Raw genomic sequence first — 72,089 nt, 5'->3', positions numbered from 1 at the left:
ACTGGGAGTGCTATTTCATTCTCCGGAAGCCCCTGCATTACTTCTGAGAAACTAAATGGCCAAAATTACTTATCTTGGTCCGCTGCCGTCGAGATGTGGTTTCTCGGTCAAGGACATCACGACCACCTTGAGAAAGATGGCAGCCACGTTCCTTTTAAAAAGGCTGAACAGTGGAAACAAGTAGATTTCCAACTATGTGCTCTATTGTGGCAGTCGGTGGAACCACGACTTTTGGCCTTCAAAACTTGCCACTCGTTTTGGAAGCGAACTCAGAATATTTATGCAAATGATATTCAGCGCCTCTATGATTCGGCGAACAAGTTGGCGTCTATGAAAATGACTAACCATGATATGATTTCATTCATGAATGACGCTCAACCTGCTGTGGAAGAACTTTGAATGTTCTTGGAAGTCGATTCTCTAGATGAAATGAAGAATAAGCTTGACAAGTACTATATGGTAATGATCATCCGCGCTATACACCCAGACTTTAATCATATCCGAGATCAGCTTTTGACCTCTCATGAGGTTCCTTCCATGGAAACTTTGATCTCCCGCATGATACGTGTTCCAGCTCTTCAAACTCCAGAAACTCTTGCTGTAATGGAACCATCTGTCATGGTCGCCACCCGAGAAAGAGGAGGTCGTGGAACTAGAGGAGGTGGACGTGGAGGTCGTGGGCGTCCTCAGTGTACGTATTGTAAAAGGATGGGTCATACCCAAGAAAACTACTACACTTTACATGGATTTCCTGCCAAAACAGCCAATGTCTCCCAGACAGAGACTACTGACTCCAAGTTTACTGAGGACGAGTATCAAGAGTACCTACGCCTTAAATCCAACAGCGTGGCACAATCATTTCAAGCTCCAAGTACATCAACTGTTTGCATCTCTCAATCCATGGAAGGTCACAATTCATGGGTAATTAACTCTGGTGCTTCTGACCACATTTTTGGTAATACCTCCTTGTTCTCAACCATTTCATTCCAAGAAAAATCTCATTTTATAACCCTTGCGAATGGTTCTAAAACATCCTCAAAGGGAGTCGGTCAAGCCATCTTATCTCCGTCCTTAAATCTAAAATATGTCCTTTTTGTCCCTAATTGTCCTTTCAATTTAATTTTCTTAAGTCAGTTAACCAAAACATTGAATTGCTCTGTAACCTTCGATAACAAATCTTTTGTTATACAGGAGCGTGGCTCGGGGAGACAGATTGGAGAAGGATATGAAGCGGGCGGATTATACCATTTTGGATCTCGTCCACGGGTGTCATGTGTTGCAGCTCCCAATCCTAAAATGTTACATGATCGACTTGGTCACCCTTGCCTGTCCAAGTTAAAGAAAATGTTTCCTGAACTTAGTAGTCTCCAGACTTTCGAATGTGAGTCATGTCAACTAGGAAAACATGTTAGATCTACCTTTCCTAAAAGGTCTCAATCAAAGTGTACTTCTAGTTTTTTTGTCATCCATTCCGATATCTAGGGACCTAGTCGTGTCTCATCTTTTGGCTTCAGGTATTTTGTTACTTTCATTTATGAATATTCGAGATGTACTTGGGTTTATCTTATGAAAGATCGTTCTGAATTATTATCCCTCTTCACATCTTTTTTGAATGAAATCAAGAATCAATTTGGTCAAGTAATTAAAATCTTAAGAAGTGACAATGCTAAAGAGTATTTTTCGTCTGCTCTTTCTAATGTTTTGAGTTCCTATGGTATCCTGCACCAGTCTACTTGTCCTTATACGCCACAACAAAATGGTATAACAGAAAGAAAAAATAGACACTTAGTTGAAACTGCTTGTACCCTTTTGCTTAGTGCCAACGTTCCTGTCCATCACTGGGGAGATGCCATCTTAACTACAGGTTTTCTTATTAATCGGATGCCATCTTCTTCTCTCAATCATAAGGTCCCTTTCTCCATTCTGTTTCCAGAAAATCCTCTCTTTAACACTTCTCCTAGAGTTTTTGGTTGTGTATGTTTTGTTCATGACATGTCTCCCAGGTTAGACAAGCTTTCTGCTCGCTCTCTCAAATGTGTTTTCTTGGGCTACTCACGTCTTCAAAAAGGGTATTGATGTTACTCTCCTAAAACCAAGAAATATTACATGTCTGCCAATGTTATATTTTTTGAACAGACCCCTTACTTCTCTCCATCTGTTCAAGATGTCCATGTCATACAGTAAGTCCTTCCTATTCCCGTGGTTGAGTACAATATTTCCCATGTCCCTGTCACTCCAAGTCTCGACCAAAGTCCTCCTGAGCCATTATCTCCACCTATTGATTCTCTCCAACACAGGACATCGACGACTAGTCCAGTTGTTCAAGAACATGGTGAATCCCCTACTTCAGATTCTTCTCCCTCGTCTCTTGATCCCACGACTCCTGGTGAAGGTAATTCAGGTTGGCCCATTGCTCTCAGAAAAGGTACTCGTTCCTCTTGAAATCCATATCCCATTTATAATTTTCTTAGCTATCACCGATTATCTCCTTCCTATTATTCACTTTTATCCTCAGTGTCTTCTGTTGTTATTCCCAAAAATGTGACTGAAGCACTTGATCATCCTAGATGGTGACAAGCCATGATTGTAGAGATGCAGACTCTTGAAAGCAATCATACTTGGGAGCTCGTGCCCCTCCCTTCGGGCAAGAAGGTTATTGGTTGTCGATGGGTGTATGCAATTAAAGTTGGCCCCGATGGTCAGGTTGATCGACTCAAAGCCCAATTGGTTGCAAAAGGGTACACTCAGGTTTATGGCCTTGACTATTGTGACACCTTCTCTCCCGTGGCCAAGATGACTATTATTCGCCTCTTCTTTGCAATGGCAGCAATTCGTCACTGACCGCTTCATCAATTGGATATCAAAAATGCCTTCCTTCATGGTGATCTTGAGGAGGAAGTTTACATGGAGCAACCTCCTGGGTTTGTTGCTCAGGGGGAGTCTGGTATGGTATGCAAATTGCATCGATCTTTATATGGCCTCAAACAATCACCACGAGCTTGGTTTGGAAAATTCAGCTCCATTGTTCATAAATTTGGGTTAAGACGCAGTGAGGCAGATCACTCAGTCTTTTACAAACATACCTCTCCTAGGAAATGTGTCTACCTAATAGTATATGTTGATGATATTGTTATTACAAGAAATGATACTACTGGAATATCTCAACTGAAGGAGCACTTGTGTAAACATTTTCAAACCAAGGATCTCGAAAGCCTCAAATACTTCTTGGGCATTGAAGTAGCTCAGTCAAAAGATGGAGTTGTAATCTCTCAAAGGAAATATGCTCTTGATATATTACAAGAAACAGGTATGATTGACTGCAGACCAATAGAGAGTCCTATGGACCCAAATCAGAAGTTAACAACAGAAGAAGGCGAATTATTCTCCGATCCAGAGAGATATAGGAGGCTCGTTGGAAAGTTAATTTATCTCACTATTACGAGGCCTGATCTATCTTTCACATTTGGAATTGTTAGCCAGTTTATGCAGACTCCATGTATTGGACATTGGAATGCCATCATCCGTATTTTAAGGTACCTCAAGAAGGCTCCAGGACAAGGTTTGCTATATGAAGATAAAGGAAATGTTCAAATCTTTAGGTACTGTGATGTTGATTGGGCAGGCTCTCCTATTGACAGACGTTCTACTACGGGATATTGTGTCCTCCTTGGAGGAAATGTTATCTCTTGGAAAAGTAAGAAGCAAAATGTAGTGGCTCGATCCACCGCTGAAGCTGAATATCGAGCATGGCGTCTCTCACGTGTGAACTCATATGAGTAAAGCAATTTCTTCGAGAGCTTAACTTCTGTGAAATTCAGACCATGAAGATGTACTGTGACAACTAGGCTACTCTCCACATTGCATCAAATCCAGTGTTTCATGAGAGAACTAAACACATAGAAATTGACTGCCACTTTGTTCGAGAAAAATTGATGACCAAGGAAATTTGTACTGAGTTCGTTGGGTCAAATGACCAACTTGCAGATGTGTTGACCAAGTCATTAAGGGGACCTCGGATTGAGTTCATTTGTTCCAAGCTTGGTTCATACAATTTGTATGCTCCAACTTGAGGGGGAGTGTTAGAATTATTACCTATTGTATCATTAACCCTAGGTATAGGGTGTTGAGTGTGGGAAACCCACTACTGCCATATCTACTATTGCATCTAATCATGCCTAGTATCTTAGAACAGTCTTTTCATATGTACTTGCTTCATTATAAATAGAAGAGAAGGAGAGTGGTACTGTTGTCCACTACTCATATATTTTAAAGTCTCAGTCTTAAGTAAATTTGTTTTTATTATCATCGATTCAGATGCTAACTTTAATTGTTTCAATTGATTTTTTATTCATCTTTTAATGCTTTTTATGGAATGAATGGATCTAATACTTTGAACATAAAAATATTATCTATAAAAATAATTGAACTTTGAGCTTTTGGTTACTGTACATATATTACAATTTCTATTATTTTATTAGGCTTAAAATAGTTATTTGATCCTAATTTGGTCAAGTTTTTTCAATTGGGTCTTAATTTAGAAATTGTTTTCAATTTGGTCCTACCTTTCGTAAATTTCAATTAATTAGATCTTTTTTCCTTAACTCCGTCTAAATAATTAACAGAACAATGCCTAGCGTGGTTCATTTCTATGACGTGGCAATTATTTTACTGTGATGGCCTTTCATCAGATAGTTTTAGGGTTGATAATTTGTTGAATTGGGTTTAGGGATTCATTCAAATTTGGGGATTTCTTTCAATTGGGGATTTCAGAGGATTGTGCATTCACTTCCATCAAAGATTGCTTTGTTGCGTGAAAGATTGTTGCGTTCTGTGAACATTTTTTCGCAGAGGGTTTGCATCTTCATCGCGAAGGTTAGATTTTGTGGTTTAGGGTTTGTTAATAATTTTTCTGATTATTATGTGTGATTAGTGTTAATGACTAGGATTTTTTGTCGGTTTTGATTGTTCATCCGGTGGATTATTTGAATTTGTAGTTGTCGTTATCGTTGGTGCATTATTTGGTGAATTTCGTGATCCACCATTTTAAATTGTTTGTGTTGTCGCTTTATATGGCGGGTTTCATTGTTGTTTGTCGGTTTGTCGATTTTAGATTGAGTATTTGTTCCCCATTTATAGATTGTTTATATTTTTCAAGTTTTTTATGTTTATTGGTATTTCCAATGTCTGATGAAAGATTAGAGATTGTGTTCCACCACCGTGGTAACTTTGCCAGTGATGAGTGATGTAAATATGTTGGTGGGGAAACTACTAATTCGTCATGTGATTTTGACCGATGGAGATATTTTGAAATATTAGGGTCTCTTAAGGAAATGGCCCTAACGCAAAAAATGCATATAACGTCACCTAATTAACGTCTGCTAGAGAGAACACAGACATAAAAAATGACCAATGACATTTTTGTAAATAAAGAGTCAATTTTGACATTTGTCTAGGATTGCCCCGACGTCCCTTAATGTCGGCTTCTCACGCGTCTGGCGTCACTCCAGCATAACGTCGACCCCCCACACGTCCAACGTCACTCGATGTCTGTTTTTTCACTTAACGTTGGGTAGTCTCAGAACTGATGTCCTACTTGATATATTGCAGTCCAGCAACACGAAACGTCAATGTTTCTCTTCTCTACGAGCTCTCCTCCGCGTTCTGCCTGCCGACATGACCTCCGTAGGTGAGTTTTCCACCATGAAACTTGTTGGGTTTTGATTTGTGTACTGATTTAAGCATTTTTAACCGATTGGATTTTGTTTTGGTCTCCATTTCACATAAATGCAGGGTTTTCTTCCTATTTGCACCGTGAAGCTTTGTTTGCCGGCAGCCCACCCTCTTCCATCTTCATCCTTGTTTTTGCTACAAGAGGTTAGTTTTTCATTTTCCTCTAGTTCATGTATGCGTTTATTTTGTATATTTTTTGGTTTTTTTTATTACGAAAATTATTATTTCTCATAAATTTGGAATAAAATTTAGATTTATTATAAGATGGGTAGCATGTTAATATAATTTTAATGTATTTTTTTGATTTTTTTGCTTATTTTTTTTATTTGAAATTTTATGATAGTTGATAAATTTGGAATAAAATTTATATTTATTATTAGATTTGTTGCATGTTAAAATAATTTTATTTTTATTTTTATTTTTTAATATTATTATTACATTGTTATTTTATATGTGAAGATTTATTATAATTTTAGTTCACAATTTTGAGCGAACCTTAGTTCGTGTTTGAGATCTAGTAGAAATGATTAAATTTTTAATCGTTTGTATTAAATCTTGAATTGTCCGATCAGACAGTTTAAAAAAATTATTTTTCATAATTGGCTATAATGTGTATATTGAGGTTTATGCATAAATTTGATAAAATTTTGATTGAGGCAATTTGTGTTGTTCTCTGGATGCATACTTGATTGTGATCATGAATGATATCTTTCATTACGTGTACTTCAGAGACCAATGCAAAATGCTATCGAAATTTTGTCAAATTTATGATATTTGACTTCTTCGTATACATGTTAGGAAATTATGAAAAATATTATTTTCGAATGGGTAAGGCGTTAACTTGTGAGAATTAAAAGTTTAAGATTGATGGAGTTTTTTACGAAAATAGTATGGATCGAAGTTGGATGAATGAGTGTCGCATAAGTGAAGAGTATGAAAAGGGGGTTTCTAACTTATTGTAATATGCTCAAGAATACGCAATCTCTGTTTATGAGACATATTTTTGTCCTTGTGTTCGTCGTCTTAATCAAATACGTCATGACTTGGGCACAATGCATGATCATCTCTTCATCTTCGGTATAATGAGAAGTTATACACTTTGGACTTGGCATGAAGAAGTATTAGACAAGCCTACGACGTCATGATGAACAGATTATGTAGATCAATGAATGGATGATCATTTAGAAGACATGGTACGTGATGTTAGGGAAGAAAATTTTGAAAAAGCTCACCAAGTTATTAATTTTTGCGTGTCAACTTATGAACTTGATATGTGATTATTTTCTTTGTCATCTTTAGTGTAACAAGCAAGAAGATTCATGGGAGTGTGGGTATTATGTCATGTCTTGGATAAGAACAGTCATTTGAGTTGTAATTAAAGATGAATAGAGGTAATAATATATGTATATATCTTTAAGATATTATAAATCATATCAAACTTTAAACAATGATATTCATGCATAATGAATTTGTATTATCTTTTCAGCGCTTCAAGAATTCATCACCTTTATCGGATGACACTATCCAGAAACTAAGACAAGAGTGGACAACATATTTATTGGAACAATGGAGTTAGGCCCTAGAACAACATTAGAATTTTATTTTAAAAACTTTGTAGAACAATTTCTTGATGAAACTTTTAGTTTTGTGGTAATTGTAAAAGTTTAGACAACTTTACAATTATGAGTTAATATTACCATGTTGCTGGATTATAATGTGAACTGTTCTAGGACTTTTCTGTTTTTTAGGTGTGGAAATTTGTAAATACAGTGAAACTTAAAAAAAACTGTTGAAATTGTCGTTTGTCCTTGTGTAAGACCCGAGAAAATTTAGAATAAATAGAAATCAATGGGAGGAATTAATTAAGAATGGTAATTTATTTAAATTACTAGATCATGAAATATAGAATAATTATTTAAGGGATTGTTTTATTTATTTTAATGATTTTATTTAATTTAATGAGTGATTAAAGTTGTTATTTATCTAATTTAAGGAATTATGGTTTATGGAGTATAAGTGTTTTAATACTTATAATGCATGTTATATCATGTGATGGTATGTAGCCTAGTGGTGGAAGTTGTGTGCAATGTGTTCAAGTGTGGGGTTTGAACCTAGTTGGTTGAGTTTTGGTGGTATTGGTTTTAAAATCATATTTTTCTTTTTACTCTCTTTAGCTTTTCTCTCTCTATTAAGTTGTGGGGCCCACGAAGTTGTTAATGGATTTTCACTTCTCTCACAGTACACAGTACGAGATTCACATTTTGTTTTGAAAATTCATTGAGTTGGGTTTTATTTTGGATAATGTTTATGATATATAGTTAAGAGATAAAAATATATGGTTTTTTTAGAATCTTAACTGAAAGATTTAATATAGGGTTTAGATAAGGTCAAACCCTAGAAGGTTTTAGGGGATATATAGGCTGAAAGTTAGGGTTTTAGAAAGGAAGAAGATTAGAGAAATTGAGAGTTGAAGGTTGCGGGAGCAGAGTGAAAGAAGCAATCGAGGTAGGGGAAGCTGAGTTTTCTTTTATGTTGTTGTTTGAAGCTTAATATTGTCTTCATTTTTGGTATATTTTATTGATTGATGAATGAAGTTGGGGTTGCATTTTTGTCGTTGATTTTGTGTATTTCTTTCCTATTTTTGTGTGTTGATGCATGGTTCTTGTGTTTCCGTTGATATATGTATACACTAATATGCTTGGATTTTTTTTGTTTCTTTACGATGGGTTCCTTGTATATTGGCTACGTATACCAATGAGTGAGGGGTGATAGGTTCTTCTTGAGCTTGTGGATGTGTTGTTTGGAACATGGTGTGCAACATTTTTCTTTCAAAATTTGTCTTGGTAGTGTTCATCCAAGGGTTCCTTTGAGTAGCCATGCATTTTTAATGGTTTGGGTCTCCTTAATTGGTCTTTTAGAAACCCTAGCATGCATGGCAATGCTCTTGTTTGTTGGTGCAGTCACGCTTGATTTTTACTCAACTCTATAGTACATGTTGACTGGTTTCCTTTTCTCCTTGAACCTTGACAGTGTGAGAGTCGTTCAGTTTGGTTTTATCCTTCTTTCCACGGACGTGAGTGGCTTGGTAGAGAACTTATATCATGCAAAGATGGATTCTTTCTTTTACGGTGTTGTCATATCTTTTTGCATTCCCTTTTTCTTCCTTAATTGCTTTGAGTGTTGTTTAGATGTCGTTCCTCTTTCTTTGATCCTTCACGTATTTTTTACGTATACTTTCTTTGATCCTTCACGTATTTTCTTAGTGCAGCCATGTGGAGTTGTAACCTTTCCATCTTTTCCATAACTTTAATAGTGGGTGTGCACTTCATAAGTGCAAGGGTTATGTGAGATTGACAACCATGTAATGTGTTAATGTTGCAGTAAAGAATACATGGAGATGTGCAGGGCTAGGGTGCAATAAAAGCTTTCGGGGAAGGTTTCATTTAGGGGCATAGTTCTCTTTCTTGTCTTTCACGTTTTATATTTAGTGGGATGGTGGGGCCGAGAGATTAGGGTGTTCCAGGGTCTGCGTGAATTACATGAGGAAGTGAGTGCATGTAGTCTTTATCATGTTTGGAGGTGGGGCCATATGGAAATTCATTTTTTTTCTTGTTAAAGCTTTTGGTTCTTTCTTCTTTAGCATTCAAATTAACTTTTATGTTGTTAAGCTATATGTTAGATAATGGAAGGAAACCATGGGCCCACATTCAACAATGGTTTTCATTATTTATGACTTTGGGGTCCAAATTCATGTAAACACATATGTATTAATTTCCTTTATTTATGCTTTTGGGTGTAACCTTGTAACACGTTTCTTTTGGTATTTCTCTACCATCACAAGTAGTTATTTTGACTACCTCATTTCCTTTTGTTCGGGTTATTTAACTATTGTTGGTGCATGTTTAATGTGTTAATTGGTGCATGTTTAACGGGGTACGTTGAGGTTTAAGGTTTTTGTGAACTGGCGTCGTAGGTGGCGGTGTTATGTTTTCGATTGAGATCAATAATTCACAAGTATATGTGCATGCCAGTGGAGTTTTAGTTTGGTTATTTTCCTTGAGATTATAATCATTATATTTTTTTTGCATACGATTGTGATTATTATGTTTAAGTATTTTTACTTGCATGGGATAATGAATATTACTTGAAATGTTGTTTTGCTAAATATCGATTATATATCATTGTTTATGATTAGCTTACCCCTATTTGTTTGTTGTGTGTTTGTTCTATGTGCGATGATCGTATAACGTGTGTGTTATACGGGAGCAGTATAACATGTGTGTTATACGGGAGTAGATGATATCACAGATAATTTTGGTATGGAGTAGAATGACGAGAGGCTGAGGATGAACTCGAGAGTTTCTTATAATGTATTTAGTTGATTTAAATCAGATATCGGAGACTATGTAACTTTTTTTATTTTCGCAACTATTATTTGAATGTTTTTAAATCAAACTAAAAGTTTTTTTTATTAGTACATTTTCAATGATAATGCTGTTCCGCTAAACACGATAATTTTCTAACCTTCTGTGACAGCTAAAAATTGGTGTTACACCTTGTACTGATAGACGTCAAAGGACGTCGGCTATAGCACTGTCCAATGTCCTTTGACGTCTGTTAGAGCAAGGATAAACGTTAATTTCAGCAGTTTTTTCCCTCCAAATGGCGCGAGTTGAACGTCAGTGGGGTTCGAACTAGCGTTACGGGATGTCAGTCTCTTAATTTCTGACGTTGAGTAACGTTAGTTTTCCTTTCAGAAGTTAATTTTAACGTCACCATATATAATGTCAGTATTTTTGCTAACGTCAAAAGCCAAAAATAACATATGTTATAAGGACATTTTGTGTTAGTGTGGGATATCATGGTATAAAGGGGTTGTGCTAATGTGTTGAGAAGTTGTTGCACCCCTCGCATGATGACAAGGGTGCACTTAATATGGTTCGTATCGCAAGACATTATGGCGAAGTGCACATGTTTGTTGTGCATGGAGTTGATGAAGCCCAAGTAGAGGATAATATAGTAGAATCTGAAGGAGGTGTTGTGAGACCTTTAGAGAGTGGTGAAAGAAAGCATGATGTTGATGGAACAAAAGTTGAGATAGATGGTGAATTTGTAGTAGGTACTGAGATTGTAGTATGGTCTGTTGTGGATGAAGTTGTAATGAACAAAGGCACTGAAATTGGATTGGAGGAAGGTGAAGTGGGTGAAAGTTTAAGAAGGTCTGATCCTGAAATTGTAGTTGAGGATGTAGATGACGGTATTGGAAATTTGGAAACTGAAGTAGTAGTTGAGGATGTGGGTCAAGGATTTGAAAATTTGGAAGCAGAAGTAGGATTATAAATTATAAACCTATGTTGGGAAGACCTCTTTAGAAATAATAATTATAAATTTATATTTTTGTAAAATAATATCATTATTTTATTATTGTAAAATAATTTTATTTTTGTACTTCAATTTTAAAATATATTTTTTATGCTTTAAAATTCAAAATTATATATTTTTTTATATACTTAAAACAGCCTATTACATCCATGTAAGAGTGAGGTGGACCAAATTTTATTGTTTCATTTAAATATGAATGAATACATGTTGGAATCAACTTTTCACTTGAATCTTAGGTGGTTTATTTGTTAGATCTATGTTTAATTTTCTTTTTATTTATTTTATTATTGTTAATGTATATTCTAATTTTCAAAATATAGAAGACAAGAATATTAATTTTTTTAATTCAAAAATAAAAGAAAATGATTTACTTGAACCAAAACAAATGTACAAATTCATAGTTATTATGTCAAATTTATAATTTAACACAAAAAAATTATTTTTTAGTACACATCATTAATAAATTATTATGTCAAATTTTTAATTTAACACAAAAAAATGTATATACACATGAATAATTAGTTATTGTAGTGTCAATTCTACATTGATCAACAAGGAAACCAAATTCTCATTTGTGGAATAGAATTGAATATCAAAGCCTGACAGTTTTGCGAACTATTGTTATAAAATTTGAATTATTGTATTTATTTTGTATAAGATCATGTTACATAATATGGCTACATTTTACTTTAACAAGACTCGTGCGTGTGCATCTCATTTCATTTTAATATAGCATACATGTGTTTATATCTACATGTGTGTTTCTATTTAAAAAGTTTAACATCGATTTCATGTTGTATTTATTTTATATGGGACCATATTACACAACACACCTACATTTTACTTTAACAATGACCAATGCCTATCCATTTCATTTTAATGTAATATATATGTGTTTCTATTTAGAAATGTTATAATCAATTTTATGTTGTATTTATTTTGTACGGGACCATATTACACAATATGCTTACATTTACTTTAACAACGATATGTGCATACATATTCCATTTTAAAATAATTATACATGTGTTCATATCTACATGTGTTTGGCCTACTTCACAAGACAATTGATGTCACTTGCAATAATCTCTTCTTCAATAACTGATGTTAGATGCAATTATCTCCCCTCATGACCTTGACTTTGATACCAATTGTTGAATTGAGCACTTACCACTTTTGTAAAAACATAATCAAGAATATTGCAAAATATTTGTCGAGATATGCGAGAGGCGTTTTGTTGGATGTTGGTTTCTTCCTTCCGCAAGCCACAATGGTTAGGTTGGTTGCAAATGTTCCCTCCGAAAGTCAAAGGATTTTTTCATCATGTTAAACCCCTTCTACATCTATAAATAAATGCTCTTTCTCACCTCCAAAAAGAGACAAGTCTGATAGAACTTTTCCTTTTATTTTCTTTTCTCTTTATCTTCCATCTTGGGTCTATATTTGACTTATCTTGCTAGATTTTGAATACCTCATAAATAACCGAGATGTGGCCAACTCTAGAGAAAGGGGTACTAGAGGAACCTCTTGGGATGCTCTAGCAAGTGACTAAGGGAAGAAGTATGACTCAAATTTGAATTTGGTTGCATAACATTAACACTCTCAAAGTGAGAAATACGTGAGGGAGACACTTCTATTTATAGAGTAAAGTGTCTCCAAAATCCAAACTCTAAAATGCTAACATGTACCAAAATCCTAAAATACTATCTTGATGAAGGAGAGCTTGACATGTGGCACTCCACACTTTCACAAAACCAACCACTCATAAGTTGCCATGTATAAATCTACTTTACGAAAAGCCTCTCCAATAGAACAATGATACATGGCCACTACCTATGTAAGAGAACTCTCCATTAAAGGGTTTGCCATGTGGCACGTGTGGGATGTCCTCCACCTTAAGCTAGGGTTAACTTAATTAAACATCAAAGAATTGCTTAAGCTAGGAGCATATGATGTTTCCTACTTAAGCAAGATTGTTTTTAAAACCCTAAAGTACTTGGCCCTTAATACAAGGCCTTGAAAGGAAAACCTACACTACATGACCCTTAATACAAGGTCTAAAAATGCTCCATGATGGCCTGAGGGAAAAGGAGTTTAGCTTTACCTTGACTAGATGTTACTAACTCTTCTTGAATTTGTTTAGCCCTGCTTCTTGTGATTGGACCCTTGGCTAAGGGTGTGCCATTAATGAATTATTTAACCATTCCATAAAAAAGTTGACACTACTATATTTGTAGATTCATAAAGAGACTTTAAGTGTGAGGAATGAACACCTAAGAGATTTATCACTTGGTCCATTTAGGTGGGTAAAAAGGATGGTACACATTCTTTGTAAATGGATACAAATTTCACACACATGCATGGAGTGAAGGAAAGAGAATGATAAATAGTGGAGTTCATGTAGAGAGCCTTATAGAAGGAGGTGAAGGTGATTTTTTGGGGAGTTATTCAATACATATATGAGGTGGAGTACAATTCTTCAACCTCTGATAAGAAAGTTGTATTATTTTATTGTGATTGGTTTGATCCATCAAGAAGAGGTATAAAAGTGGATTCAAAATATGGTATCGTGGATATACGAATGGATAAATATATGTGCCATTTGATCATTTTATTATTACACATAATGTACGGCAAATGTATTATGCACCATATCCATGATTGTGCACTAACAAACGTGGTTGGTGTGTTGCAATTAAGACGAAGCCTAGAGGTTATATATAATACGATGATGCAAAATTGGAAGTGCCACACCAATTTGATGAAATTTCACCTGTCAATGAAGTGATTGAGGTTGAAAAAGTTTCTAGATTGCAAGATTTAGAGGTTAATCTTGAAGAAGTGAACATCAATAATCTATCATCATTTGAAGATCAAATGGATGAAGACACTGAAAAGGGAGAAAGAAAAGATGACTTTGACATCTCTAACTCTGAATAGATGTAGTATGTATTAAGTACATTATTTTCGTACTCATTTGTTGTAATGAATTTATTAAACCTAATTAATATTGAAAGATATTCTTATTATTTGTACTTATCTATTTCATTGTAATGTTATTATATTATTGTTTCCTTAGTTTCAAATATAAATGGTAACACTAATATATTTGTATATATAGATGCCATGAGGAGGTAGCGATCCACCTCTTCCCCTATCACCTCATACCAATAAGGAGAAGGGGAAAAAGCTTTATGTAATAAAATTGGTATCACCGCTATAAAATCTCAACCCACTACACCTTCATCCTCAATTGTTGGATCTACTCCATTAGCAGCAGATGTTGTTGGATCCACTACAACACCACCACTTATTAGATCAACCCATGTTGTTGAACCCATACCATTAGTAGTTGATCAATCCACTCCATCCCTACTTATTGGTTCTAATTCATCAACTCCTATCTCAAATGTTGTACCTAGAGATGCCAAAAAATTCGTACTTGCGGGTATCCGCGGATAAAACCCACAACAGGTAGAAAATAGATATTGTAAACGAATACCCCTGGGTAACAGGTACGGATATTTTTTTATACTTGCATGTTAATGGGGCGGGTATGGGTATCATAGTATCTGTACCCGTGGATAACACATTGATTTTTGAATGATTTATTTTTTATCAATTGGTTTTAAAAAATCTCCATTTCTTTGTAAATTGTCATTCAACACTATTTAAATGGGTTATTTAGACTTTATTTGAAATTTATGAATGTTATGTATTGTGTTTCATTTGAATTTATGGTTAAAATATGTTGTTAAATATTTTAGTTTTTTTTTTTGTAAATATTGGCGAGTACTTGAGGATATTCGCGGATATTAAAAAAATATGCGGATATCCGAATAATAGAGACCTGCATGGATATGGAGACGGGTACGTAGCAAATATTTATCTAATGGGTATGGTACGGGGGAGCTACCCGTACCCTACCCACCCCGTTGACATCCCTAGTTATACCATCACCATGTACACATACCTTAGGATCACATTCAGGTTCAAGAGTCCATCAATGTTACCTCAGTTGGAGCACACACACAAGACTTTGAGGAGGAAGTCCCCTCAGTTGGTGAGCGTCTGATGATTCAACCTATTGAAGAAGGGTAGGAGTATAATAAATGTATACATGTAATTTATTATTATTATCCTATAATGGTTAATAACTTTGTTTTGTTATTTAGGTTTTATCTAACAAAAATTTCATCAAAGATCATCACAACCACCATTAAGCAATAATTTTTTAAGCCATGTTAAATTTAACCTTGTAATTTATGTTATATTTCTATATCTTGCTTTCCTATTGCAATGTTAACATGTAATTTTCTTCATTTTCAAACTTCTTGGAACATTCTACTTAACAAATATAACATCCATAATTTGATGTAGAGGAAGGTAACATGGAACACTGAGGATAAGGATAAAATTAAGAAAAAATTCCATTCCAAGGCTTCTCATAAACTTTCAGAGATGCTTAAACAAGCTCAAAGAGAAGGTAAGAAGCCTAAATGGATTGGAAATAAGATTTGGAATGACCTCCTTGAAAAGTGGAACATGCTTGTGTATCGATAAAAATGTGATACAACTAAAAAGAATCATCTATCTGATAAAGGTGGTAGGATGCACACGAAGGCATTCCTCAGCTTCCATGAACACGCCATTTGCATGGTATGACTTCTTTTATAAATTTCGATATAATGTATGATGTATTACAAATGGAAATCTCCCCAAGGCCCTATAGCTTGGCTAATGGTCAGACCCATTTTTCTTTACCATGTATTAAATAAACAAATAAATAATTGTGTTGAGTCTTGTACTTTTGGGCCATTATTAATTTTATCTCACTTTTAATTTCTTTGTATTTTTGTTTGGCCAAGAAAATCAATCAAATCAAATTTCTCCATTCAAGCTTTATAGCACGAGAGTGAAGCCCAACCTTCATACGTAATTCAACTTACATATTCTTTTGGGCCTAACATGCAACCCATGATCCTCATGATCCAACAGCTTCTGAATGGGCCTCCAAAGTCAGCATGCATTTTGTCTTCAGCAGCTACACCCCTCTACAAGATTGGGCCTGCAACGTGCAACCCACTTCATCAACATTGCAACACATGTGCATCTTCACATTGGGTTGATCAACAACGACCCAAGTTCTCTAATCCATGTCATTAATTTTCCTATGCCTGAAGCAACCTTTTCATCTTGTGAGCATAGTTCAGATTTTCTCTCCATTGCTAAGGCTTCTTTGTTTTCCATTTCACCCCTTCTTTGTAATGCGTGGATGCCTCTCTTCATATATATATATATATATATATATATATATATATATATATATATATATATATATATATATATATATATATATATATATATGTACTACACCTAGCCGGTCCTGCTAGCATATCAACACATATCACCCTTGGCCGATACTTATATCGGTCAAAGCTAGGAGACTGGTGTACCACACCAAGCCAACTTAACAAAATAATAATAAAACGATCACCATACCTATACACCAAAACATTCAAGTAACCGACTTAGGCTGGGCTGACCTAAGTCTAACCGGCCTGAACCGATAGCATAAACATCTAGAGGAATGACCTGCTTAAGACAACATTTGGGCAACACAAACCACCAAGGGAAGTAGTCGGTTTAGGCCGACAACCTTAATACACTTAACAAAATTAAAGCCCCCTGATATTCAATGAGTCCACAATAATCGACCTAAGGGCCTGGGTTAGGGCCCAGGCCCACTTACAGCCCAAACTACCCATGGCATAACCCAACATAATTAATGCTCTATAAATACACGTGGACCCCAGTAATTAAAGGTATGCATTCATTACTCCATTAATCACTTGATTTGACTTTTAGAGAGCTTTGACTGACTTGAGCTTCGGAGTCCCTTGTGCAGGTAACCCCTCCCGGGTCCAAACAAACATGTGCAAACTGAGAAGAGGCCAACTAAGAAGATAGCAGACTGTATAAGTAAGGTGACACTTGTGCCTAACTTATCTTATTTGTTCTGTGCATGAACAATATATATATATATATATATATATATATATATATATATATATATATATATATATATATATATATATTTTGTTCCTATATATATATATGTATGTATATATATAGGCATTCCACCACTGTAAACGTTAACTTTGATGAATATATGAGAGAATCACTTTGTGATTTGCTTTCACCTTCGGAGTTCACTGATAGACGAGTTTCTCCTTCTAGGATTACTGAAACTGTGAGAGTGTGAGGTTCCATTTTTGGAACGTGAGAGTTTAAATTCTTCCGTTGCGTAGATTCACGAGTTTGGAAGCTTTACTGTGGAGTTCGTTGATTTTCCACCGATTAGATCATCCATCATCTGGTATCAGTTGGTCTCTTGACTAGGGATTTGTTATGACTATGACAACCACTTACTCATAAGGAGGAAGATTGTAGTGACAAAATTGTTGCTATAACTATTGTACAAGGATTTACTGGTCAATTAAAAGCTTGGTGGGATAATCTTTGTACAAAACAAGATAAATATTCAAAACTTGATAGTATAAAATTAAAAACAAATCAAGAAGATGTAGTAGCAACTTTAATCTATTCAATACTTCATAATTTTGTAGGAGATCCTAATATATTTAAAGACAGAGCAACAAACCAATTAACAAACTTATATTGTCTTAATATGTCACATTATAAATGGTATAAAAATATTTTTTTTATGTCAAAAGTAGCATTAAGAGAAGATGGATTTGTAGGATTTTGGAAAGAAAGATTTGTAGCAGGATTAGCAAAATTATTTGCAAAAGGGTAAAATTAAATTTAGAAAATCATTATGGAAAACCTATACAATATAATTCCTTATGGATAAATACATAGTATAAGTACATATACCAGAATTCAGGTATGTACATATTTTAAATTATAAAATAAATTAAGAAAAGAAAATATGATAAATAAGAGAAATAATAACTTTTTGTCAACCATATGGTTTGGAATTAGTCAGAGCAAGGAAAAGGAAAAAGAAAATGATTAGAAAAGAAAATAAAACTAAGATCCCTTATAGAAAACCATACAAAAATTATAAAAATACTCAACAAAATAAATCTCAAGAGAACAAATCAACAAGAAAACCCAAATATAAAAAACTTAAGAAAAGAAAATGTGTGTTGAAAATATGGTAAGCAAGGTCATTATGTTAATAGTTGTAGAACAACCCATAAAACAAATCAACTAGAAGATGAAAAATTAAGGTAAAGTTTATTCAATATTTTAATAAATTCAGAATAGCAAGAAATAAAAAGTACGGATGAAAAAAATGGTGAAATTGAATTAGAACAATTAGAATAAGAACTTTCTAGTAGTAATAGTGAAGGAGAAGAAGAAGATAGAGAAGATTATTGCTTAGGACCAGGATTATGTAATTGTATTAATTGTAGTAAAAATATTAATATGCTAACTTCATAACAAATTAATACATTAATATCAATAATAGATAAATTAGAAGATTCTCCACTAAGAAATGAATTCTTACAATAATTAAGTAATTTAATAAAAAGAATGTAGAAGCTCAAAATATCTCACCAATAAATGTTAAAGAAATTTATAATAGATTTAAAGGTATGTGTCATCATATAACTATAAAAGATTTACAAGAACAAAAAGAAAATATAAAAGTGATGAAGAAGCTAGTCCAAGTAATAGTTATATTAATTTATTAAGTTAATAACAACTAATAAATGGGAGTAACATTAATAATTAAAGAAGAAAGATTTGAAGAATTAGCATTAATATATTCAGGTACCCACATAATACTATGAAAAGTAAGTAATCAAAGTTATTAGTGCAAACGGGTCTAAAATGAACATTAGATATCAAGAGTTTAGTGCTAAGATATGTAAAAAAAAAATTGTTATAATACCTCTTTTGTATTAACAAAAAATATTACAATACATATGAATTTAGGAACACTTTTTTTTAACCCTATTATATCTATATCGAGTAACTGCAAAGGGGTTAATACCAATGGAAAGATAAATGTGTTCTGAATTTATAAAACTCCAAAAGAAAGATAATTAATTTTGTTAAACAAATCATCAATAAAAGAAAACAAATTAATATGTTGAACAAAGAAATTAAATAAAAAAGATAGAAGAACAACTTAAAAATACTAGTTTGCAAGATATTATAAAACAATAGAGAAAATTGAAAAAAAAAATTGTGAAACCAATGCTACTATTTTTTGGCCCAAAAAAAAGTGTACACTCTCTTTACCATCCATAGATAATTTTGATGAAAGAAATATTCCAACAAAATCAAGAATATTTAGAATATTGTGAAAAAAAGAAATACAAGAATATTTAGATAAATTATTACAGAGAACATCAAAGTCCCTTTGAAGTTACGCAGACTTTTATGTAATTATCCATGTGGTAGCAAACAAGCAATGGGACTCTATGACTCAAATATCCAGATACATATAAAGAGATCAGATTCACTGGATGTTTGCACTTGTAGTGGCCTCTACTGCTTTGCAGAGCCATTACCAATGGGTTTCATCCTACCACGCACAAGGTTAGCCTTCAATCATCTAAGGTCATTATCCTGTCAAAGACTAGGGTCTCCCGCTACTCTCACCACTTGAATCAGTTTGCTCTACGTGAGACTAACTGATTCTTTAGAGTTTCGAGATGCAACCTTACTTGAATCCTTATCTAATTATATACACTACAACACCACCATGAAATCTCACCAAGAGATTCATGGAATTATTTCTATCTCATTCCACAATCATTTTCTCACACCAGATTCACATGATATCTCAAAACATTTCAATTTCTCTATGAATCTCCTATAGTAGCCAGCTAGACCCATAAAGCTTCTGATCTCCGTCAACAACTTAGGACATTCCCACTTTATCACTGCTTCCACCTTAGTTGGATCCATAACTATGCCTTGGGCCGATATCACAAGCCCCAAGAACTGCATTTCTTTTATCCAGAAGTCACACTTGGACAACTTGGCATACAACTGCTTCTCTCTCATAATTCCAAGCACTGTCCTTAAATGCTCAACATGCTCCTCATGAGTCTTAGAATAGATGAGTATGTCGTCTATGAAGACCACGACAAACTTACCTAAAAATGGCCTAAAGATCATGTTCATGTAATCCATGAACAAAACTGGAGCATTGGTCACACCAAAAGGCATAGTCACATACTCGTAGTGCTCATATTTGGATTTGAAAGCTGTCTTCTAGATATCCTAGGCCTTCACCAAGATCTGGTGATACCCTGATCGTAGATCAATCTTGAAAAACACTGACGCCCTATGCAACTGATCCATCAGATCATTTATCCTTCGTAAGGGATACTTGTTCTTAATAGTCAACTTATTCAACTACCTATAGTCCACACACAATCTTGAGCTACCATCCTTCTTTTTTACCAACAACATAGGTGCTCCCCACGGTGAGGCACTAGGTCATATAAATTGTTTCTCCAAAAGCTCCTCTATTTGCTTCCTAAGTTCCACCAACTTAGCCAAAGCCATACGATAAGGAGCTATTGATACTCGACCTGCTCCTAGTACCAGACCGATGGAGAACTCAACTTCCCTTCTTGGGGGTAACCCCGATACTTCCTCTGGAAACACATCCTCAAACTCCTGCACCACTAATATCAGTATTATTTTTTCATCTTTCTCAACCTCTAATTGAGCAAAGATCATGAAACACTAGGCGCCATCCTTGATCTCCTTCAAAACACCCTAAGAAGACAACAACTCAGGCTCCTCTGAGTTGGAGAACAACAGCTTCTTCTGCCGGCAGTCTACAAGAACATGATTGGTAGAGAGCCAATCCATTCCCAAGATCACATCCAAACCTTGTAGAGGGAGGCATATCAGATTGACTTTGAACATGCGCCCTTCTACCTCCACAGGACACCTAGCACACAAGGACAATGTCTTGACCAACCCAGATGCTGTAGTAGATACCACAAGGTCAAACTATAGTTCACAGACCGACAGATCCAACACTTGCACACAAGATTCTAACACAAAGGAGTGTGTCGCTCTAGAATCATACAGTACACAAAGACGTTTACCAACAATAAGACAACACCCAACAACAAGGTTACCTGAGCTTGCCGCCTCTACCCCGGTCATCGGATAAACCCTGCCAGTTGCTTGAGGTTTGGTGCCTCTTCTCCCGTCTCTTCTTCTCTACTGAGTATGAACTAGGGGTTGTGTCACTACTCTTCCCAAAGTGGGACAATCCCTGCCAAAGTTGTCACAGTTGTTGCATATGCAAAAGCCGGCCAATTGAGGGCAAACACTCCTCAGGTGAGGTCCTCTACACTGAGGGCACTGAATTCTACTGGGCGCAGAAGAAAACCCTTTAAACCCTTGAGACTAGGAGTGAGGCCTAGCATAAGGTTTCTTTTTTTCTTCAAATCTAGGCTTGGGCCCAAATGGTCCACTAACTCTCTATTGTTGTTGGTGCTGAGCTTCTACCTCAGTCTTCATCCTTTCCATGACCACAACCTTCTCCACTAAGGCCGCAAAGTCCTTGATGGAGAGTAGGGCCACCATCAAACGAATGTCTCCTCTGAGACCATTCTCAAACTTCTTGGACAACCACTTATCATCTAAAGGGGTGTAAAAGCGCCCCAGATGCTTAAATCTCTTAGCATATTCCGCTACTAACTTGTTCCCTTGTGTCAACTGGAGGAACTCCACCTCCTTAGCGTATCTGACATTGTTTGGGAAGTATTCAGAGAGGAACTTTCTCTTGAAGGCCTCACAAGTGATCTATTCATGCTTCTCTTCCATGATTAACTTCATGCTAGCCCATCAATGCTTAGCCTCTCTTGTGAGCATGTAGATTGTGAAAGCAAACCTGCTCTCATCTAAACACCTTTTGGCGTCAAAGATCCACTCCATGTCCTTCATCCACTGATCAAGTAGGTCAGGACTAGTCTTGCCATTGAACTTGACAGGCTGATGCTTTAGGAAATCATCTAAGCTCCACTCAGGAGGTGGGGGTTGTAACATCCCTAAGGAATATTACTAATATTTAATAAATAAAATTCCAATTAAAATAAATACCACATTTTTATATAAACTATTTCCCAAAAGCGCGGGAAATTTAAAACAAAGATAGTAACTGTAACATAATTCACAAGTTCACTATCGTTCGGTACAAAAATTAATATAGTCCAGCAATATTAAAGTTACATCAAAAACCAAAATAAAAAAAATGCTTCAAAAACCTAAGTACCCCATGCTCTCCGTCTCTAAGCATCTCCTGGCTCACCTGTCACAACATCTGCTCCCGGATAACCAATTATCCGATCATCGCCATACACACAAGCAAATAGGGTGAGCTATGCACAATAAAAATATAAACAGATATATGAAATAAATATGTTCCCCAACCTTAAATAAGATAATTAAAATTCTCATACTTTCCAAATCATCCAACCATGACCTCATGGTCCTTCATGAGTCATATGCATGAACTAGGTCTTGGGACTTTCCTGTGCTCCCACGAAATTAACTCATTCGTGGTTCAACCCTATGAGCCTATCCCGCTCATAGTCCTGCCCTACAGACTCCTCGCTTGTAGTAAAAACATCCAAGCCTCATAACTTGGACCCTGGCACGCACGTAATCACCATACTATGGACTCCTCGCCCAATAGTAGCCGACGGGAACAAAACAGTTCCTTGCCCATCATGCGCCCGACACATGCAATCACCATACTAAGGACTCCTCGTCCAATAGTAGCCGACGGGAACTCAACCAGTTCCATGCCCATCATGTGTCCAACCACCGAGCACATCCCAGACCCCTATTGGACTTAGTCCTTCAAGCCCAAACACCACACCACATGCATATACATCCTATTCTTAGGATAAAACAGCCAAAACACACTCACAAGCACATAAAAACATAGTAACTCGTATAAACTCGCTTAAGTTAGGCACGCTCGCCCAAAAAAGCCCTCAGCCTCGCTTAGGCTAGCTCACCTCGCCTAAGCGAGCTTAAAATAGTGACCACATCACGTTATCTCGCTTAGGCGAGATTCTCTCGCCTGGGCGAGTCACACCTTCGCCCAATACAACACATAGACCTCGCCTAGACGAGGTTTAGACAAAAACATCATCCCTGCACTTCGATAACTCGCTTAGGCGAGCCACTCTTGCCTAGGCGAGAGTATCCGTCGCCTAAAACCCCAAAACCCCTCTCTTGGACGAGAAATCGCGCTCAGAACACACAGGTCACGTCGCGATCTCGCTTGGGCGAGCCACTCTCGCCTAAGCGAGAGACCAAGTCGCCCAATTCTGACCTTGCTCGCCTGAGCGAGTTCCACGAATCAAACTACTCTAACCTGATTCTACAACTTTCGCTTAGGCGAGATAGACTTGCTTGGGCGAAAGTTGCAGAGTTTGCCTCTGTTTCACGCACATAGACCACCCAAAACAATGCCAACCAAATCACAACCATACCAATTCGATATTTCCTACATTACCAAGCATAAAACAATGAATAACAACCATCAAACATGTTATATAACCATTTGGAGTCTCAACCCTCGAAATTAAATCAGTATTGCCCATGCAAGTGTAAAACCCTCATCCCTCTCATATAATGTATAAAAGACTTTGCATCCAACATCAAACCAACCAGATTTTCCAATCATATCATACATGCCACGAGTTTCACATCCAACAGAATTCAATTGAAAATCACAATGTTCCAAAAATCATAACACACATAAGTAATTTTATAGGCACCAAGGACAACTCCCCTAACCTGGAATTAGTGATCAAAAATTGAGAAGACAACAACCTTGATTCACAGACTCCCTCTTGCTTCAGCCCTTGCACACCCAAAACTCCACTCACACTCTCAATCTGCTAATTATTTTGTAGTTATTTTGTAGTTTTTCAACCCTCTTAGTTGCCCCATTCTGCTAGGTTCTCTACCTAGCCACATTCACTCCAAACCAAATTTAGTAAAAATAAAGGTTAAGTTCTGTCTAGCAAGGTTTAAACTCGTGACCTTCCACTCACAATGCCAAAGCACAACCACTATGCCAATTCACTTTTGGTGATATACACAAATCAACATAAGTTGACATTACAAATTCCATACTCCTACATATTATTAAAAATAAATCGTAAAACAACAACACATAATTGGCATTCATAGGACTCAAACCCAAGTCCTCTCACACACAACAAATACTCTCAACCACTTGAGCTAGTACTTTTCCACGTCACATTAAACAACAATTAATGCCATAAAGGCTCTTTCTACTCGCATTTATTAATTAATTAATTATTTAATTAATTAATTTTCCCGGGTCTTACAGGGGTTGGGAGTGAGGACCGTAGACGGGGCCACCAACCATGTTCTCCCCCAAGTACTAAAGGGCTTCCATGTGTTGCCTCTGAGTAGCCTTAGAAGCCAACCTTGCAGCCTCAATCTGCTGCATAACCAATTGTTGTTGCTCTAGAGATGCTTCTTGACGCTGCATGGAAGCTTCATGTTGCTGTATCATAGCATTCCTTTGTTGACTCACGACTACCGCCAAAGCCTCAATCGCCTTTGCGATATCTGGCATATCGCCTTGAGCAGGAGGATGAGCTATACGAGGAGGTGCCATATCATTGGACACACAGGAGAAACAATAAGTCAAACTTGATTAGACTAAAAACTTAACAAAAACACGACAAGGAAGACACAGCGAAAGATAAGCAAGGACAAGCCCACAAACTCTAAGGAACAAAGGCTTTGCTACCATAAAAATGTGACATCCCATTTAAATAGAATAAATCTATTGAATAAGATATCTTTTTTATAACTTTATAATCTTATAATCTTATAATCTTATAATCTTATAATCTTATAATCTTATAATCTTATAATCTTATAATCTTATAATCATATAATCTTATAATCTTATAATCTTATAATCCTATAATCTTATAATTACTACGCCAAAATTAGGAATAGATAACGTTATTTAGATAACGCTTATTTAATTAAACGCTATGTATTAAAACACATGCTAAAAAACAGCGTTTTATTAAACAAATGCTATAAAAAGCGTTATACATAGACAACGCTTTATTAGAAAAAACGCTATCTATGTTTGTTTTATACTTTTAAAAATAATAATATTTTAATATAAGCTAATAGAAAGCGTTTACAAAGTTAAGCGCTATTTATATTACGTTAATATATAGCTTTTAAGCAAAAAAACGTTATTTATTTTAACATCTAAATGATACGGTTTCATTTATATATTTAAAAATAAATAAATTATTTTAAATAGATGAAATAGATAGCGTTTTATAATCAATGGAAAGCGTTTATGCAGAAGAGCGTGATCTGTGTATCATAAAAAAAATTCTCTCGCCCCATCCAATCTTTCCCATTGTGTTTTCTTTTCATCTAACCCTCGCGCGAAAACAGAAAAGCCTCGTCTCCCACCAGCAGAAGTGGCTATTGTCTGCAGCCACAGCAACCACAGTAGAAGCAGGCGCGTCTCCAACCAGAGCAACAACATTCGCATCCTCCAAGCACAACAACATTGATATTTAGAGTGGGCAATATTGATTAAGGGTTTGGGAAATTCGTTCTTCTTCTCCATCAATTTTTCCAACAACGAACTAGTTCTCCTAGCAACCATTGCACGGTCCTTCATTGAATACCAAATTCTCTTCCTTTCTCCTCGATTTTTTGTATCTTTGTTCATTCTTTGTATTGTTTTTATCTATCTTTGCCATCAATGTGAATATATATGCACTAATAATCGATTATGTAAACCCTCCATGTAAATGATCTATTGTTCTTCTTATACCATGACCGGAGATGTAAATACTAAACTCCAAATACTATTTTTAAATGTACGGTGGGGTTGTGGTTGTGCGTGAGTGAGCGACAGAGAAGAAATTAACCTACCCCTGCAAATTAATATTGAATTCACCTACCCCTGCAAACTCTGCATTTCAATTTTAACCATTTGCTGGAAACCATTTGCAATTCTACCAACTTGATTCATTTACATTCAAAACATTGGCAACCATGGCAGGAGCATTACTATATCACAGTCTGCAAAAAATTGTTTGTAATTTAGGGCTTATTGGAAATGGTTGAGGTAACATTGTTTCTATTGTTTCTTTTTTTTTCTCTGATGAATGGTAAATATTAATTAGGAAACAAAATTTGTATTATTTTATTTTGTTGATGATTATTAATGATACTACTTATTCTGAATTTTGTACACTGAAAATCTGACTGCATTCTGAATTCAAAGATATTAAGCATTCTACCAAAATGCTGGTAGGAATGTGGTAAGGTCCATTACGCTGATTCTCTATTCCGCGAGGTTGGTGAAACGTTATCATCGTCATAAACATGGCGGTGATCGTTCGAATTGTTTACCATTTATACAATATTCTAATCCTAGGCATTTCAACATGGATAATGACCACATGCACCAAAAAGGGTAGAGAAAGAAAAATTGAAGCAACTAATGTGGGTAGAGTGAAGTTGAAGTCAACAAATGTTACTTCTTAGTTCACTTGAAATTGGTGGTATTGATCCACTGCCATGTCTGCGTTACTGAAATCCACGATTCTCCCTATCATCATAATGTAGAGCCAGAGAAATCAGAAACTTCCCTTTTACTGATTTTGATTTTGGTGTGTTCTTATTTTCTGCAGTTTGAAATTTCATCACTACCTGGTATCCTTGAGAAAGTATCCCATATGCTATCTCCTTTGTTTCCTTCATCTGCAGCTCCCTCAAACTGTGACAGAAAACGTTTACCTTCTTTCTTAAACTGTCATTTCAATTAGAATTTGAAGTAAAAGTTTGTATTAAGGTTTAACATGAATTATGCAGATGAAACTAGAATTTTTGGAAAACAGATAAATGAAAATTAAAATGAAAAAGGTTTGTATAACTTGGTCTAAGTTTTGTGAGCTGAATAACAGAAGGAAACCTGAAATGCATACCTGGTGAGCTGAAGAAGCAGTTCCAAATATAAACTCTTTTGGGAAATTTGCTCTGCTTATTGATTTTGCTTTCTCAATTGTTATGAGGACAAGAGTTAGAGAGAAAACAATAAGCCTCATGATGGTTGTTGATGTAAAATGAATCTTTGGTGGTTAGAGTCTAAAATGCGTTGGTTATATTTATATACAGAAAAAATGTAGCTATCTTTGTTGTAAAGGTGAAGGTTGTGGCAGAAGAAGAAATAGACTAATAAACAGAGTGAGTTTCTTGAGAAATCTTTTGTTCTTGGTATTCAACTTCTCTGAGGACCATGCTCATGAATCAGACACAGATGAATTTTGATGGCATCATTGGCATGTAATATTTGATTAGCAAGAGATCTTTCTATGTTCTTCTTATCTGAAAATTGTGTTTTGTGTGTGTAGGAAGATGCAAAAGGGTGTCTTCGGATAATGTTGATGATGAGGAAACTTGAACCTGAGGGAATGGTGCAGTGTGCTTGAATAATAAGGTTACAGTTGCGGGGAAGAGATTATAACTTGTGTTGTTAGCTTAATGCCACACTCAATGTGCCTTTCCGCTTTTATACTTCTCCATTTCTTCAGTATGTTTATGTTATTCGGGTGAGTGGGTAAGTATTTCAACCAGAACATTGAATTAGGCCATAACTATCTTAATACATTTGCTTGTCGTCAAGTTCATCTTCTTTGTCTCTCTAATCCACTTTTCTCTTCACGCAATGATATAAATAATTCAATAGATGCAACATTTGATTCTTGATGTGAATACTTCTGTTTAGAATCCATTAAATATAAACATGTAGGAAATGTTCCTTCATGCATTAATGTTGTCCTTTGAAAGTATTGACTAGTTTTCTGTGTAGTGATAACAAAGATTGGTGGAATGGTACTGATGCCCTTATGCAATTGTTGTAGGAAGAGCATTCATCTTTACTCCCTCGTGGTTGGGAATTAACCAAGCTCAGTAAGAGTACCAAAGTAGGTGAAACATTACCTTGCTAAAGAGTACGAATATTGGATCTAGCCAGAATGCTTTTTAAACAAGTAATTATATAATATGCGTTGATGATATTTAGAAATAGTGGATTCTATGCTATTTATGAAGTATGCTTTTTAAACAAGTAATTATATAATATGCGTTGATGATATTTAGAAATAGTGGATTCTATGTTATTTATGAAGTATGCTTTGTAAACAAGTAATTATATAATATTATATAATATGCGTTGATGATATATATTTTTTCATAAATAATGTGAGTATAATATATCATATCTATTTTTTTATTTTTTTATTAGATAAATACGAGTTTTTTCATCACTTTAATGTACATTATGATTGATATATTATATTGATCATTGTATGTGTTGATGATATATATTTTTTCATAAATAATGTGAGTATAATATATCATATCTATTTTTTTATTTTTGTATTAGATAAATACGAGTTTTTTCATCACTTTAATGTACATTATGATTGATATATATTATATTGATCATTGAAGTTGATATAACCTTATCTCATATATTTAAAAGTTTACGTTAAATTCAATGTTCAATAAGTTTCTGAATAAAAAAATTGTGAGCCAATTGCTGAACCTCCAATCTCACTTTCCAACATTGTTTATTTACATAAAAAAGTTTGGTTTTGTAGAAATAACACTATACGCCAAGTTTGGATGGGCCACTTGCCAGAACTTTCTTGTAATAATAAATAAATGTTTTTTTTGTATTATATAGACAAATTATCTTTCATATCTTCTCCCCCATTGACCCATAACTCACCACAATCCGGGGGCAGAGAAATATAAAATGAATTGAAAAATAAGAGAGTGAAAATATATAAAATGAATTGAAAAATAAGAGAGTGAAAATATATAAAATGAATTGAAAAATAAGAGTGAAAATATATAGAATTTCTCCCCGTTGACCCATAACTTACCTTGTTAAGCTCTGTATCAAACAGTATGGCTTCACATCTGACCATCCCCTTCCTGATTTATCATTATTGGACCTGTATCACCTTGCCTTCAGATATAGGTAGAAACCAGTCAATGAAATAAATCTTCCCATCTAAATTGTATTTTCATTCGCATTAACAAGATCTTAGAAAGTAGAACTCTTTATTGTCATTTCTTCGCACTGTAGCACTAGATGTACTTATGCAGAAAAAACTTTGTTGCATATACATATATATCTATCCTTGTTTAAGTCTACTACTTCAAAATTTAGTATTAGTCCTACCCAATTTCCTTAACATTAATTTACCTCTTTCTATTTTCCTTAATTATCACAGTCACAACAATGTGCATGAAATATATATAAAAAAAGCATTTAAAATATGGGGATACAAATACAAATGATGGACTTGTTTGTGTGTGCACAAATAAATACTGTAATTGTTTTGGAAGATGAAAGAACACAAATTAACTTATAACGATTAAGATTTCAAAGAAATTATATTGGATGTGAGACAGAAGAACATGTGTTGTGGGTCTCGCTGGTTTGAGAAGTATTTTAGTGTATATGTTTTGAATTTAAAATGGCAATGCTATTCTTCATGTCACCGTGCATATTCAACGGGCACTATTGGTTATATCGGGGTGAAAATGATAATTTTTTTTATATACGTTATATAAATCAATCAATTCACAACTTTCAAAGAATCTCTTATTCTATTTTCACTAATGTCTATCTACCAAACAACTATACAATTAATTTTATTTCTTGTCTATTTGACTTCAATCAACTTATTTCTATTGTTTCTTTTTTTTTTCTCTGAATGAAACACAGCAGAGTTAGGTTATTCTTAATGAATGACGTGGAGTTGCTATCTGGAAATCCTAAGATCAACTAACTAACTGGGTACAGAAACAAGCACCTCAAATGGCTTATCTAGAACTTCTGGCATGCTAAAATTGGATGGTGGATTATCATTAATAAGCCCATGTAATTGGTTGAGGTAACATGAATATTATTTTATAGATTCTTATTGGAAATGGTGTTAGTTTGAAGAATATATGTATGCATGTGAATTTTCCTTAGCTTTATGTTTTAGAAATTTAAATTATTAGATTAGGAATAAGAATCTTATTATTATTATTATATTGTATCTTGACTTCTATATAGCTAATATTATAGTAACTAACATGATAGCTCAAAGAAAATATGGATCGGAAATGGATGTTTGCTAGTCGATTATCAAAAGAATATGAAGATGGGGTGAAAGAGTTTCGTAGATTTGTAGTTGAGCATGCAAAAAACCCTAGTAGAATTATTTGTCCTTGCTTGAAGTGTTGTCATTCAAGGGTAGTGAACGTAGATGAGTTAGAAGCACATTTAGTATGCAACGGAATTGATAAAAGTTATTCATGTTGGACCAAACATGGTGAAAATCAAAAAAATGATATAGCACATAATGAGCATGATAGCACAAGTTATGCACCACAAGAGACTGACACAACATATGACTTTGACCAAGTTGAGGAGATTGCAAACATTATTGAAGAGGATATGCGAGATTGTCCTCAAATGTTTGACAAGTTGACAATGGATGCAAAAACACCATTGTATAATGGTTGTACTAGTTTCACAAGACTATCAGCGGTGTTAAAATTATTCAATGGTGCAACTACCTCTCTTCATATATGAAATTAAAGCCTACAGAGTCACTTTCCCCAATAGAAATAGAGAAAGACATATTTGGTTTTGATGAACATAAAGAAATCATTAATGCAGAAATTATTGGAGAATTATTGACTATGCATGGCTTGTTGCAACTACAATTTCTATATATATCGGGTACAATATACTACTTTTTTATAATTGACTTTAATCTTTGGTGAGTAAATTTTATGATTTTACCAACTTTTAATTCTTATATCTTTCTTTTGTAAGGTACCTATATCAAAATTTCATTAAGCCAAATCATAAGGGATTCTTCTTTTTATCACCCCAAATAACAACACATGAACTACCAATGAAAGAGAGAATGCAAAAAATAGTGAGTATATTTCTTGACAATGGGGTGATTAATAAGTTTGTTCTTGCTCCTATCAATACAGGTAATACTTTTTTTCCTAACTTTATCAATAATGTATTATTTTCAAAGTTAGATGCACAAAATCTAATTTTGTTGATGCATTTTCAATTTTAGCCAACATTAGGTCTTGCTCGGAATCAATCTTAAAATGGAGATAATTTATTATCTTGACCCATTGGCGAAAGACATTAATATGAGGCAAGATTTGAAGAAGTTGTTTGACATGTAAGAATCTTCTTAATGTGATTCACACACACACACACACATATATATATATATGTATACTTTTTGTATATATATTTGTTTTACTTATGTATGCTTCATTTTTATTATTAACAAGGGTTATACAAACCTACCGAGCTCAAAGAGGGTCTATGGTTTCAAAGTCTAAGTTATGCAATATCAAATGGACACCAATTAAGGTAGATTACAATTGTGTATTTGAAGATCAAATGATGTTGTTTTATTTGAAGGTTAATGCCAATTGTATTGATGTTTTCTAGTGTCCAAAACGATCCAACGGCCATGATTGTGGGTATTACATTTGTCGATATATGAAGGAAATTGTCACATATTGTGAATGAGGGACAATTCCAATAGATGTAAGTTATCTTAATTATATGTATTATTCATTTGTCGTAGGATTTTGATTGACTAATTTTGTTTTATTTTTCTTTGTTGTAGTATTTTCCTAGTTGCAGATGTCAACAATATTCTGACAATCAAATCATTGAAGTCAGGGAAGATTGGTGTTTTTATCTCATTAGTAAATGTTTATAGGTTAGTTGTATAATTCCTTATATAACAAAATAGGGATAGTTAGGAATAATGTTTTGGCCCCACAGTTTAGCAAAAATGGAACACGATGGATGAGTACTACAAATATTAGTTTTGCTAATTTCTTTCATGTAATATTATACTTTTTTAAAAATATATAAACATCATTAAGTTTTTTTGTGTAACTATGTAAGAATTTCAATGCCCTTTCATTTCATTTTTGCTTGATTTCATTCGAAGTCTTTATACAGGCATGTGAGTCGAAGAATAGAATGAACAAAAAATTAAATAAATTATAATAAACAATAATCAAACCAATACACATCGCTTGTTTTAAAAAATGTTATCTATTGATGAATTGAAAAAGTGTTATCCATTAATGAAAAATAGACAATGTTTGTTTGAACAAGCGCTATCTACTAATGAATTGAAAAAGCGCTACCTATTGATGAAAAACTACTCTCATAGACAACATTTTCTAAAGAAAGTGCTATCTATTAAAAAATATATAGATACCGCTTGTTTAGACAAGCGCTATCTATCAAGTGTCATTAGACAACACTTTTTTACAAGCGCTGTCTATTAATAGATACCGCTCCAATAGATAGCACCTAAAAAGCACTATCTATTAAGAAAAAAATAACGTTGTCTATTGCCAAATTTGGCGTAGTATAATTTTATAATTTTATAATTTTATAATTTTACAATTAATAAAATTACTTGTAAAAATAACAACGATGTCAACTAAAAATTATTCCTCAAGATAACAATAATATCAAGTACTTAATATCTATATCACCCATTTAATAAAAAAACAAATAAAAGTCAATAAAAAATTAAAATTGACTAAAAATTAGGAATTCAATTAAAGGTTTCTAACGACCTCACAACTATTAAAATGCATAATGGAAGTGTGAGACTTGTCCATTTAGAACATTTTACTCACCTTAATTATATAAGTCTCTTGATGTATAAAAAACACCTTTATTTAAATACTTAATTTGTAATCTCAAATAAAAATTTTGCCTTTTCAAGATCCTTCATTTCAAATTCTTTTTTTAAGCAATCATTTGTCTTTGTGAGCTTATTAGGAGTTCCAACGATGTTTATGTCATTTACATAAACAATAATTATGGCAAATTCATTTTTGGATCTTTTCATATAAATACAAGAACACATAGGATCATTTCTATATCTTTCTTTTATTAAGTACTCAATAAAATGATTACACCACACAAGTCCTTATTGCTTTAATCAATAGAAAGACTTGTTCAATTTTATTGAATAACCCTCTTTAGAATTTGCCTTGTTGGGCAAATAAAATCCTCCATGGATTTTCATATAGATATGATTCTCAAGAGAACCGTACAAATCAGTTGTAACTTCATCCATTAGATGTAAATGCAAACTTTGTTGTGCAACTAGGATAATCAAATATTGCAATGTTGTTGCATCCAATATCAGAGAATATGTCTTTTCAAAAATCAATATCAGGTTTTGTGGAAAACCTTGAGCAACCAATTGTGCTTTGTATCTAACAATTTCATCATTCTTAATTTGATTTTTGCGCAAAATCCATATGTACCCAACGGATTTCACACCTTCAGGTGTGCGAACCATAGGTCCAAAAACCTTTTGTTTAGCAAGCAAATCTAATTATGCTAATTTGCATATTTCGTTTTGGCCAATCATGTCTTTGTCGACAATCTTCAATGATCATTGGTTATTAATCCTCATTATCATTCATAATATTCATCGTTATATTATATGTAAAAGTTTCGTCAATGTTGACTTCATTTTGGTTCCATATTATATGATTCATTACATAATTTACTGAGATCTCATCATTTTCAACAATTTTAGGTACCTGAGGTTCTTCTGGAACCGAATCATTAATTATGTCAAATGAATATTTTGGGATTTACACCTTTTCATTTAGGTCATCTTGCATTTTAGCTCCATTTCCCATTCAAGAGTTTTTATCTTTAGAACCAATAGGCCTACCACGCTTCAAGTGTGTCTTTGGAACTAACTAACCTACCACGCTTCAAGCGTGTTATGAATCAATATCAATTATCTTCTAAGCATTAACAACTGGTATTAGTTACCATTTTTTTTGTCAGTAAAACATAAGGTAATTGATTGACTAATTTTGAAAATGAATTATCCTTTGAAACTTCTAATTCACATTCTTTTGTACGAGGATCAAGACGAGATAATGATAATTTACTCCAACCAATACATTTTTCCAATTGTTTTCTTTCTCCCCTAATGTTGGAAAAACTTATTCATCAAAGTGACAATCGAAAACTCGAATTGTAAATAAGTTTTTTGTTGGTAGTTCAAGATATTTCATTATTGAGGGAGAATCATATCCAACATATATTCTCAATTGTCTCTCAGGACCCATCATAGTCTCTTTTGGTGGGGAAAACATATACACCACACCTAAAAATTCTTACATGAGAATATTAGGTCACTGACCAAAAACCAATTGCATAATAGAGTATTTGTGACAACTTGTTGACTTGATGCGAATCAATAATGCAACATGCAAAATTGCATATCTCCAAATAGCCATTGGAAGATTAGCTCTCATAAGTAATGGTCTTGTAACCAATTTTAGACGTTTTAGTAATGATTTCGCAAGTCTATTTTGAGTATGAACATGTGCTACTGGATGCTCAACTTTAATTCCAATTGATATACAATACTCATGAAAAACATGAGATGTAATTTCACCAGTATTATCAAAACAAAATTTCTTAATTAGATAATCTGGGAAATGAGCTCTTAACTGTACTAATAACTTTGCAAATACTTGATTGCGAGTTGATAATAAACAAATATGTGACCATCTAGTTGATGCATCAATTAAAACCATGAAATATATAAATGACCCACATGGTAGGTGTATTGAACAATAAATATCACCATTTATTCGTTTTGAAAATGAGATTAACTCATTTCTAATTTTTATGGTGATGGTCTTATTATCAACTTTTGTGAACGTATAGTACATGAGAACTCATTGGTCTGAAGAAGTTTCTTGACTATTAAGTGAGTGTCCATATAAGTTTTTCAACTACTTTTCGCGTCATGATATATCTAGGATGACCCAACCGATCATGCCAAACAAGAAATTCATTTCTATTAGTAAGCTTCTAGCTTACAATGACATGCGTCTCAATTGCATTACTATATGTGTATTATAAGCCATAAGATAAGGCTAATAATTTCTCCAATACACATTTTATATTCGACTCAATTCAAGTGATATAAAGATATTCAATATCTCCTTCATTATTTGTCTCAATATGATATCCATTTAGACAAATATCCTTGAAACTTAATAAGTTTTTATTAGACTTAGGAGAATAAAATGCATTTTTAATATGCAATCTTGTACCTATGGGTAGAATTACAATAGCTCTTTTAGAGCCTTCAATTACATTTGTAGTACCAGAAATAATACTAACATTGACTTCTTGCATTACTAAACAAGAGAAAAATTTATGGTTTAATTATGCCTTTGGTCCCCATTTTGGAGTCAAAATCTCAAAATAATACTAACATTGACCAAAGGCATAATTAAACCAAAATTATTACTCTTGAAAATTGTATGAGTTGTTGCACTATCAATAAGACATATCCTCATCATTGGTGCTAATGCCAACATTCATTCTTCATATAAACTTAAATATCAATATGAGAAAATCATTTTTTTAACACTCTCATAACCAATAAGGTGATCAATGCTTTCATTTGATTTAGCAAAGAAAATAATAATATCAAGATGAGTAGCATCCATATGGCCATGATAAGAATCACCATCTTCATAAGCAAAGTGTGTTTCTATGTTCTTCTCATTATTTGTAAGATGCTTTGGTGTACGACAAGTACAACTCAAATGGTCTTTACCATGGTAATGATAACATATACTTTCTTCTTATTTGCAACATTTTCACATTTTTCTTTCCCCTTTTTTACATTATTGTGTCACTTTTGGTGACAAAATTTGCCTTTGAAATTTCCTTTATAACCATGTCCATAATCAATATCACAATCATGAAAATATAAATCAAATGTTGCTCAGATGCTTTATTTCTTTCTTTAATAGGGATGGCAATGGGGTGGGGCGGGCACAAGTTTCGCTATCCCATACCCATCCCTGTAAAAAAAAATCATCCCCATCCTCATACCCAAACCCAACGGATATCAAACTTTTGTCTCATCCCCATCCCCACCGGATAACAGGTATAATCTCGTACCCATACCCGTACTTGTTTTCTTACTACTTTAATATCAATTTTAATTAATTTTTATAAAATAATAAAAAATTATGGTAAAGGAAACATAATATTATCGAATATTCAATATTAGGAGGATGGTTGTTTCTTCGATATCAAATACTTTGAAATAAATTAAAATTGTTTACATTTTATATTAGACTACCAAATAAAATTTTATGAGAACCAAAATATTTATTAAATTTACGAACATTAATGAAACCTAGTTGATAAAATTTAAAATTATTTAAAAAAAAATAAAAGGCAAAAAAAAAAATATTCAAATTAAAATATATTTTAAATGTTTGTTTACTTCAAATTTTTAAATTATAATGAATCTCTTTTTTATACACTAATAAAAGTTATACATCACTTGATAAAAAATGACGCAAATAATAAATAATAAACATAATAATAAAATTTGAACATAGATCTTGTATCTTTTGAATTCCAATATATGTTGGATGGTGATAAAAAAATATTCATAACAATTACATTAAATTTTTATATTGTAGTAAATAAAAATTATGTATACAATTATAGTGAAAAAAATTAAAGTATGATTGTAATAAGTTAGAAAATAAAAAATAATTAGATAAAATATATCGAAATAGTATTCTACATGATGAAAATAAACAAAAAATAAAAATATTAAAAAATTAATAAATGTGTGTCTTATAAACAATTTGGAGACTATTAAAATGAATCCCACAAAGGAAAATAAATGTATAATTAAGGGTATGATAAGATGAAAAATATCTTAGAGATCTAAGAAAAAAATTCAAATATCAACATATATACTTAATGGTTGAGAAATAACAAAAAAAATTTTAGCGAAAAAAAAGTTCTTCAAATGAAACAAAAATTAATAATAATAATAATAAGTAATTTTTTTTATATTACCTAGTAAATGAAATGTTTATGTTATTAAAAATTTAAACTGAGAGTATTAAACATTCTCATGTGAAAGAAAAATATACAATAAATAAAAATATTAAAAAATAATAGAAATAATCAAATGTTAGAAATAATTTTTTTTAATTAACATACATCATTTTAACATAATTACATAAAGGTTATGATAAGATAAAAAATATATTGGAGATGCAAATGAGTTTTATAACAAACCAAATAATTAAAAGAAATAAAAAGTAGAAAGTGTATATATATATATATATATATAGGGTTACTTAATTAATTGTGAATATTTTAATAATTTAAACGAGGATGGAGATATGACAGGGACGAATATTATGGCGGGGATATGTACATCCGCATCTCCATCCCCATACCCAATTGACAAAATCAGGGATTCCTCATACCCATACCCATATCCCATCAATGCGGGGATTCCCATCAAAACGGGGATGGGTTCGGACAATACCCACTAGGGTGGGTTTATTTGTCATCTTTATTCTTTAATGGTATCACCAAGACCCATGACATCTAAATGTATTTCAACATTTAATATTTAATATCCAATATAAGTAATTCTTCCTTGTAATATCAAGGGTCACAAATTCAAATTTTGCAATTTTCGCGTGTTTAGAACTAGCACATAAAATAATAATAATAATAATAGTAATAATAATAATAATCACCATCATAATAAAATAATAATAATAAGATGAAGAAGAAAATTGATAAAGTCAAACAATTCTTATTTCAAAATTAAAAATATAAGAAAAAATTTGTAAATGAATAAAGGATTAACAAGAGCCTAGATTGCGATATGCAGAACATTGTCCTTGAAGAGAAAAAAACTTCCACTAGTCCTTAGTTGGTTGAAGAATCGTGCTGATAACGTGTTATAAAATAAAGCTAATAACATAGAGAAGAATAGAAGAAAAAAAATAGAGAATGAGAGAATATGGAACAACTTCTTTTTACTACTAGGAAGAGTCCTATTTAAGGATACAAATCAAATAATTAATACAAAATAATATCATCGTATGAGTATTTGTATCATTAATCATTAATTCATAATAGAAACTTCTCAAAAGTACTTTTGATAGAGGATTAAACTTTTTCATAGAAAATTTTAAAAGAAAGTTTTATCTCTATCATTCATGTTTCTTATGATTTTAAGAAAACAATTTGTGGATGGAAAATAATTTATTTTGAAGATACTATGATAATTTCATATGTCCTTGTTTTTATAAATAGTGTCAAAATTAATATATATATATATATATATATATATATATATATATATATATATATATATATATATATATATATATATATATATATAATGTTAAAATAAAAGTACTAATAATCTCTTTCTCCTTCGTTTTGATGAATTAATTAAAAGAAAAAGCCAATTAGATCTTATCTTGCTATATTTACAACTGAAAAAGGAGATGTGACTTTATAAATAGTGTCAAATTAACATATTAATATATAATTTTAATTTTAAAATAAAAATACCAATAATTTCTTTCTTCTCCGTTTTGATTAATTAATGAAAACAAAAACCGAATTAGATCTTATCTTGCTATATTTACAACTGAAAACGGAGATGTGATTACGAGCTGGTGCGCGGCCATTGCTTCCGCCATTCTCCTCTTCATATCTCTTCGTGTTAGGGTTTTCGAAGTTTGACTTTCCCTTCGTTTTTTCTCACTCACTACATTTCTTCATGGTCAATTCATTTCCCAAACCTATAATTAACCTTATCCAACGCAAAACTGCAGTTCCTTCGTAGTTTCTTTAGCTAATTTGAGAAATCCACGCCATTCGACAGGACACACTGTTCTTCGTGAGAAGCTGAAGATGACGAGGAAAACGAGTAACTGTGCCATATGCGATAATTCGAATCAAGCTTCTATTTGTTTTATCTGTGTTAACTACAGGTTTTCTTTAGTGCAATTTTTATGTTATTGCGTTTCGTGTATTTTATTGGTTGATTTGTTTATTTATTTCATTTTGATGATATTTTTAGGTTGAATGAGTATAATACTTCCTTGAAGTCGCTGAAAGACCGTCGAGATTCTTTGTACTCAAAATTAAGCGATGTTCTTGTCCGCAAGGTCTGAATTACGGCTTGTCTTGTAATACACTAAATCGCATGATTCTAAGTTAGTAGATATTTGAAAATTAATGCGATCCTCTTCAATTTTCTTTTAAATGCATGGAGTGCAACAAAATTTTTTAAGCTTAGGGGTATGGGTATGTGCAAATGTTAGATGAAAAAGAGTAAAATAAATACATCAATGAATTGTAGGAGACCTTAAATTCAATGGTGGCAGGGAAAGGAAGAAATTCCCTAGTGTACATGATGTATTAGCTGTACTATTGCAGTCATATAGGACTTCACTTTCATTGATAGAAATCATTCCTGCTGGTATTTTGTTTGACAACGATAAAATATTGGTGGTCTTATTTTACGTCTGACTAAGCATTAATGCACTCAAACGATATGCACAATGAAGTGGTGAAAACAAATGTTTATTCTATGTTACAAGGAATGTCTACCATTTCCATCTAATAAGAAAGGTCCCTTAGACAAAGGACAAATCACATTAGAAGGGAGTCTTGGACAAAGAGACAAGTTTTTCTTCACCAAATCCCTAAGCCAAACATTGACAATTTTGAAAAAACTATTTACTTCATACAATATTGCAATTTAGACAAATAAAGGAAATCTACATTGTGTAATAAGAAGATAAGTACATCCAACTATTGGGATGTTGCATAAAGAAAAAAGAAGAATTTATTGCTGCATAGAGTGCATTTAATGCATCTATATTATTATCAAGTTCTTCTAACGAAAGGTATTGCAATCATATAGGACTTCACTTGCATTGATAGAAACTATTCTTGCTGGTCGAAGAAACCCATTTTGGTCTATAGTCATATGCCCAAGAATAAGAGGCAGGATGGATTGTTTAGTGATATTTCTGCTTTGGGGTAATTCTGTTTCGGTTAGCAAAGGTAGAGTATTTGGGGAATGAATGATTCTTTCAGAGGGGAGTGCGGTTGGCTATATTTTCCTTTGTAAGAATATTGGGATTATCCTTAGGATCCGTTTGTTGATATTTGGAGCAAAGAGATTCCTCTCTTGCTTCTCTCTGGAAATATGTCTTCTTGTCTCTATTTTTTTATTTTCATTCTACGTGTAGGCACCTTTGATACACATTGTATCATTGGTGCTTTCATTGAGAGAAGCTTGTCTATCCGCATTTGAGTATGAGAATGATGTCACAGCCTCTCGACATACTTGAATTTGACCTCACTGTGTTTAAGCTCGCAATCCAGTCCCATGAAACCTCCATCATTGTGCAATTTGCAATGATGAAGTCGCACTAGTCGAAGCTTGACTTCTTTCTCCATTATCGTTGACCCCTCGCTCTCTGTTTGGACCATTGCTGATGAGATGTGCTCAACATGACTCTTGATTCTCATTTCCTCTCCTAGTTCTCAAACACAAAATTAACCTCCTTTAATGAAACTGTGCATGCCAAATGTATGGACCTTCCCTCCTTCTCTGGAGAGGATTTTGTGGGAAGGCTTGTGAAGGATGATATGTACTTCTCCATCTAGGATATGCCCAAGAAATTGGTAATTCTCCTACTCCCAATTACTCTTGTTGCAATGGGTTCTTGTTTTTGAAAGTGTGCTCCATGCAACGTTTTCTGGAGGAGATTATGGTTTTACTAAGACATAGCCTTTGTCACTCTTTTAAAACAGTATAACGTGACATTTGTTGGAGGACATTATGGTTTTACTAAGACATAGCCTTGCTGCCGACTTCTTTTGGAAGGGAATCAAACAAGTCATCACAGGTCTGCCATGCTTGCATGAATTTGAGATGATACTGGTCGTCGTAGGCAAATTGTCCAAATAAGTGCATTTGCTTCCCCTAAAGCATCATTTTACAGGAAGGTTTGTTGCAGAAGTGTTAGTTCGTGAGGTAGCTAAATTTTACGGTTTTCCTAAGTCTATCATTTAGTGACCCCTTTTTCTTGGGCAGCTTTTGGAGTGAATTATTTCACCTTCAAGGAACCATGTTGCATATGAGCACATCCTACTATCCACAAACAAATCGACTAAGGAAGTGGTGAATCACTGTTTAATATTTTTGCTTTGCTTTTCCTTCGAGCAACCAGCCAAATGGTACATGTGGATCTCTTGGGTCAAATTCTAGTATAACACCTCTTCCCTTATGGCTACAAGTTCAACACTCTTTAAAATTGTTTTTGGTCATACTCCACCCTTCTTGGTTAAACTCCAGTGGACTCGATTGCTGCTGTCTTGATTGCTGGGATGAAGAACTGTGACAATTGAAGTATTGTCTCCATCGAGCTCAGCAAACCATGAAGAATGCTAACAAGCATGCTAACTTGGTGTCGGAGATCGAGTGTTGTCGAGATATTTTAGGAAGTTTCAAATTTGATTTCTATTGTTTAACTTTATATATTGGTTCTATCTCGATTTTGTTACTAGCATATCAGTCCCACAATCTTAGGGATTTGTTTCCCTGAATAAGCAGTGCTTAATTCTAAAATTATCCAATTAATGTATGTAATGAGACTGAATAAGAGAGAAATTATTTTTCTTCTAAACTTGAGAGGTGTAAGTCAAGCTCTGTCCCTATCGCCAACTTTCAATGGCTTGCTGCATCAATTCCAAACTCCCCACTACTACGAACCATTTTAAATTCTTTCTAAGGTTGGAGCCACTGCATACAAGTTGCGGTTACTCAACCAGGTTCAGATTCACCCAATTTTTCACATGTCTTAACTGAAGCAATCCGTCACCAAGGGATCTCCTTTAGCTGTCCTGTCTCCTGGTCTTATATCTGCTGTGGCAAACCTCCAGCCCCAGAGGCAGTGCTTGCTGTGTGAGGAGGCAAAGACTCAACCCATTTTGCAGAATGGCTCATCCTTAGGAAGTCACAACCTGTCAAGGAACCCATTGGGAGTTTGCAACATACATTTGAGCTACATTTCCAGGTTTCAGCCTTGAGGACAAGTCTAATTCTGTTGGGCAGGGTATTGATAGAAACCATTCCTACAGGTGGAATAAGCTTGTTCGGGTCTATAGTCATAGGCCCAAGAATAAGAAGCAGGATTTTGTTTTGGGGTATTTCTATTTGAGTTTGGTAAGTAAAGGAGGGGTATTTGGGGAATGGCTGATTTTGTTAGAGGGGACTGTGTTGGTTATATTTTCCCTTTGTAAGAATGTTGGGATTATCCTTGGGATCTGTTAGTGGATATTTGGAGCAATTCCTCTCTTGCTTGGGAGAGCTCTGCTCTCTGGACACTTGCTTTCTTGTCCCTCAATTCTGTTATTTTTGTTCTCTGACTGCAGTTACCTCTGACAGGCATTGTATCATGCACCCTAGATTAAAATTTAATTCGTATTCCAGCTCCCAATCTATTAAGTTACTTGTAAGTGGTATAAATAACATGATTGTTTTCTACTGGTTGTGCCTTTTGCTCTGCATGCTTATGTTAGTGTACCCTTTTTTTTTCCTCCATGAATCATAGTGCCGGTTCTTCTTATTGCTTTGGCCATAGTTGACTAATATGTAGTTTGGAATATACCATTGGCGGCTAATGCGCTCTGCTACAACCTTGTATTTCTGCAAGGCACCTTGTGACATTGATATTCAGTTGTTCTAATTGTTTTGTTCATAATGTGGATAAGGGAAAGGGAGATGACCAAGTGAATTGGAGAGTGCTTCAAAATGAAAAGCTTGCAAGGTTGAAGGAGAAACTTCGTCGCAGTAACGAACAAGTTACTCAAGGTTAGAAACCTTTGTACACGATATAAATTTCTATAGATGCAAATTTCAATTTGAACCTAAAGTAATGGTTAACATCACAGGAAGAGCTAAGATAGAGACTGTGTCTGCTGATCTGAAACTTAAATATGGGTTACTTGAGTCTGCCCTTTCTACGGTATTTCAGTTATTGTTTTTGACTTTACTGTGCCAGTGCTATTGCTATGGTCATATGGGTATTATTGGTGTAGTTTAATTCGAATGTATATTTTGATGCTGGATGATTTATTTATTTTTTTCTTTACAGTTGGAAAAAAATCGAGTGGAACAACTTGAGAAGTTCTACCCAAATCTTATATGCACCCAGAGCCTAGGGCATGTGAGCACTGTTTTTAGTGGTTGCTTTTAATATTTGGTATTTTTGTTTTATGGATAGTACTGGTTTTCCAAGTAAAATAATATGATATAAAAATGAGTATTTAAAACTGTTCGGTTTTTCCTTAAGATTTAATCACATGTCAAGGTTAAAGATTTATATTGGCTTAATGCTTTCTTTTTAAAGTCATAGATGGAGTATCTGTTGCTTTTCTTGTAAGCTCAAAATTAACCTTTATAAATTTATTTTGCAGGTGGCAATTACCTCTGAGCGTCTCCATAAGCAGTCTGTGGTGATAAAACAGATATGCAAGTTGTTTCCACAACGTCGGGTAATATAAATCTATGATGATTACATTTTTTTGGTTTAACTCAGTGAATGTGTGTTTGATTCATTAAGTTCAATTTCCTCTTGTGATTGTCAGTTATTGTGCTTACTACTCGGGTAGAATATAGTGGGACTTGAGTTCATTACAGTAATCATATGCATTGTAGATTTGTCATAGATATTTGCTCTGGCAACTCACTATTTGTTCTTCAAACATTTTTTATACCATGTTGTCACTTTAGGACAATCAGCGTCATCACTACATGGAAAAATGGTGTATTTAAGGAGGTTTGGGTGAATACGTGTGGCTATTATATTGTCACGGTTTCTTCACTGGGTGAAGTGAAAGAGAGAGCGTTATTCCTAATTTAACATTTCTATTCATTTCAAAAGTTTGGTTAATTGAAATGAATTACAAATTTACTCAAGGAAATAGCAGTACTAATGTTATGTCATTACAAAAGCCATTGTTAGAAAATAGATAAAAATATTTGTTTAATGTTCTTAAAATTTAAGAAAAACTCTGTATAGGGGAAAGTTAAGATGCTGGCATCTCTTTTATAATTGATAAGTTTTTGGTCTGAAATAATAAATTGCTACCACTCTGTGACACATAATAAGAATTAGGTAAACTATAGCGTTATATGCTCTGATATTATGCCCCTTTCAAACATTCCTGTGGTCTTGTCCTTCTGGTGTCAGGTGGCCGTAGAGGGAGAGATAAGGGATGGTCGTCGTGGTCAATATGATCAAATTTGCAATTCACGATTACCCAAAGCACTTGATCCCCACTCTGTTCCATCAGAAGAGCTTTCCGCTTCTTTGGGGTAGGCATTTTTTTCTTTTGTATTAGTTAGGTCTTATCTGCATGCATAGTGCATTTTTAAAAGTGAATTATATCCGGGGTAGACAACACTTTTGTTCTAAAAAATATTGTAATATATTCATGTCAATTAGAAAATTCCTTATTGTATCTTAAATTATAAATTAAAATATTTTTCGTTACATAGTAACCTGTTATTTTCATGTTTGCATCTTGCAAAGCAGATACATGGTGCAACTTTTAAATCTTGTTGTTCACAACTTGGCTGCCCCCGCACTTCATAACTCAGGGTTTGCGGTAAGTAATGTCCGAGCAATAGATAAATGTTAAGTCAATAACGTGTTCAAAAATTTGATGGCCATTGAATGTTAGAATAGCATTGAAATTTACGTGTTGAATGTTGATATGTTTTTAACTTAAGGCATACTAACAGCAGACTTTTTAATGTGCTTTAAATTTAATGTTCTCTCTACTACTGGTTAAAATATATTGGAAAGATTCAAAATCACGAGTGGAACTCGTTAAACAAGTGAAACTAGTAACATTTTTTGTGATTTCCTTTATTTTTTATTAATTAATAACAGTGTTCAAGAGTGTTATTCAGATTTCTCTTATAACTTTTCATTTGTATACACTGCTACTGCTATCTGCATAAAATTATTCCTCTTTTGGACATTATTGATCTTGTTCCGAATGCTGTCTATTTGATGCAAGCATTTTGGTTTGATGCTTATAAGATTTTTAAGATTTCACCTTGCTGAAAGTTAACAGGAGTCTGGGAAAAGAGAATCGTTTTTACATATTTTTGTACATTCTATTGAGTGTACATGAAAACAAACTTGATATCTTTGCTAATGTCTAATATTAGTGGGTTTTGATGTACGCAAAATGTGATTAAGTGTTTAAATTGTCTAACATTTCCTACTCCTTTTGTCCTCCAATTTGTATTCTCATTTGTATTTTTGTTTATGGCTGAGGCTGACCCATCTGTGTTGTCTTAATGATGCACTTTATCCTTTTATTTTCCTATTTATTGGAAATTAATAATGTAATTTTGCAATCGTAATGCATATTATCTTTTTTTGTGTTACCTCAGGGTTCTTGCTCTCGAATATGGCAACGAGATTCTTATTGGGATGCACGTCCATCCTCAAGGAGGTATTTTGGTCGAAAATATATTTGGATTGAGTATCAGGAACTTGAATATTTTAACCTGGTATAATTTCTTTTTTTCAGCAATGAATATCCCCTTTTCATACCTCGACAAAATTATTGCTCTACTGCTGGAGAAAACTCATGGTCTACTGATAAAAGCTCAAGCAATTTCGGAGTTGCTTCAATGGAATCTGAGAAGAGAAATCGCCCAGATTCATCTGGGAATAGTAACTTTAACTATTCTTTAGCTTCTTCGCATTCTGTTCAAACACATAAAGATTTGCAGAAAGGGATTTCACTTTTAAAGAAAAGTGTTGCATGCATCACAGCTTACTGTTACAACTCCCTATGTTTGGATGCTCCATCAGAGGGATCAACGTTTGAGTCATTTGCCAAGTTATTGGCTACACTATCATCATCGAAGGAAGTTCGATCTGTTTTTTCCTTGAAAATGGCTCAATCTAGGTATTGTTGTATTTATTTAATATTCCATAAAATGGACATAATCCATGATACTTTATATACATTGTAGAAACATTAGTAAATATTTCCAAGTTAACCTTGTGTTGACATAATTTTGATATTTTATGAAGCATTTTTGTATGATTTAATTACCGCGAAAACCTTATCCCATTAGCGGCATTTTGATGTCTTAAGAAGCATTTATACATGGATCACACAATTCGATTTATTTGGTTTGATTAAAGACAAAATGGTCGGAGAATTGTTTAGCGTGAGATTGCTCTTAACAACTTCTACCAATGTTTTTCTTGGTCTCCCTCTACTTCTCGCATGACTAAAATACATGCATTCTATTCTCCTCATCGGTGCTTCCAGTGACTTTTATATGTGTCCAAACCCGGTTAACTATTTTTCTATTATTTTATTTTCTATTGTTTTTCCTCTAATGGTACTACTCCAATAGCCTTTTCTTTCCTGTTGGAACTGGCTGTCAGAAGAACAAAGTAACCCGGGTCCTCAAAATTTCTGAGGCACTATTGTGTAGGGGAGCATGTGTCAGAGCTCCATCCAGATTCTTGAATTTATTTTTATGGCTTCTTTCTCACTTTTGAAGGGTTTCTGTTTGAAGTAACGTTATGATTTTTACGCAAAGTTTGCTGCAACGTTAACTTGTTTAGGATGTAGATACAGATAGCATTGAGTTTGAATTTTTTCTCCTTTTTCCTTTGATTCAGGACATGCAAGCAAGTTCAACAATTAAACAAATCTGTATGGAGTATGAATTCTGCTATTTCATCAACCACTTTACTGGAAAGTGCACACTCTGTGCCCACAACGGTAGGTTCTCTCGTCACTTCTAATTTGTGGTAAAAAGCTGGCAGTGTTAATTGAATTTCTTATGCTTTAGTGCCTTAGATTCATCGCTTACCCATTAAAACAAGTGTCTAGCTTGGGGATTTCTAAGAATTACTTGAAAACGAGTATAAAACTTTCTGGGTGAAATTCTTCAATTATTTTTTTCAATAACAGAAATACTTCAACATTCAGTGGATACAAGTTTGTTCTAAGTTAATTTTGACATCCCTTTTAAGAGATCAACATCTGTATTTTCGAGTTACATTCCTCTACTTACCTCGCCCATACCCTAACTACATAATTAATATCACTGTTTTAAGTAACTTCCTAACTCCGAGCAGTGTGTCTTTGTTACACTCACTTCTATTGTTTGTGAAGAGCTGGACTGTATCTGTATGTACAATAGTTAAATCACTGACCCTAAGATAGTGCTTTCATAAGCAATATTATTACTTACAATACCTAGGATAAATGTATCTGGGCACAATAATAACTTTCATTTTCATATAATGGGCATCTTCATTTTTATTATCAATGTTTATCACTAATGGATTTTATTCTTTTCCCTATTTCAGAGAATTGAAAATTATCTGCCAAGCTCTACTGCTAGTTATCTTTACGCCACTGATTTATCTGACGGCAAAAATGAGTGCCTTATTGAAGGGTGGGATATTGTTGAGCATCCCACTTTTCCACCCCCACCATCGCAAAGCGAGGATGTTGAGCACTGGACTCGAGCCATGTTCATAGATGCTAAAAGAAAGTGATCTTCATCTGCAACAGACTTATGGATTCTGTATGCTCCTTTCAACAATTTTTTTTTTTTTTTTGCTTAGTTATTGACAAGAATTCACCGGTTGATAGTAATCCCACCTTTTCACACAAGTGCATATTTGGCCAACACTTCATGAGAAATGATCACTTCATTTTATTTTTCTTTCAATAGCTCTCGTAGAAATATTTTCATTTAAAGCTTATTAACCCCAAAATAAACTGCTTCGAAGTGTGCTAAGCAGCACTGATATTTATTCCTTAACCTATAGAAAAACACATGAAAGTTTCACGGTTGAGTTCCAAGTAGTAGTTTTTATAGAATATGGTTATCGAGCTAACTGTTTACTGCTTCATGTTATCCCCATTGCGTTTTTCCTTTTTCGGGTTAATATGCATGGAAGAGTTGATATATATATATATATATATATATATATATATATATATATATATATATATATTTTAAGAATGTAATTGAACTGATGTAAGTTTAACTTTGAAAGGTTCATGACTGATGGATTCAAATTAATTAATGATTGATGTTGCCCTGAGTTTTAGCTTTAGCTGCACATGCAACTGAGCCATTTCATTTAAACTTTTAACTTCAGACAGACTCCACCTCAGTTTTTTATGAGTATGTGTATTGTGATTCTGAAGCCTTAACACTCATAATTAGCGAATATTAGATTTGACATTGAACCTGAACCATGCAGCATTTTTCCTTGTTCGAGTAGTTCTTATTATTTGTAATACAATGAAAGCCTATATTTTCTTTTTTTACTCTCTTGCTAATTAGAACTTTTTGTACTTGTCAGGTTGAAGGGAATGATTTCACTCTTGTCAGGTAGCATGGTGTGAAAGGCCATATAAGATTCTTGAGGATTAATTTGTAAACTAATTGGAATATTTTAGTTGCCCTCTTGTTTGTAAATATGCATTATTATAGACTAATGATAATTATGTAAATATATAGGCAAGGTTTATTAATTTCGCCAAAATCTGATCAATAATAACTGATTCACTATTATAGTCAATCATTATGATTTCACCGGAGTTGGACACCTTAGTTGTTTTAACTGCTAGTGGTATAATCAGATTCATGTATCCTTTAATTGTCTTTTGAAGAGATAAACAATGATTCTGTTATCTTGAACGTCTTTTAAGGATCAAAGTAGGTGTAAATGCATAATGAAATCTGAAAATTATCATTCAAGTATTTTAGAAAATTGATTCAAACTTCGAGATAAATGCTTAGTTGTTTTTGCTGATCTTCTCTAAAATATTGCTAAGAAGTCTTCGAATGATTTAACTGTTAAACCATTACTTATGCATAGTACTACTGACCCAGGACTCGGTATCTTAGCCATGTTTGACATTTCCTGAAAGTTAGTCTCACTTACAGAGGAAGGTAAATAGAAGATGGTGATGAACAGTAGTACCTTAAGTTCAACTCAAGCATTAGTTTTTGTTCGTCAGAGAGAAAAAAACAAAGAAGACTAAAATATGATTTTGGCCTCTCTAATGTTATTGTTGTCCGTAATTTGTCTTTACAAAACTATATATATATATATATATATATATATATATATATATATATTACTTTTGGTTCCTAACGAATATTGTTTTTGTCTTTATAAAATTAATATGTATCAATTTGGTTGGAGTTAGTAACCCTTGGTAAAAGTATTGGTCCATATGGTCATCGATATGACATGCACGGTTCTTTTGGAGAAGTGGCATATTAGAGTTAGAATCACTTTGATAACTTGTTTCTTCTTCAACTATGAAAATAAGTTTAAAGTTGATTGTGTCTTTAACTGAGAAACTTCATATTTTGTGGTTGTGGATAAACGTTATTATTTGTACATATTTTATATCTTCTATTTTATTTGCAAATAGAAAGTTATTCTATTTTTAATATTTAAAACCTTTAATTTTACTAAACATGAATTTTTCCTTTTTTTTTATTTTTTTTAACTTGCATTAAAAATGAATTTAATTATTTTGAATTCTAATAATATATTTTATAATTTTTTTATAATTATGTGTAGTTTTAAATATATAATTTTAATACATAAATTGAAAATATGAAAAAAAATATTGTGAGTATTTTTTACATAACAAATTAAATTAAAAATGAATATAAATATTTTAATATTTATTTTAATACTTTGGTTATTTTATGATAATTTAGCATATATATATATATATATATATATATATATATATATATTTATATTTATTTATTTAAATGTTTTGAATAATTATATTAGACCAACATTGATTATTGGGTTTGCTCTCATTTGTATATATAATGAAATAAGTACTTGTCTTTTCGATTGATCTTATTATGTCATTTCCCATGTGAAGAATATTAATTAATTTTTTTATCGACTTATTATTTTCGATGAGAAGAATCACTTATGTGCAATAATTATTTTTATTAAATTATTATAGTTTTTGAATTTAAAAATATATATTATATAAAATTATAATAAAAACATATGAGTAATACAAATATTGACACTAAGAATATATGTATTATATTATATAAATTCGTAAACGAAATATTTAATAACATTTTTAATATTGAAATGAATAAAAATATATAAAATAAAATTCCCAAAATTAAAAAAGATTTGTTGAATATATTAAAGTAAATTCATATTTGAAAAAAAAATCTAAGAATAAAAAAAATTAACATTGTAAGTAGGGATGTCAATGGGCGGATAGTAGCTAGGGATGGCAACGGAGCGGGGCGGGACGTGTTTCGCTATCCCATATTCATCCCCGTAAAAAAAAATTCATCACATCCCCATACCTAAACCCAACGGGTATCAAAGTTTTATCCCATCCTCATCCCCGTCGGGTAACGGGTATAATCTCGTACCCATACCCGTACCCATTTCCTTACTACTTTAATATAAATTTTAGTTAATTTTTATAAAATAATAAAAAATTGTGGTAAAGGAAACATAAGATTATTAAATATTCAATATTAAGATGATGATTGTTTATTCGATAACAAATATTTTGAAATAAATTATAATTGTATACATTTTAGATTAAAATATCAAATAAAATTTCATGAGAACTAAAACATTTATTAAATTTACAAATTGCAAACATTAATTAAATTTACAAACTAAAAATGATAATACATCACTTAATCAAAATGACGCAAAATACAAATAATGAACATAATAATAAAATTTTAACATGGATATTATATCTTTTGAACTCCAATATATGTTGAATGGTGATAAAAAAATATTCATGACAATTACATTAAATTTTGATATTATAGTAAATAAAAGTTATTTATACAATTATAATAAAAAATTACAGTATAATTGTTATAATGAGTTAGAAAATAAAAAATAATTGGATAAAATATACTGAAATAATATTATACATGATGAAAATAAACAACAAATAAAAATATTAAAAAATTAACAAATGTATGTCTTAGAAACAATTTGAGAAACTATTGAAAGAAATCACACAAAGGAAAACAAATATATAATTAAGGGTATGATAAGATGAAAAATACCTTGGACATCTAAGAACACTTTTCAAACATCAACATATATACTCAATGGTTAAGAAATAATTGTTTTAGCGAAACAAAAAAGTTCTTCAAATGAAACAAAAATTAATAAAAATAAGTAAAGAATTTTTTTTTATATTACCTAGTAAATGAAAGGTTTATACTATTAAACATTTAATTGAGAGTACTAAACATACTCATGTGAAAAGAAAATATACAATAAATAAAAATATTAAAAAATAATAGAAATATTAAAATATGACACATAAAAAAATTTTAATTGACATACATCATTTTAACATAATTACATAAATGTTATGATAAGATGAAAAATATATTGGAGATGTGAATGAGTTTCATGACAAACCAAATAACTAGAATAAATAAAAAATTGATAAGAAAAGATATATATATATATATATATATATATATATATATATATATATAGGGTTACTTAATTAATTGTGAATATTTTAATAATTTAAATGAGGATGGAGCGGGGATATGTACATCCCCATAACCATCCCCATACCCAATTGAAAAAGTCGGGGATTCCCCATACCCATACCCATACCCAATCAATGCGGGGATTCCTCGTCAAAACGGGGGCGGGTTCGGACAATACCCACGGGGGCGGGTTTATTTGCCATCTTTAGTAGTAGCTCTCCCGTACCCTATCTGCTCGATAAATATAAGTCCCGTATTCGTATCCATATTCGTCGGATATCAGTTATGCGGGTACCCGCATAATTTTTTAATATTCACATATATCTACGGGTAACCACGAGTATTTACGAAAAAATAAAAATAAATATTTAACAACATATTTTAATCATAAATCAAATAAAATACAATACATAACATTCATAAATTTTAAACAAAGTTCAAATAACTTATTTAAATAGTGTTGAATGACATTTTACAAAAAAATAAATTTTTTTAAAATCTAATTGATAAAGGAATTATTCATTCAAAATCAATATGTTAATATTTTAATCATATTTTTTAATTTAAATTAGAGCATAGCATGTACAGGTATCCACGAGTATGGATACTATGATACCTGTACCCTGTTGGTATCACGCAGCGAAATGTTTGAGCGTGCGGACAAAAACCAAGAGGGGGGTGAATTGGTTTTAAGTAATAAAATTAATACTTTAAAATTTTTCTAAAATTTATCAATTAAATCAATAATTAATTTCTTTAAACACAATAATAGATGAAATAAAGAGATAGAGAAGAAGATTGAACGCAAGTATTTATACTGGTTCGGATCAAAAGACCCTACGTCCAGTTGTTAATCTCTCAAAAACGAGATTAACTAAATCACTAACAAGTAACAGATTTACAATCAGATATTAAGAGTGTAAGGAAAGAAAACACCTCTCTTTGAATCACACAAGAGATGAACACCTTTCTCTGAATCATACAGAGAATCTTGACCTTAGCTTTCCTAACAACAGCAACAACACTCAATCTCCTAGAACACCTCTCAGGAAAAGTTATCGCTCTACCCACACTAGGTTTTTCAAAGCTTCTATTGAGAACACTCAGAGAACTCTCTTGCAATCACAACACTAGCACTCTAGCTTCTCAAAAAGGTAAGTGAGAAGTAACTCTGAGGTTCCTTTAAATAGGGGTTCCAGAAATTAGGTCAAAAAGCTGAACAGTCGCGCCCAACTGACCAGGATAATCAATTATCACTAGTGATAATCGATTATTCCAGTGTGATTTATGAAAAACAAATTTTTAAGCAGATAATCGATTATCACAGATGATAATCGATTATTCCAGTGCTTTCTTGAAAAAGTTGGTTCAGCTCAGGATAATCGATTATTCTAAGTGATAATCGATTATCACTTTGATTTTTCGAGAAATACCAGAATTTTCTTGTATAATACTGATTCTAACTAATCTAATTACATTTTACAAGATAGCTTTAAACACAACAACACATGGTCTTCATATTGACTTCTAGATGGCTTTCATGGCTTCTTTTATCATCATCAAAATCTTGCTTCAACATTTAGACTGGTATTGCTTTTGCCAACAATCTCCCCCTTTTTGATGATGATCAAAACAATATCTTTAAAGTATCTGCAATCAAAATATCTTACAAGTAGATTTGTTAGTAGCACTGTTTGGTTTAAACGTTTAAACTTTTTCTCCCCCTGTTTTGATCATATGAAAAAAAGTTTTAATAAAGAAGCTCCCCCTCAATTAGGCAATGGTAAAGAATAACAAGACAAATATACTTTTATTGAAAAAATAAGAAAACTGGAAAACATATTACAATTGCAAAAAAATAGACTATGATGTAGACTTTTAAAAGTCTTGACTCATGTCATCATCTTCCTCATATTTATCAAATTTATGTTCTAAGTTAGAGATCCTAGAATCTAATCTTCTAATTAAGCCAGTGACTTCTTCATGTCTGTGAGTGGAGAGAAGAAAGAATTCTTCAAGTCGCTGGTTGAGATTTAAAATGTGATCCTCTAAAGAAGAGGATGAGCCACCAACACCACTGGATGATCTAATATTTGTGCCAACAGGAGGAATAGGAGCAGTGGGAGGATTTTCTTCTTCTTCATTGTCCGAGGGAGGCATATCATCCTTGTGAATGTAGGTATTCCCAAAAGGAATAAATTTCATCTGCTTCAAGGAGTTTTCCGCAATTTTATTTGCCGTAGTGGTCTTATGAGACTGTTCATCAGAGACATTCACCCCTTTATACTCATAAATACGAGAGATGAGCAAGGAATACGGGAGAGGATATTGAGGCAATCTCTTGGCTTTGAGCATGGTGTCAAGAATGATGCTTGGCCAATAGATAGGAATGTGGTTGAGCATGGCATAGATGATCATAAGATCTGCTTCACTGCACTGTGCGTGGTTTGTACCACGTGGACATAGAATCCAAACAATGAGATAGTGAAGTAGACGCTCATCGATTTTGAGAGGTCCGGCTAGCAATTGGTGGCCTATTTCTTGATCTGGGTGTCGCATAAAGGATCTATATGCAAAAATTCTGTTGAACCCTTCAATGCCAGCCGTGAGGATTGGAGATGTGCCATCATGAATGGGAAATTGTGCAACATTTTCCCAAATATCATCATCTAGAATAATGTCGACACCTTTCACCTTTGTGAACCCAACTCCATCTCTGAATTTGTAATTGAAGTAGAAAGCTCGTACCAAATCGGGGTAGTAGGTGCCTTGCATCTCTGTGAAGAATTTCACACCTTGTTCAGCCAAAAAATTTTGAATTGTGAAATGGCGATTTACAAACCATTGAGACTGGATGAATTTTGGAGTGATGAGGGGTTTGTCTTTCCACAATGTGATGAACAGTCGCGCCCAACTGACCAGGATAATCGATTATCACTAGTGATAATCGATTATTCTAGTGTGGTTTATGAAAAACAAATTTTTAAGCAGATAATCGATTATCACAGATGATAATCGATTATTCCAGTGCTTTCTTGAAAAAGTTGGTTCAACTCAGGATAATCGATTATTCTAAGTGATAATCGATTATCACTTTGATTTTTCGAGAAATACCAGAATTTTCTTGTATAATACTGATTCTAACTAATTTAATTACATTTTACAAGATAGCTTTAAACACAACAACACATGGTCTTCATATTGACTTCCAGATGACTTTCATGGCTTCTTTTATCATCATCAAAATCTTGCTTCAGCATTTAGACTTGTATTGCTTTTGCCAACATACCCGCCCCGTTAAAATGCGTATATTAAAAATATTCGTACCCATTACATGCATGTATTTATTTATAATATCCATTTCTTACATGTTACGACTTTTATCTACGGATGTCCGCGAGTACGAATTTTTTTGACATCCCTAGTTTAAGGCAATCTTTAAATTTTGTAAGGGTGTGAATAGGGTTTGGTGGAGAACTAACGTGAGGGCTTCTCCCTGCACCTCCAACCACTTCTTCTGTACCCAAATTATTTTAAAATTCCAACTTTGCCCCTCAGTTAAATGTAACTACTTTTTCTATCTCTTACTAATCCACCCCTATTTTTTTTTCAACGGATGTCGACATCCGATACCTTATTTTGTTCTACGGATATCGATATTTGATAATTTTTTTTCCAATTTTTATTCGTTACGAATGTCGACATCCAGTATTGTAATTATTTTTATCTATGGATGTCAACATCCAATATTCAATTTTGTTCTACAGATCCGTACCTTCATTTTTTTCCCATCTGGTATATATATATATATATATATATATATATATATATATATATATATATATAGACTAGATGTCGACATCCGATATAATATATACATTTTTTTCTTTTTTTAATTTTATTATTTTAGTTTTAAATAAATTTTTATTTATTTTTACTTTTATTGTTAATCTTTTAAAATTGACTTTTATATTTAAAAATATATTTAATTAATTTTTATATAATATATATGACATAAATAATATTTTGAACTAAATTAAATTAAAAAATTAATTAAAAAACAAAACAAAATTTAAATCCATATATATATATATATATATATATTTAATTTTTAATTATTATTTTATTTACTTATTATTTTTAATTATTGTTTTTATAAAATTTATTTGTATTGTAATTTTTTAATTTGTTTAATTTATATTTTAAAAATAAAATAAAATATTAATATATATATATATATATATATATATATATATATATATATTTAAATGTAAATATTTAACTTAGATTTATATCATATATTAAAAGTAAATAATATTTAAATATAAATTAATTTAAAAAAATTATTTTTTTAATAAAAGAAATAAAGGAAATAAAAGAAATTAAAATAAAAGAAAATAATATATATATATATATATACTTTTAATTCTTTTAAAATTTATTTGCATTTTAATTTTTAAATTTATTAATAAAGATTTTAAAAATATAATAAACATTTATATATTATAACAAAACTTAAAAATAAATTGAAGAAATAAAGCAAAATATTTTGTATGTGTATACTGGATGTCGACATCTGGTACATATAATTTTTTAAACATATGTTAACTGGATGTCGATATCCGTAATGAGAAAAAAATAAAATGATATATCGGATGTTGACATCTGTAGTGAGAAAAAACAAATAATATATCGTATGTCGACATCTGTAATGAGATTTTTTTTTAAATAAATATGGTATTGGATGTTGAAATCTGTAAAATAAAATAAGGTACGGATATCGACATCAATTGAAAAAAATGGGGGTAGATGAGTTACATAGAGTAAAAATATAGTTTTTTCTTTTTTAACTGAGGGACAAAGTGAGAATTTTAAATTTTTTTGGGTACAGGAGAAATGATTGAAGGGGAAAAAGAAGCCCTCAAGTAATGTTCGTAATGGATAGGTGTCCATCAAATAGATAAAAAAGTAAGCATAGTAATACTTATTTTTAAGAAGACGAAAAAAAGAGAGATGGGTAGAGTAATTAAATTAGATGCCTAAATCCCATTAGTATTAAGTTATTTATTAAAGGCCCTTTTGTCTAATTTTTATTATTTTTTCGTCTGAGTTCTATGTGAGGTTTTCTTTTGAGGTTTCATTTGTGACTTTATTTGGTTGTTAGAGTGCTTTGTCTTCGAGTTTTACTATGTGTTTATGAAGAAAAAGATGTTGACCAGTAAGGGTCATAGTTTAAAAAATTTCTTTGAGAATCCTGTATCCTTCCTTGATCCTATAAGGTAAGTCTATGTTGACTTTTGTGTAATCATTATTTGTAATGCTTAATTTGTAATTTTGTTATTATTTTTCTGAATGTTGATAGTGATAGAATGATTGGTCTTACTGTAATGAGAGTAATTATTGGTTGAATGTTTATCGTAACCGTAATTTGTGGAAGTTGACATTTTATAAATGATTTATTTTGCATGTTGATTTAGTTATGTATTGATCGTTGTTTTTGTTGAATATAATACTTGTAATTTATGTTTTGTTCTTACTTTTGTTATAAAAATTTCTTAAGTTTTTAGAAGAATTTTATCGTGAATGGACCAATTATTTGATTATTAGACCCAACTATTTTCGTGACGCCAAAGGTAATATATTAACTATTGAGTTTGAAGAATCCCTTCTTCTTTGTCATAGAAAGTTTAGTGCTTTTGATGAGGTATTTAATTTCTATTATTTGGATTATGACGTTTATTATGTCACAACCTTGTTCTTTGAAGATCGGTAATTTGATATAGCTATTTTATTATTTAAATATTTTTTAACCTTTTTTGTGTGTAATAAATAAATTATCAATTACAACTATATAATATTTATGGACACTTTTCTCCTCTAAATAAAGTAAAATTGCATTAGCAAGACCCTAGTAAAATAGTTAAATTATTTGATCCTCGTTCGATGAAATTTAAGGATGAATTGGAGGAAAAAGAAAATGGTAGCAGGGACCGCTCAATACTTTATGGGGCCTAAAGCAAACTTAAAAAATGAATCTTTTTATTTAAAATTTATTTTTCAAGTTTTTTGATACAAAATTATTTATTAAATTGACATAATTAATTTTATTTAATATTTTTTTCAATAGGTAATAAGGTTAATCCATTTATCTTTCTTGATACATTATTGATTTTAAATAAGTTTTTATTATTTTTAGCTTTGAAAAACTTCTTTCGCCCGAAGTGATACTAAAATTGTTAGCATTATTTAATAAATATATGCATTTGGAAAAAAAAAATTATTTTGATATAATTAAGAATGTCAATTGGTTTATCATTTTTTAAACCTATAATTTCTCTTAAGATATTTAATTATGAAAATAAATCAAATCCATCAATATCTAAAAAATTATCATGTTTTAAAGATTTTTCAAGATTTAAGCATTTTTCTTTAAGAAAAGTACAATCTACTGACTTTAGTTTTTTAACACTAAATAAAAAACATAAATATCTTCATATGTTTTAAATTGTTCAAATCTACTTTGAAGTGTAGTAATTGTTTTATCTACAATATATAAAAGGTAATCAATTTTAAATGATTCTTGAAAGAGATTTTATAATTTCATTCTCAATGTTTTTATCAAATTGTTTATTTTTGCGTCTAATACGTTTTTCATGAAACTTAGGTTCTTGTCAACTTGGCAGTACATTTTTCCCTAAACTTGAATTATCTGTTTACAGAAAATCAAACTTTGAATTATACTCCAATTAATCTAATATTCACCAAAGATTAAACCCTAAATTAATTATTAGTTTTGTAGAAAAAGTCCAGTTCCTCGTCTCGAAACTCATAAATCGAAAAGTACCAACAAACAAAACTAGGCAAAAAAATACATTTATAATTTTAATACAAATTGAAAACAAAATAAAATCAACAACAACACAAATGGAAAAGAAAAAAAAAATACTAACCTAAAATGAGGATGAAAAAATTGGTACACACACACAATATGAGATTCAAGGAAAGTAATTTGCCAAAACCCTAAAAGATTGATTCTTAGAAGAGAAGAAAGTAAGGAGATACAAGAGAAGTCACAGAAATAAAAAGAAAATAGAATTAATATTTATTATAAGAGAATAAAGATAACTAATTATTCTCTTCTTCGTAAATAAAATTATAATTTACTAAATAGAGATTTTAACTCATTAACTAGAATTTTTAGTACCAAAATTAAAAGACACTAATAATAATTTAATTAAATTTTATTCTCAAACATGAACTTATAATTAATTTAGTAGAACTATATTAATAATAAAATAGTTTTTTTGAGGTTTTTTTTTTCTTAAACATAAATTTAGAATTAATTCAATAGAGGTATATTAGTACAAAAAAAAATTAAGGTCTTTTTTCTTAAAAATAATTTTATAATTAATTTAATAGAAAAATATTAGTAGTAAAAAAAATTGATGCCTTCTCTGTCTGGAAGCCTAAAATGAGTATTTTACTTGCTTTATCCTTGAGTCAGTCTTGAATGGTAGTTTGGTCTTTTTTGGTTTTGGAGTTCTTGCTAGTTATTATCACTTGATTTGGGGGATTTCTTATTTTGATGTTTGATTGGAACAATGTTTGATGACAAAGTACGTATGGTTTATGTTTATCAAGGCACTAAAGTATCATAAGAAGTAATATATGAACCATTTGTGGATTTAAAAATCAGTCATCGGTGGATTTAGATGAAGTAACATTTCAACTTGTATAGTAAAGTGTTGTATATTATAAAAAAGTTTAGTTAATATCAGATTTAGCTATAATAGCATTAAAGTATTGGTTATTATAAAAATAATGAATTAATAAAAGTCTTCGAAAACAAGTTGTAATATTATATATACTTTACCGATATGTTGAAAGTAATAGTTGTTGTCTTTATTATGTTAAAATAATACTTTATATAAAAACATTGAATCCAATAGTATTAAATAATATATTTTGTTTACATCAAATAATATATTAAATATTAATTAATTAATTTTCTTTATATTTAAAAATTCATATATATATATATATATATATATATATATATATATATGAATATGTATAGATGTAATTACTATTGTATGAATATTTATTTATTTATTTATTTATATATATGTATACTAGTTTAATATACAACCACATACAATAGTAATTACATCTATACATATTCATATATATATATATATATATATATATATATATATATACTTGATCGTTAATTTGATATTTTTACTTTTAACCTTGTTTTTTTTTTTTTTTTTTTTTCAGTTTTCATATCTTATGAGTTAGATTTAAGGTTAAATTATTCTAGAGGTCTTTATTTTTGTAGCAAAATTTTAAGTAGGTTTCCCATTTTTATTTGATTAAATTGAGTTCCTATTTTGAAAAATTCGCTACAATCAGTTTCTTTCCGTTAGTTGTATGGTGTTAATTATGTGCCACGTGTCAGCACATGTTTTTTTTTTTTAATTTTTGAATTTTTTTTGAATTTTTTTTATAATTTTTTTAAAAAAATTAAAATTGCCACGTGTCAATTTGACATTGTGCCACGTGGCAGAGATAATGTGATGTGGCAATGACAGTGCCACGTGTCACTATTGGATGTGAAAAATCTCAATGTAGTCTCTATATTTGTTATTTTGTCTCAATTTGATCCCAATTTTTTTAATTGAATCAATTTCATCCTTATATCAAATTTAATTTTTATATAAATTTTACAATGATATTTTTATTATAATTGATATTTTTAACAAAATGAAGTTTATTTAAATGTATATTTTGCATTGAACTTTATTTAAATATTGTTTCAAATAGTTATATATAAATAATTTATAGACAAATGTTAGAATTGTTATAAATTTTTTTTAAATTTTATATTTGAATTTATAAAGTTTTTATTTCTACAACAACTCTAACATTTATCTATAAATGATAAATGATAGATATATAAATATTTCAAACAAAATTTAAATAAATATCAGTGCAAAATATACATTTAAATAATGTCATATTGACAGTGGCACAATGTCAGATTGACACATGACAATTTTAATTTTTTCAAAAAAAATTAAAAAAAATGTTAAAATTTAAAATTTTTTTTAAAAAATTTAAAGGAAAAAAAAAATCACGTGCTGACACATGGTACATAATTAACACCGTTATTGTACAGCTAACAAAAATAAACTGATTATAACGAATTTTCCAAAATAGAGACTCAATTGAGTCAAATAATAATAGAAAAACCTAAAATTTTCCTATAAAAATAGAGACATATAGAATGATTTAACCTACATTTAATTGTCTTTCAATATGTGACTGATATCTTTCTGCACAATGATATCATTACCATCGACTTTCATATTATCTTTTTCTTAAATACCTGCTTATTTAATATTTTGTACTTTAAGCTTGTCTTTTCACGTGAAGGGTCTCAAGTGGCTGTCGTTGTTGGAGCAACTTCAATTATTTCACCAGGTAACACAATTGTTCTTTCTAGATTGCAATTGGTGGTGTTTCGATTTTTTAGTTCAATATCCTGTAAGTATTTATTTGTCCAATTTCAAATTAGTGGAAGTTTAATATAAATCAAATCATCAAAGTTTAAACCATAATCTTCCGTTTTGATTTGCTTCATTTTAATAAAATCTTAAATAGGTGATTTTACTTAAGATGAAAATTTTCCGTTGCCTCCACCTTCCGTTTATAGATGATCTATTGAAAGGAAATTTTTTATTAAATAGACCTTTAAAAGGGTGTTGCTGCTAAAGTTTTTAGCATCAAAATAACTAATGAAATATGTTTTTGCAAATTGAGGCATGATTTTATCAGTAAATTTATAATCTGTTTTCAGTGAGGTTATATGTTCACCTACATATGTCTACAATCCACAAAAGAAAATATTGAATACAATTTCTTTGTATATAAAGTTTCTTGCTTTGATTTGGGTGGTGCTTCACTTTGGTACTTCAGTTTCCTGCTTGTATTTAACATGTTTAATTCTGTGTGAATAAATTTTGATAAATGATAAATAGTTCACAAAGTATAGAAAAACATGTGTATATGTAAGATCCAGAAAATTCATACAAATAATAATTAATAAAGTATAAATAATGGTGGGTTGAGAATACCTTTAGGAACTTTCTTGATAAGCCCTAGACAAGGAATAGTATTGGCTCAAATAGTTGAGAGTACTTTGTCATGTCTAGAGGATTGGGGTTTGAGTCATTTTTGTGTTTATTTAAATGTGTTTTATTTTACAAATATATTGTAAATGCAGAAGTATATGACATAACATGGTATATATGCGTGAATTTAACATGAAATATATGATAACTTGGTGGTTGTGTTTATGCTTGAGGGGTGGAAGGATGTGAGTTTGAACTTTAGTTAGCATGAGTTATACTTTTTCATGTTTAATGTTTTTGCTAAAGAAGGAAAAACCTAGAAATTCTAAAGCTACTTTGAGAAACAATAGTTGGGGAAGTAAAAACACAAGTTAATGGCCACTAACCTTAACTTTTAATTAATTTTCGTTTTAATATATATTTTTTATTTATTTTGGGGGCTGGAAATTGAGAGGGAGAAGAGAGTGAGTGAGAAAGCAAAGAGTCATAAAGTGTGGTAGTAAGGAAAGGCATAGAGAAACGAAATTGCAATTGAGGGACCGAAAAGGAGTGCTGGAAAGGACTTCTTAGAGTGGGATCAAGGGTTTGAGACGAGAAAGGATCATTGAGAGTGCACTAGGAGCAAGGAAACCTAGTAAGGGGAGTTGTCCATACTTGTTTAATTTCGATTATCAAGCGTTTGGGACGAGAAAAGATCATTGAGAGTGCACTAGGAGCAAGGAAACCTGGTAAGGGGAGCTGTCCATACTTGTTTAATTTCGATTACATTGTTATGCATGAATCATAGTCTGAGTGTTTGATTTCCTGTTCAATTTAAGTTGTTTTCGTGAATTCTGGGTTTCTGCCCAGAAACCGCCTGGCGACTATAAAGGCCCGCCAGGTGACGCACCCATTGTTCATGATTTTTCTAGGTTATGTGATGAACCGCTTGGTGGCAAGGAAGGACCGCCATGCGGCGTGAACTGGCAAAATGCGTTCTTGCTTGATTTTTTGTTTTCGTGATGCGTTGAGTGTTCTGCGATAAATGGATCCTTGTTGATATATTTGTTGCTATAATCGATTGATAATAATTACCTTTTTCTTTGATTTTATGATTTGAGGGGTTGATGAACATGAGGGTCATTAAGGGTTTGTCAAATGGATGCGAAATGGTAATATCTTACTATTTAATTTGTGTATGATTGGATTATCAGAATAATTGTATATGAGTGTCTAGCGAATAAGTGATTGGGTGCAATCCATCGGTCTTAGGAGGTCGAATCGAAATTTTGGGGGATTTAGGATTTCTGCAGGTGCAAGGAAATCTGGAAAATCTAGAATCCTAATGCACCGCGTGGTGGTATTTGTGTGCCGCTAGGTGATGAAGGGCAGCTAGTAGCGGGTTTTAGCTGGCTTAGTAGAAAAAATGAAATCGTGGGGCATTGAGGACGAGGCTTGCTTGAAAATTTAGATGATTGTATAATAAATATGGGTTCACTTGGATGTATTGATGCATGAGTTAGAATTATGGATTATATGAAAATAGTAGTGGTTTGAGTTATGGAAAATAAACAGAACCATTAGGTACTGTTATTGTTAGTAAACTATTTGCATTTTAAAACTTTAGGAGTTAGCTATTTGGAAACACTCCATGTACTTATATTATCTATTACCTTAATCAAATAATTGGTAAGGTGCATCTAAGTAGGTGTTGGTTGTCATTAGGCTATATTTATAAATATTGAAATAAGGCATAGTGAATCTGGATATAAGAATAGCATTAGGTGGATTGATGTTGGTGAAATTGCATGCATGATTGTATGGCTGGCATAAGTCCACACGTTTCATATAGATGCATGACTACTTTCAAAGGATGTCAATTTTCCATGTTTGGATGCATGTGTACTTACTTGAATTGATGTTTAGAAATTGTGGTGATGCAATTTGTAGTATGTTAGCTGTGATAATGTGTAAGTGGCATGTTGGATGTGTAGAGATGATTGCTTACTGTGTTAGAACCAATTCTGCAGTGCCTAATCTAGTAGAATTCAATTTACTAGTGTGATGCCTGGTGGTGGATAAGCTTCTGCCAGGCGATAAGTCACGAATAGAGGGGACAATGGTCGCGTGGCACTTGGCAACAAGGGATTACCGCAGGCGGTCTAGAGCACGTTTTCGCTTGGCGGCGCTTAGGAAATGCTAGGCGATAGTGGTCAGGGATATGCTTGATTAGTTATGAGTGGGGAGGTTCATAACGAAGATGTGAGATGTGTGATTGATGTGGGTAGGTTCATATCTTTTGTACTCTTGTGTTGGGATACAAACGGGGAGGTTTGTATGTTCCGTGCTTACACTTGAGGCTGCTATGAGCAAGGAGGTTCATAGTAGGTGTTCACGCATGTTGGACTACGAGCGGGCATGGTGGAACCCCTTGCATGAAGATGAAGAAGAGAGCTCCATGGATGAGTGATGATTGGCGGAAGCTAGATGAAGGAGGGAGGTAGATCTCGGCTATGGAGTGAAAAGGTGAGAATTGAATTCTATTTTAGAGAAGATAGAGGAAGGTGGCTAGAGGAGATGATTCAATCCTCTAGCTTAAGTGACTCTCAAAAGGCAATAGGAGTGGGATGATCTCAACACTGGGCATCTATGGCTTAAAATTTCAAGAGTGATTGCAATAGCTTAAAATTTAGGCTTTTATATGAAAGCAAATACATATAAGCACTCTTAGCCCTTGGATGAGAATGACCTTCAATCTTGGCCGTGGAAGATGGCTTGGAGGAGGAGCAAGGCTCACGGCCATTGGATGATGCCTTAGAAAAGGAGGAAACATTCCTAACCCTTGGATGCATTGGATCCGTGAGGTGTAGGAAGGAATGTTGACTTCCACTTAGTCCACCTTGGACCTTGGATAGCTCACGACCAAACCTCCCATTGGGCTTAGACAAGCCCAATTTTAGCAATTCAACTACACATTGTTTGACTTATTATTCTAGAAAGCAAGGCCTAAACAATGGGCCAATCTTATTGCTATTCTATTGCTCTTTGATACACCTCTTCAAATCTTCACATCTTCTTTGGCACATGTGAAGAGTGTGAGAAGGTGATGTGGGTTTGGGCCATCTTGGATGAAGCCCAATTGGATCTTTTTGAGCATGCCCCTTGGTATTGGGCCTCTTGATGGGCTTGGACTTGAAGGTTTACCTTGGCTTGATGCTGGGCTTATTGGGGTCATATCAGGGCAAGTTTGTAGAGTTGGACTACGGGTGGGTAGGTTCGTGGGAGCATGATAATCCCTAAAGACCAATATGGTGAATGGATCTTTCTCATATATGTTATGAGATTGAGGTAAAGTGTAGGATGTAGTTGATGAATTAAAACTGAATAAGAGGGATTGGGTGAGGGTTAAATCTATTATTTATTTATTGTGTTATTTTTTGTCTCAGCTCACCCTTTCTGTTTGTGTTTGGCGATGATCATATGACTTGTCACGCGGGAGCAGATGTGAATCCAGGTGAGCATGCTGATGCATAGAGACGGAGTAGGGCAGACTATGGGAGGATTTTTCTCTATGTTTTACTTTAGGCATTTTTTAATAAATTTTTATGATGTTTTTCTCTACTATGAACTTGTAATAAAGATGGAGCAGTGTAATTGAACTGCAATGATATAAGTTTTAAATTTTCCCACGCTTGGGAATTTTATATATTATTTTAAATTCCAAAAGAAATTATATGATATATGATTTATCTAGTAATATCCACCCAGGGTGTTACAATATAGATGCATAACACTTTTATACATTATGGAAAACTTCTTTGAAAACTACATTTGTTGTAGATGTCAAAGGTTTTCTCCCATTGTCATGGATTAAAATTTTTAAATCCTTCTTATTTTTCACCTTAGAAATTGCAACATAAAGTTGTCAATGACTGAAAAATGGACTTCGCAAATATAGGCCAATGAATTCCGAAGATTGTCCATGAGATTTGTTTATGGTCATAACATAAGATAACATAATTGAAAATTTCTGACTAGCTTAAATGGCCATGGAGATTGTGATGGTGACATAGACATACATGGAATGTAAATATCGGTTCCTTTTGTTCTTCCATTAATAATCTTTGCTCCTACTACATGGTGTGCAAGTATGGTTACTATCAGTCTGCTTTCATTTTACAATCCTTCAGATTGATCCAAATTTTTAAAAGCATTATTGCTGCCCCAACCTTTAGTTTAATACCATGGTTTGCTAAACCTGATGTTCTCAAAGAGTTTATAAATTCTAGAGTAATGCCTTCATATGGGTCATCTTCCATAATATTAGATGTATCAATAAAATTAGAGCTAAGATATTCCTTTATTTGACCTAATTTAGATGATGTAGTTTGTACTATTAGTAAACTTAAACAATTAACAAAATGAATATCTTATAACTTATAAAAATTGTTTCGTTACTTGGAATTTTTTGCAAGACAAATTCGTTGATTTCATCAACTATTTCAATCCTTCTAGCTAGCACCGCTTTGGATATAAAAAAGTTTTCATCTTGGTAGTTGTCCTATAATGTTGGATATGTACTAAATGTTGGCATAAGCAAGCTTGAAGCAAAGAATTGATAAAGCCATGTGCACATAGATCATAGGTGTTTGATGAAGATTGATGAAGATCCACTTCAAGATTAAGTTTTTAGTGTGTTAAATATGGAAATAACATGTTAAATGTAATGTTTTAGTGCTATATCATGTCGGTAGGCTATATGACATAGGTTAGATGTCTTGTGTGACTTTGTGTGTCTCTTTTAATCTGTTAAAATAGGTTTTAACAAGTTAAAAGGCTTGCAGTATATAGTTTCTGGTATAAATGCATTCAATTAGTTGATTTATTTTTCAATCGATTAATTTCACTTAAATCAAGTGAAATTAGCTAACTGTATGGAAAATTCAATCGACTGATTTCACTTAAACCAAACTATATATGTTGTGTTTTCGAGAGCAGAGTAACGTTTCTGAGTTTTTGAGCACGAAACTTTGTCATTCTTCTCTAAAAAACTCTCTCTACAATACACAGCTGCAACTCGTTATTTGAAGATCTTGGTTGATCTTGGAGGCATTTTGGGTTGTGAGTAGCTTGAAGAACACATGTATGGTTGACTAGGGACAACCACCATCAGGTTTGGATGTTCTTGTGCCTCTGGTTGGTTTGCCTGATGTGATTTCAGGTTTGTAAGTGTGATTCTTGAAGGGTGTGTATATAAATTTTTGTGTGAGTCAAAAATCTTGCGAGTTTCTTTGTTCAAAAGTGTAATCTTGGTGTGTGATTTGTAAAACTTTTGAATATAGTGGAAACCAGACTCAGGTTGTCCTGGTAAACTGGATGTAGCTCTGTGATTGAGTGAACCAGTATAAAAACAACTGTGCAATTCTCTCTCCCTCATCTCACTCACTTTTAATATCTTTAAAAACTCAAGAAAACCAAGCAATTCATTCTTTGGTGTGATTTAATGCGTTCTCATGTAATCTGAGACTGTATACTTGTTAAAAATATTGATTGGAACAAGTCTTGTATGTTAAAAGACTATTGTTTGAGTTAAATATGCGAATTTTGCTTTCTGCATAAATCTCCAATATTTTAGCCGACTGATTTGTCTTTTTAATCGACTATTTCATAGCTCAAGAACAAATTTGTCTTTTTAGACCCTAGCCATGTTATCAAGACTCAGAAGATTAACTTTTCGGGTGGGAAGTAGTAGAAGAGGCCTTATGATAGACCTTAGTAGTCGACTTCGAGTGGTGTGAAGTGCTTCGAGTGTGGTAGTGCACATTACAAAACACAACTACAATAAGCTAGGGCACTTTGCCAATACTTGTCCTGAGAGAAAGGCGGTGGGTGGGTCGTAACAACATAATTCTTCCAATGACACCTTACCTGATATACCAAATATTTTGTAAATATTTGGTATTGAGGAATATCAAGGCATAATCTAACTATTGAGATTTGTCATAATTATCATTAATATGTGAATATTTTCCACAATAGATGTATCTTAGAATACTTTTTTGTCTTTATGGTGATGAGGCTAATTGGGTTGCATTACTTAGCATCATCTATTGGGTCAGGTAGGTACATAACCCCTTAGTCTCGGGAGTTTGATTGGTGTGTAAGGCATCCTTGTTGTGGTGCTGATTGACCACTTGGCCGAGTTGTGGTTGACTTTTACAATGTTGTAGGTGGATAGGTTGTTTGGTCAGACTATATGTGGTCATCTTTGACCTTGTAGATGGATTGGCCACTTTGGACTGTTGATTTGGATAACGCTTGATGCTGCTTTTCTGAGCAAACTTTATACTGCCAATTTGGGTAGGTTTTAGTGTGTGTTGTCGACTTAGGTAGGCTTTAATATGTGCTACCAAGTTGGACAAACTTTTGTATGTGTTGCCCAGTTAGGCTTAATTTGTGTTATCGTCTAGGTAACTTAGGTGCCACATTTGTAAGCTTATGTTGTCGTCTAGGTAACTTATTTGCCACGTTTGTGGGCTTTTTTTACTATCTAGGTAACTAGGTGCCTCATTCTGGAGGGCTTAATGATTATCGTTACTAGTTTAAGTAACTCAGTGTCTTATTTTAGAGAGCTTTATGATTAAGATGCATTTGTCTAGAGGGCTTCGATTAAAGTGCCTCACTTTGGAGGGCTTAATGTTACTAGTTCATGTAACTCGGTGCCTCTCTCAGTATGGCTTTATGATTAGGACAGTAAGATGTGTCTCTAAAAACCTTCCATGGTAAAATCCAACTTAGGGACAAAAACCAAGCGAAGGAAAAGGAGTACACACATCCTTGTACCTTAGCGACAATACATCTTTGAGTGGGTTTTATTCCACGCCTTCCATAATAGTTTTTAATACATCTTTGTGTGTGTTGTTGGAACATGCTTTAACTCGTGCTATCGACTTAGGTAGGCTTATGTGTTGCCATCTTAGCCAAACAATTTGATTGTGAATGTTTTTCCTTGTGTGTCTACAAGAGGGGCCTAGGGAAGGAAACCTCCCTTATGCTTGCTACCTTTTTCGCTCTTGTAAGTCTTTTCGTCCTTTAGTTTTCTTGGTTTCTTTCTTCATAGTTACTCTCTACAAAGTTATGCGGCGTGTGATCGTAATTTTGAGACCGCTAGTTATCTCTTGGACCTTTGTCTTTAAGCTTACTATTAGTGGATGTTTGTCCTCAAATTAGTTTTCCATTTAGTTCTTCTATCTTTCCTTTTGCCTAAAGTCACGAGCATAATCAGACTTTCTTCAGACCAAGTCTTCCTTCTGGAATATTGTATCTTGAATCCGGGTATTGTAATGACGAGTTTGCTATCTACTTATCCACTACTTTGACTATCTCATCAAGTTTGATATCTCGACTATTTTTTGAGTTCATTGGGTTGTCTTTTGTTTAGCTTTTATTTGCCTGACATGGACTATCGGCTCAAGGATCTTCAAATCGAGTTCTATTATATCCTAATATTGGAATTTTGAGTTATTCTAGCTCATATACTCAGGTACATCGAACTACTTTTATATTTGGGAACTTGAACGTTGAGTTCAATAAATTTTTTCTGTACTCGAATATTGAAACACCAACTTGCTACTGTACTCGACATTGGAATGCAAAGTTGTTATTGGACAGCACTAGAACGCTAAGTTGCTGTTATACTCACTAAATTCTTCATGTACTCAAGTATTGGAATGTCGAACTACTTTTGTACTCAACCAATGGAATGCAAAACTGCTCTTGTACTTAGGCAATGGAATGCAACATTGCTCTTGTACTTAGGAACTGGAATGCCAAGTTTATTCCTGTAGTTAGACACAAGAATGTCGAGTTGTTGTTGTACTCAGGGATTGGAATGCCGAGATACTCTTGTACTCGAGCACTGGAATGTCGAGTTGCTCTTGTACTCGGGCATTAGATTGCCGAATTGTTCTTGGATCGATCAAAATTGTGGACTTGTTAGTTAGCAATGGTGACAATGATAACTCTTAACCATCTTGCTCATGGTCATTAACTATGGTTGGCAAAGTCCCATATGGTAGTTGGGGTATATCTCTGAGTGTGCGGTGTTGATCACAATCAAGAGATACCCAAGGCGTTAGGTTGTGCATTACTCCTCCACTATTAGGGTTATGATCATAGTGACTGCTTTATTTGGAGGACGCATTCTGTAAGTTTTGAAATGGTTGAAATGCCAAGAAGAGGGGGCGTTGAATTGGCTAGTTAAAAATTTAGGTAACCTTTAAAGGAAAAAAACTATCTTTAATTGAAGCAACCCAACCAACAAGTAAGGATGTAAACACCTCTAGACAATACACTTTCAACCAATAAAAAACAGAGTTAGTCGATTGATTTTACTAAACAAATTCTATACTGGTATAATCAATCGCCTGAATCAGAAAAATAATCGACTAAAATACTGGAAAAAATATAGAAATGCAGATTTGTGATTTAAAGCACGAACAATGTAAAAGATCAATCAAGATAGGTTCCAATGAGTTATACAAACATACTAAGTGTTGTAGATGCCACCAAAACACTTAAGAATATAAAAAAGATGGTTTAAATCCAAATTCTTTAAACTTTAAATGATAATGCAAGAGAGAAGGGTTAGAGAAAAGATTGGTACACAAGATTTTTATACTAGTTCACTCAAACCTGAGCTACATCCAATTTGTCAAGGCAACCTGAGCTTGACTTTGCACTATTTCAAAAGATTTACAAAGTTTACACCCTTACACTTTCAAAATATGCAAAAACAGACACAAAAGACTCTTCAATCACACGAGAATCACAACAACACAACAAGACACCTCTTGTAGACCTAGAAAACCACCAGGCACACACACAGAACTTGAGAAAGATCGAACCTTAGTGGTAGCACAACCTTGCCTACCACAAACACCTTCTCCAAGCTTAAAAACATAGCAAAATGCTCTAAGAATTGATCCAAGATCAATCTTCACCAACTGCAATCTGTATGATCACGAAAGAGAGAGAATTCCTAGGTTTCCATATAAGTTTTGTGCTAAAAAATGGTCTTGCTACCTCTCTTTCGAAAAATACAGCTCTTATAGTCAAACTGTTATGAAATTCAACAGGTTGATTTTTAAATCAATCGGTTGATTTTTAAATCAATCAGTTGATCACTTAACTTAAGTGAAATCAATCGATTAAAAAAATAAATAAATTGTTTGAAAAGTCACAATTTAAGATTACTGCAACTAATCTTTTAATCTCTTAAAAATCCATTCAATAGATTAAAAGACACATTTTAACCTGTTGAAAAATATTTCAAGAGATTAAAAGACACACTAACGACCGTATACATCTAATAAATTCTAAATAGTCTATAAAGAGAATTACAAACTTTTAGCTTGTTTTCCTAATGATTGATCCATATGGAGGGCATGTGTTCAAAGCTTGTTCAACATGAGCAACATCAAATCTCCATGACTTCATCAATGAGGGCATGATTCTAATGCAATGGCTTCAAGTTACTTCAACAAAGCTTCATCAAATCTTCAAGAAACATACCATCCAGGCTTCGCATGTCAACACATTCCTACAATGGACAGACTTAAGAACGTTGTCTTTTTTAGACAAAGTTTTACTTATTAAAACCCTTTTTACAAATTTCCTTATAAAAATTCATACTTTTGATTTAATGAATTATCCTTAACTAGGACACTAACATTTTGATAGAGAATATTACTTGTACTCTGGAATTTCTTCTTGTACATTATGTATATTGATCTATTAACATTTTCATGCATTGAGGAGTTTATGGTCATAGTGGTTACGACCGATTTGTATCTTATCATCATTTTTACTTCATCTTCGAGTTAGAGTCTTAGGCTCTCAAGAGCCGAGCTATTATGTCCTTGTTGGAAACCTCCAGGTTTTGATAAAAGAGAGGAGAAATCTACTACCTTATGCATCCCTCTTAATGCTTTTGAAATAAATCTCAAATGGCTCTGCATCCGAGGTTATGCGTCACTCTTAATGCTGATGAAATAGATCTCGAACGCCTCTGCATCCGAGGTTATGTGTCGTTTTTAACGCTTTTGAAATAAATCTTGAATGGCTATGCATTGGAGGTTATGTGTCACTCTTAACGCTTTTGAAATAGATCTCGAATGGTTCTACATCCAAGGTT

General features: G+C 32.7%; 1 protein-coding gene across 2 annotated transcripts; it reads left to right on the top strand.

The window, feature by feature from the left end:
• Positions 1 to 38,737: 38,737 nt before the first annotated feature.
• On the top strand, positions 38,738 to 48,816 carry LOC114194578 (DNA-directed RNA polymerase II protein). 2 transcript variants are annotated; one of them, XM_028084908.2, is made up of 14 exons: positions 38,738 to 38,927; positions 39,030 to 39,138; positions 39,228 to 39,315; positions 42,938 to 43,037; positions 43,118 to 43,191; positions 43,321 to 43,392; positions 43,643 to 43,720; positions 44,419 to 44,543; positions 44,764 to 44,836; positions 45,636 to 45,697; positions 45,776 to 46,159; positions 46,891 to 46,993; positions 47,587 to 47,807; positions 48,598 to 48,816. In XM_028084908.2, the coding sequence occupies exons 2-13, from the start codon at positions 39,059 to 39,061 to the stop codon at positions 47,776 to 47,778; spliced, it is 1,431 nt and encodes a 476-aa protein (XP_027940709.1). In that variant the 5' UTR covers positions 38,738 to 38,927; positions 39,030 to 39,058; the 3' UTR covers positions 47,779 to 47,807; positions 48,598 to 48,816. The 2 variants fall into 2 exon arrangements, with proteins under 2 accessions (XP_027940709.1, XP_085521842.1); XM_085665716.1 differs by having other exon boundaries at positions 38,779 to 39,138.
• The last annotated feature ends 23,273 nt before the right edge of the window (positions 48,817 to 72,089 follow it).

The sequence above is a fragment of the Vigna unguiculata genome, chromosome 8, assembly GCF_037176805.1.
Source record: "Vigna unguiculata cultivar grain cowpea cultivar isolate G323 ecotype 2 chromosome 8, ASM3717680v1, whole genome shotgun sequence".
NCBI lineage: Eukaryota > Viridiplantae > Streptophyta > Magnoliopsida > Fabales > Fabaceae > Vigna > Vigna unguiculata.
The sequence above is the reverse complement of the archived record's forward strand: the minus strand, read 5'-3'. Positions and strand labels throughout refer to the sequence as shown.

Coding starts and splice junctions, on each gene's coding strand:
- LOC114194578 (XM_028084908.2), top strand. CDS start 39,059: ATGACGAGGAAAACGAGTAACTGTGCCATATGCGATAATTCGAATCAA. Junction 43,038..43,117: donor TAACGAACAAGTTACTCAAG/GTTAGAAACCTT, acceptor TTAACATCACAG/GAAGAGCTAAGATAGAGACT. Junction 43,721..44,418: donor AGTTGTTTCCACAACGTCGG/GTAATATAAATC, acceptor TTCTGGTGTCAG/GTGGCCGTAGAGGGAGAGAT.